Source organism: Pterocles gutturalis, unplaced genomic scaffold (assembly GCF_000699245.1).
Source record: "Pterocles gutturalis isolate BGI_N339 unplaced genomic scaffold, ASM69924v1 scaffold17390, whole genome shotgun sequence".
In the NCBI taxonomy this organism is placed as follows: domain Eukaryota; kingdom Metazoa; phylum Chordata; class Aves; order Pterocliformes; family Pteroclidae; genus Pterocles; species Pterocles gutturalis.
In genome coordinates this window covers 8,442-62,902 of record NW_010138594.1, presented here as the reverse complement: position 1 = coordinate 62,902, position 54,461 = coordinate 8,442, and the positions used below count along the sequence as shown (strand labels likewise).

Sequence of the window (54,461 nt, the reverse complement as noted above, 5' to 3'; positions counted from 1 at the left end):
TGAGCAGTTGGAGCTAAAGCCAGGACCAGAAAACCTTGCGGGGAGAATTTTGCAATACGCACCCTTGGCAGCACGCAGAGGGCTCCAGAGATCCCAGTTCCACCACCCACCCCTTTAACACTCGAAACAGGCTTTTCTGAAGTCATTCTTCAGCCTACCTTTCTTTTGCACTATCCCGCTGAGCAAACACAGGGGCATAACCGCATGAATTTTACAGCTGTAGGACATCATTGTTAACAGGGAAAAAAAAAAACCCTTCAAACCTTCTGCTTAAAAGCCACAAAGCCTTGGTCCCCATCTTTTAAATAGAGCTCGTAATTAACTTAGCAATGCTACGGCTCACATGCTCTCTGCAGCCATTCGTGGCGTACCTGTCAAACTTCATAAAAGGGAGCTGATGGACTCCACAACATTGCAATTTATGTTTTAACTCTAAACAATAATATTTTCTCTAGTTAAGTGGAAATTTTTAGAAAGACAGTAAGACAGCAGCAGTTAACTGCTTAAAGTTAATTGACTAACTGAAACAGAAGCTCATTAACTGATTAACTGAGAACCAAGATGGAGTAATGTCAGCAGAATCACAAGAAACATTTAAGACAAGAACTGCAATAAAGTAGATTTGCAGTTCCTGAATATGTTTGATTAACAGATTCAAACAAATGAGGCTATTATTATGTTAATTACTGCCTGCCATAAAATATTGAACATCATTAAAACCATGTGTTTGAGAGAAAAACATACCTCTTAGGACAATTACAAAAGAGAAAAAGAGTAACTAATTATTTGGTATGCTGTTGTCTGTTAAAAATGCAGTAATAATAATAATAGCAACAGTAACAACAATAATAGGAAGAGCAATAACAATAAAAAGACTTGTCTCAAGAGTTAGAAGCACAAATTTTCCAATCTCAAATGTGGAAGTCTACTGCATGGCAGAAGCAAGACAATGGATATTTTTCCAAAGTTGTGGCAATAGTGAGAGTCTTGAGCAACGTCTAATTAGTCATTTATAAACTTGGCTGCTGTGTAGGTGTATTTAGAGATGGGTCATCTACTGATATCATCTTGATGTCATGTTCTAAATCCGTTGCCGATACCAAACAATTAAAAAAAACCCTACTAGGAAGTCATGGATGCTAATGAGGGCAGGTGTTACTAGGGGTATTAGCCTTCTGCCCCCCACTCCATGTTACTCCCTGGCCTCACCGGGGCTGGAGTCACCTCCAGGTCCCTGCTCCACGACACTCGAAGATACACAACAAGATCAACCTTGGGATAGGGCTTGGTGAGCACAGAAAGTCCTTTTCTCCTTCCCCAAATCCCCTAAGCTTCGCAAATCCTCATCCAAGAGCTTAAATAGTCCTGTAATATTTCTTGCTGATGTGATAGAGGTTTTTCTGGTAGCAGCAGCAGCATGAGAAATTCAGATGGTATTGCCTATTTTTAGTGCTGCTTATACTCAAGAGCAGCTTCAGGAATCTGAGTGCAAGCTTTTTTTCATGCAAAGTCAAAGGATCTCCTCTAAAAACCTTCTACTGAGTAACCTTGATAATTTTTTTCTTTTTTTTTTTTTTTTTTGGCAAGGACTAATCCAGGATGCTGGATAGTCCAGCCATATTAAAATAGCAAAATATACAAGTCGCAATAGTGATGACTGTCACTGCTAATCTCTTCTTCACCAAGACTTAACCAAAATCTCCTGGAAATTCAAAATAATTTCCCTGCTTAATGAACTTGCCTCCATAAAGTTCAACCCCAAGGGTTATTTTTAGAGCATTACTCATGAGTACTGCACAACTAGCAATGCATTAAAGACAAAATATACCACCCAAAACCGAAACAAAACAAACCACAATTAAAAGCCCATAAACGTGTCTGGTTACAAAACAAAGAATTAAAAGAGTGGTATAACATCAGATGCTAAATTTGTTAGTTTGCTGTCTGGACTATTTCAAAATCCTTTCTTCTGCACTTATATAGTGCTTCCTTCTACCATGCACTTTGCAGATAAACAAAAATCACCAAAGTCACCACATGAAAAAAAAGGGTCAAGGGCAAGGTGCATAAACATTTCTCCTAAGGTGTCACAGATCTATCAAGGTCAAGCTCAGGAGTTAGCTGTTCTTCACCCCACAACCATGCAGCTAGATCTCTACTTTTTAAAACATTAATCGTATCCTTTTCACCTAACAATCATGACAGTCTTGCTGTATATGACTTTTGGATGGCCAACAAAAGGAGAAACTAGAGCTGTAAAAAGAATAGGGACTTAAAATGAATTTGAGGTGTCTTCACAGATATTTCCCCAGTAACACAACATCAGACAGATGTTTGCAATGCGTTGTTAGCTGCCTTTTTTTGTATTTGGAGAAAACACACCCTAATTTGTAATGTTCCTACTGAGTTTATTTCTATTTCTGAGAATTCTTATTAACAGCAGGTCACTACCAGAGCGGCACAATGAAAATGAGGCAATGTTAAGAATACAGGCAAGAATGACCAAGAAAGGTTAAGTCTTGAGAATGCAGTATTTCAAATGGAAAAATTCCATACTACGTAATGTTGGAGGGTAAAAACTGAGAAGCTGTTCAATTCAAAGAGGAGGTGAATAGAAAAATGAAAAAACCTGACCCTTCCATTCTGCCTTTTCACTTCTCTTACTGCTAGCAGCTTGTTCATAGTCAGAACAGCAGAACTGGAAAAACTTCAGTTAAACCTAGCATGAAATTAGAAAACATTGACTAAATATGCTTTTCTAAAAGACCTCAGTAAAAAAAACTGTAAATGCTATTTTAAATTTATTTTAATGGTAATTTAAATTTTCTGCAAAAGCACATAATCAGCAATGGGTTCTTTGAAAAAAAATCATGAAAAACGCAAATCTCTTAGGTACTCGTATTTATACTTATACACACACACATTTATATATGCAAAGAGTTAGAAAGGTTCCCAGAACTTTCTTGAATGTGTGTCCCATAATCATTACCTTCTTGTGGGGATTTCCTAGCATGAAAAATGGCCATGCTCACTGAATAAATTGCTTGCTACAACTTCTTCAGTTTCTAACAAGAAGTAGCATTCTACTAAATACCATTATTTAATTTTATTTTATCCTTGATTCCTGTATTGGGAGCTAAGCATTCAAACAGCTGGCAACATCTAAACAGAAGCAAATGAATAACTACTTCTGACAGAACATGATGGTCATTTCAACATAAAGTTTCCTTAGGGAAAAATAGACTTTTCTACAAAAGGACTTAATCAAACTAAATACTTGCTTCATTTAATTGTCTTTCCAGGACAAATAGAAGACATAATTTTAAAGCAACAGAAAAGCACTATGGTAATTCTTGTGTGCAAGCATGTAGAGATTTTTTTTTTTTTTCTGGCTGCTGTAGCCAAAAAATATAAACCATTTTCCGCTGTGGTGTCAGGAAGTGTATTGCACTAAATTAATCACAAGCTACTTTACAAAAGGGACAAAAAAAACCCACTGCAAAATCAAACAAATCTCTCGTGCCTGTTTTCCATTTGCATTGTCATCACTTACCTTTAGAGGACAATGGAAGTGAGATGGGAATGTTGCCGAAATGCATTCAACAGCCCTCTGTGCGTGTGTGTGCCTGAGTTAGCATCTCTACTGCTCTCAGCTGTGCCTCCAGCCATTGGAAACAACAGAGTATTATAATCTGCACACAACATAATCTTCACTTCTTGCCAGGCTCCTAGCACAGGGACACACTCTAGCAAACTAAATGCAGAAGGACATAAGACTACGAGCCAAGCTGTGTGTCTTCTAGCATTTCCCAGTCCCAGACGGATTCTGCTCGGGTAGATAAAAGTCTTTCTGTCTCGTTATAAAAGAAGAGGAAAGGCAATTCCCAAGAGAAACGGAATCATTTTAGAAAGCTTTTCCTAATAAACCCAACAGTTCAGCAGATTTGCGCAAGTGGGGAAAGCTGGGAGCACAGAGATCAGGCAGCTCCAACTGCCATCATACAGCCACGACTCGGTTTGCTTTTATCTTTTATGTCAGGCAGTCAAAAGAAAAGCCAATCTTGTTTACCGAGTAAGCGGCACATAAATGCATGCCAGTTAAAGAACAGAAATGATGTCTGTGTGGTTTAGACTGGAAGTGTTTTAAAGATAAAAAAATCTTAAATAATTCACTCAGACAAGGCTTCCGGATCTTCGTCTGTCTTCCTTTGGGCAGGATGGGCATGCACTGAACTTTTTAACTCTCTCCTTTCAAACTCTCAACCCACAAACTACCCCAGTAATATTTAATATCCCTGCTCTAATAAAGTAATTTTCAAAATGCTTCTGGGAAGGCACATTCTCAGGATCACAAGCAATAGCAATTAAACTTTACAGCTGACTTTGAAATCAGAAAGAGTTTACCAAAATGTTTTGAAGTCTCTCTCCTCAGTCTCCAAAAGTACTTTTTCTCTAGGTGACCACAAGCCTGCCTTTCCCACTGTTGGCTGCTCAGGTCTTTATTAGCTCAGGACCATCTTCTTCTGATTCCTGACTCAGAAAAGCTCATCATCATGTAACTCTAAGCCTGGATATTAATTCTTAGCAAAAGCAGCCCAAACCACGTGCTCAGATGCTACGGAAATGGGGCCACCCTGTGGTTTTTCTCCTCGCACAGTAACTTACTATCTCCCTCCACAGCAAGCCACACTTACCGATAAAATGTGGTGTAATCCACCGTTGAATGACAGCTCTGAAACTCCCACGCTTTGAGTTTCTGGCATTCCCGGTGAGCTCGGAGTTTCACCCTGACCGTCCCATGACAGAGCTCAGGCACAGGTTTTCTCTGCAGGCGGCTGCAGAATTCATTGGATTCCACGCGCCAGGATTCGGCAAAGTCATCCACGTCAAACTTAAAATTCCCGTCCCCTCCAATTAGGTCATCTCGCTTGTGCCCATTGTAATTGCCACACAGACCGCAGAGTTTGCCTTTCAGGTGCGGCGCAGCCATGACTTCCACAAAACTGTCTCCATCCCAGGAGATTTCCAAACCTAATAAAGAGATGAGACAAAAACACGCACACAAAAAAGAAGAAATTGAGGATAACAGAATGCGCCTTACGTTTGTGAAACAGTCTTCAGGGGAACCTAAACAAAGCCTTTGGCTTCTTTCTGGTAATGTCGTTAGATTTCTATATACCTCCTAGAAGTGCCTCTGGCAAGTGTAGTGTTTCTTAAATCACAGTCAATTACAATACATTCATGCCCGTCCCTGTTTATTTTTGTTCCTCCTTACTAATGAATGGGGTTATCCTAAAAAATCTGGAGCCATAGCAGAACTACTCTCAACATCAAAAGAGGGCTCTTGCAAAATTTTGCAAATTGAATTTGCTAGGGCAAATTTCGAGCTGATTTCACAGGAGGCCCAGAATTTCAGCCATTGTCACCCATTGCACAGGTCATGGGCATATAAAGGTGTCCATGCCCCACAAGATTCCACCAGTGACCACCTTACAAAAAACACCCTTTTCTTGCCTGCAGACCTGACTCTGAGCACTCATTTGGGTGAATAAAACTGTTCCAATACAAGTGCCTTATTTTGTGCGGGTAAAGAGATGGCTACAAAGAGATGTCAGATGTGTAAAACTGCTTTAAGAAGGCATTTTGAACTGGATTCAAACTGTTCCTTCAAAAGGTGTTAATTACCAGCCTTCTGAAGTTATCTTCATAAGTCAGCAACACCGAGGAATGACGGCAAACATCTAACCTTCATCGAGTGGCTGGGATGTAAGTGCTCTGCTACGATCTGTTTTGCAGTAAGGTTTTGCACTTCAAAATCAGGGTTTGAATCCATTTTATCTGTCTGTACCCATCTAAAAGCTAGGTGTCTATCTCAAGTCAGTTGTTTGGGCCCTCTCTTTGATGGAGAGAAATAGGCAGCTCTGGGTCACAACATGGGTGTCTAATGCAGGGGGAATAAACTACTTTTCAAATGCCTTTCTGTTTCCAGCGATGGTCTAGAGGGCCCAGAGATCAGGTAGAGATTAAATTCTTAGTTTTCACCTGGGTGATTGCAAATTAAATTAATTCCATCCTTTGAGGAATAAGTATGTATTGCATAAAGGAAAGCAATTTTGGTATCATATGGGATAAAAACAACACCAAGAATCACTGCTGCTTAACTTCTACCCAAAATTGGCCTTTCTTTTAATTATTTCCAATGTCTGATGAATGCTGCTACTTCACATCTCTGCAGTAACCCTGCATCTGAAGACCACAAATCATTCTGATGACATTTATTTATTCCCATAAAGTACCTGTGTGCAGCAGTTAGTTAAGGATAAACCCAGGAGGCTGCTTTTAAACAGGCTAATCTACATTTTACCCTCTTCTCCCTGCCTGGCCAAGAATACCAACAGCATCACTCTGCGGTGTAGGACCAGGGCTTTGCTCCAGCTTTCTACATTTGCTGTGTGGGCTGGCTTAGCACCACCCTTTCCTCTTGTAAATCAGTGCTTGTCACTCTATGATCCAAATCCTGCCCTGTCCTCATGTAAGTAATTAACATACCAGTGACTCAGTTCAAAGCTGGAACCCTTCGTTTAGCAACACATCCCATTGTCTCCTATGACAATTCCTACCCGTGCTGCAGAGGAACAGGGTGAGGCTCAGATTATGGCAATAATTTATAAAGGGTGCTTTGTCATTGGTACATACTGTCCTGGCGCTCATGTGGTTTACGCCGTGTCACCAAGAGTTTGGGGAACAATTTACCCAGCAAGGTTGTGCCAATAATTCTGCATCACCAGTCACTACAGTCTCTTGTGTCGTGTTTTCTTATCACTATAGGTTAGCAATGATAGCACAAACAGGTCCTGAGCTGACGATGCCAGAAAGCAGTTTCATATTTCTAATACAGCCAGCATGGACAGGGCCACTGTGTCCTCCTCCAGCGGCACTTTGCACCCAGCCAACTGGGAAATTGTGCAAGACTACAACTGTTAACGAGGCCAGCACAGTGGCAAGGAGGAAAGCTGCTTTTTAAGCTGCTTCATACATTATCATTGCTGGATAAATTCAAATTCCAGCTGTCTTTGCTTCTGACAATGCTGAACAAAACAAAACAAAACACAGCTTGATTTGCAGACACCAGATTAATACTGCCGTGCTGGCATTTAGAAAAACCTTGCCATTAACTTATAAACTAAGATTTCTTCAGACTTGAGAATCATATAAACTTTCTCAAAGCTTGAAGCATCAAGGTCCAAATTCCCAGACAGTTCTTTTGAGAAAATAACTCCAGTTTTTAAGGCACTGTTCAACTTCTTCCCCAAACAAGCTCCCTCAGAAGCTGCGGACTTCAAGCAAAATCACAAAAGACTGGCTAATTATTCTCTCTTAATTTTCCCTTTACAACTTTTTTTCTCAAGCCAAGACTTACTGACCTTCAGTGGAACCACTCACATTCATTACAAAAGGTGAACTTCAAAATTATCCAGAATATTTGTGTGTCCTTTGTAAGAGTTAGGTTAATCTACTTGTTACATGTTGCTCTATGAATTCCAGGTATGCAGACAATAACATAAAATTATTATAAATTAAATCTAGAGATTCCTGCTTTGATTACTGGATTCGATTCAAGAGACTCACAGTTTAACTACCACAAAAGGCTGTACTTTCTTCTAGCTAGGTATTGTTTAATTACACTATATTCTGCTGTAATTGCTTAGATGGAAGGGTAATTTCTCGCTTTGATGAACAGCCCAAAGGTTTCTGTCCATAACAGAGTTTATCCCTTTTGGGGTAACAAGGAAGGGTATGTACTGCTACACGCATGATCATTTTGTCAGACCCTGATTGCACTGTGCAGTGTGTGCCTTTTTGTTTGTTCACAAGAAGAAAATTCAGTTGGTTTCTGTAAACCAACAAGAGACGTGACAGATGGGATTATGCTATGGAGCGGTGTTTGAAATGGTCTCCTCGGCAGACAGAAATTGTTTGGAAGAGTTTCTTGGTGTGTATAACCCCCTTTCCTCCCCCTCCCCCCAAATGGATGAGTTTCCCATTCATTTGGACAAGGACAAGAATCCAAGAGATGTGAAGCCAAAGGATGCAGCATCTGTCCCATCTGGGGATATGCAGAAAAGGAATATTCTCTGAGTTACTTTTTTAGGGCTTTCCAATTTTGCCCTTTCTTTGAAGGATGCTTAATGAATTTGTTATTTGATTTCTTAACTTGGCACACTATGTGCTCCACTGCATTTAAGAAAAAAAAAACCTTCTGGATTTATGCACATCACACACTGGGCTCCCCATGCTGGGAACACCCATCAACTGTTCTGCGTGATTTTTCACGGTAAAGGCACCCTCCAGAACTGCCAGACCACTCTTCTCTACAGAATTGAGTGACAACGTGGTACAGAAAATCTCAGCAAAGCATCTTTGTGTAAAAGATCATCACAGAAGCAACAAGAACAAAAAAAAAATGCTTCTGCACTAGAGGGACAGATAAGTAACATCAGCTCTGTGACCCTCTGCTCTCTGGTCTTAACATGCAAACTGTAGAGAAGGACTCAACACCATCCCAACCACACTCATGACAAAGTACCTGCAAGTGCAGGGTGCCAGAATTGCTGCTGCATGGGATCCAGGGCTTACAGCTGGTGAGGAATTTAGCAACAAAACAGGTTTTCACTGGAAAATGCCAATTCATCAGAACTGAAATGCTTCAGGGAGACATATCGGATTCAATGAACTTCCAACACAGCACAGGCTCCAAGCTGGTTTCCTGCCAGCTCGCCTGGTGGGCTGCCTGGAAGCCTGGACTCTCAAGGTATGCAACTCTAGGACAGCCCTGCCATGCAGATTGCCCTGTAGCCAGGGACCACAAAGCTTCCTGAAGCTTTGGGCTCCCCTATTTTATACAGGGCTCAGCTCCCAGCTCTGCAAAAGGAAAATCAAAAGCCGTGGGAATGCTGGCTGAGCTGTAAGCACCAGACCCTGCACTTCCCAGCCCAATTTTTCTTTGAATTTTTCTTATAGAGCAGTGGTTTTGCTTATTTTTCATTATTTCCACCCTCCCCTCTTTTTTTCACCCTACACTGGGAAAGCATATATTTTTTTAAAAATCCATGTTTTGTTCTGAAACAGAGAAAATTCTGCAATTTTTGCTCCCTAGCACTCGAAATTTCCTGTGGAACAAGGAGTTTGTCTTTAAACCAGTTCTACTCAGCACATTCCTCTTCTCTACAGCCTCTCTGCTTCTTGTCCTCTCCCAGCAAAATGGAGCCATGCCGTTCTGCTGCTTTCCAGCCCTTACGTGCTGAGGAAAGGAGGACTTGGCCCATGGCACTGCATTCAGCAAGAGAAACCTGATCCTGCTCCGTTAAGGGGAGGAATTATTTAGGCTATAATTTGCAGTGATTACACACTGTTTGGTATGTTGTCATATGCCATGTTTGCACTCCCCCTGCCAACACATGGACAAGGATGTGTGTAGTCATTTATTAGGCTTGCACCAGAGACAAATGGAATAGCAGCAGGATTAGCTGTCATTCATCTTCGATTGAAAACCTTTCCTTGGCCTGTGGTTGGCTAATGAAATCCACACTGCCAGAATTCAGAGCCTTCAGCTGGCTGCAAGAGAAACTCTCAAGATGCTTTTAATTAGAAGTTGTGAATAATGGTCAACTTGTGTGCATTTTACAGACAGCCACAAAAATCTGCATTGCCACTTGGAAGAATGAGCCCCAGAGCTGGGATCCACATTATGCAGACTTACATTTCCAGGGGCTATATGAACAGGTGGAGAAATTCTCAGCTCAACAGTGGGTGCTAGTTTTCCGCCTTGGAAAAAAAATGATGCTAGATAATCTGTATGACCATGCATCCCGCCTGTGACCATAGCGCTTCATAAGAAAGATTGGTTTCACTGCCTTCACATGGCATTTAATTGAATTAACAGTAAATAGTATTCTCACTGAAACAGTACTTCACTGTGTAAGTGAAATCCCTAAGGACTAAAGTAGTACCTAACACATGCTAATGAGAAAGTTTTAAACTTCCCCTCAGGATTTATCTATGCAAGGATACTATAGCTTCAGAACAGTTTATCAAAACCAACGTTAAGTCCTCTGGTTTAGCATTTTGACAATTAATATTATTTTCTAGGACTCAGAAGACCTGAGAGTCTGCTATCTTGCCTTCCTCTTTCTACAAATAAGGTACCAGATTCTCTAAAGTTTCTGATTTCCTTTTGCTTCTAGTGCTGTGGACTCTGTTCCTCGCGGACAAACTCTTACTCGAGCACAGAGCAACCCTGAGAAGATGGCACTGAAGACCAAATTAGGCCTTGGTTTTTAAAAAAGGATTTGCTGGGTAGCCCCAGAGAAATGTTTCCATAATTTGACAGCTTATACTCATTCAAGCCATTAGTAACTATGATTTTATATAATTGCTGACTTATAATGTTGCTGCAACTGGAAAAAAAATAAATGTCATGTTTAAGAACTCATCTCTTTGCTCTTATCTATAAGTATCAATGACCCTGCATAATCCACTCTTAAGTTACTGGAAGTGAAAATCATGGCACATTTGTCTATGCAGGCAGTTAATTGTCAGCTGCATAATGGAACAGCTTAGCAAATGCTCTGCAAAGACTTCAGACTCATAGCTGGGACCTCTGCTTGTGGGCTGCAGGGATTTTGAAAGAACTTTGGGTTCTTTAAGTCTCTAAAGAGTTTTGACTACATTAATTACTGCTGTCATGCTTTTTTACTGACTGCTGTTCATGTTGCACTGGAGAAGTCCTTCAGGGAGAACACAAACACACACAGCCCTACCTGCTTTGGTTGTCACTTTCAGCAAATAACCATCCAAATCGATCTGAAATTGTGGTGTCTCACAAGGTAGTGAGATGCGGGTCCCATTCCACTTCACGTTGAGGTGCTGCTGGAGGCTGATAGTGCTTCTGCCCAACACAAGGTCCACTGACTTTGTCCAGGAGAAAGAACGGGTCCGACGGGCATCGTTTTTTACCAGCACCTGGAAGGGCGAGTCAGAGGAGGAGCAGTCTTTCGTCAAAACGTACTGACATGTTCCCTGAAAGTTAAATGTCCGTCCGTCAAAAGTGTTGTAGTGAGGGTCTCCAAATACAGTGCAAACTCCAGGCTCTGCAGGTGAGTGAGAAACAAAAGCGCCATATCAGGATCAATCCAAGTCTGACAAAAGCAGTTAAGAACCTAGACGATGCTGTTCACACCTAATCTGTCAGATTTGGCTGACACCCACTAAGAACATGTATTTTTGAAAAGCAGAGGCTTCATGGCTTTAGTAGAAGTCTTTCCCAAAGCAGGTGGGAACCAAAAGCCAACTATTTCTTGGGGCAGCATAGGAAGGCTAATCTGTAGCTAGGAACTAAAGACATCTTCCAACCTATCTATTTGTCCCTTAAACACAATGTACCACCTGAACAGTTTAGGTTATTGCAATACCTATGAAATTTTTCAAATTATTTAATTTCCAGAAAACACATAATCTCAGAGTAGGCAGAGCCCTGGACTTGCAGAGCCCACATATCTCTGGAGATGTGTGATGGGAGCCTTCCTACCCAGCTGCAGCTTTCCAAACATGAAATGCCTAATTCTAAGCAATTCATCCTTTCTCCCTCTCACTGACAGTGAGAAACAGACGTGACTAGAAAGTCTTTCACCTCACCAGTCTTAGACATCTCTTTTAATACAAGAGGAATTACTCTCTGGAGGAGTCTGTCTCTCTGCTGCCAGCTCTGGGAGCACAAACAAGTATCTAAGGCCACGGGCATTCCTCTGACAGTTAAATTCCCCTGTGAGGAGCTTCCACCCTTCAGTTGTGTTGTAGGAGCAAATCCTAATTCACTAACTGAAAGAGAATTCAAAACATCATCACATATATATTTTTGAAGCTAATTTTAAAGTCCTGAGTTAGGCGAGGGTGATCCCCTGAAATTAAAAGCCATCAGACCACTTTAGCAGGACCTGGTTTTGGCCGTATTTTACATAGACACATTTATAAATACTGTACAATTATAAACTAAGTATATTTATGGTTTTTTTTCCCAAATTATCTCTAGAACCAGCATCTTTATCCAGTGTTACAAGCTATTATATATGTTGTTTATACACAACTGACTTGTAGTAGTTATTGTTATCAGGCTACCAACTCAACGTCAATAGTCCATGACTAACATGATGCAATGACTACCTAAGGGCATGGTATCTCTACCAATCGTTTGCATCATTACAAATGGAGGGAGATTTCTTATTGATGTTTTCAGCCATACACTGGTCAGAGAAGCCGCTGCTCAAGGCAGAACGTTTCCACGCTCATGTCAATGCTGCTGAGTTACCCCGCAGTTACCCAGCAATTGACTGAATTGCCTTGCAATCAAAGAGAGCAGCAAATTTATTTGCATTGCAGCCTTCTGGTATAACAATAGGTCCTAACCACATCTCCTTGCTGCTGTTCCTGGAAGAAGGAGCCTCAAGGCAGAGAAATGCCCGCTGCTAGTGCTGTGGGCTGAGGCTGCTTTTGAAAGATGATGCCTATTTTGGGGGGGTGGTCTTGGTGCAGTAACAAATTTGGACTTAGCAATCAGAGAGCTGTGAACAGCATCAATCAAAAAAAAAAAAAAAAAACCAACAAAAAAACCCAAAAGAACAAAAAAAACCCCAACCAACCAAAACCCAACACAGGAAGGGAGAGTAACAGGCAATGCAATTTATTCACTTAAAAAAAAAAAATATCCAACTAACAATGGCTCGCCTGAAAAGGCAGCTAACAAAAGGCAGATTCAAACCTACAAAAATGAAGGAAACATGGATGTTATGGAGAAGAGGCAGGGAATTTCTTCAATGGAGTGCAACGCAGCTCTGACTAAGCAATACACCTTTCCCAGAAGAGTTTTTCAGCCTAGGCAGAGTGGTATGCTAAAGCAGCTAGAATGTTTCTGGCATTTTTCTAGCTGTAGTTAATGAGTGTCTAAGTATACGTACATGGAGACACAGAAAATGGGGCTGAAGGGGACCCCAGGAAACATTACCTTTCCTTGTCCAACTCTAATGCAGGATCACCTGTACTTATGTTATTCCTGATAGATGTTTATCTAACCTGCTCTTAAAGAGCAGTAGTAACAGCAACTCCACCGCCACCTCCAGCAATCTGTTGCAGCACTCAGCTGTCCTTACTGCAAGTAAAGTCTTCCTAAATTCTAACCTCGGTCTCCCTGAGCACATGGTGCAGTGCCATCACAGAGCTAGGACCTGGGAGATTTGGACTTCACCCCTAACTTCCTACACGCATGCTTCTTGAGCTAAGCCAGTAACTAGTCTTAGCATCATTATGATGCCTCTTTACTATGTCTGGCAACTAGGGACTGAAATTTTGATTTCTCAAGGACATGACGTCGACAGCTCCATTAGAAGTCAAAATGAACCACATCTGATCAACACCTCTGGAAATCAGGCCCGAAGGAATTTAAAGCAGAGCCTGAAAACCGAGACACTTAGATAAGAGAGTGTTTTTAAAAACTTGCATTTCTGTCAGTCTTATTTTCCTCATTGATACCAATGAGGATATCGATAACCATCCATGAAAAGATTAAGTGTTCTGCATAAATTGGCAGGAACCATATAGTTGTTAACTATAACGCAATTTTTCCAATGGTAAAAAAAATCCATAGAATTTATATGGAGACCAACTGACTTTATCTGCATGATGAATATTAAGATACATTTTATTGCCTGCTCAAATTCTATTTTATGTTTTCAGGCTTTAATTTTTTTTTAAAACATAATGACAACTTTGATGAAAACCAGGAAACGATCAACAAAAAGATCAGACCAAACATTAGTGAAGATTTCAAAGGAGAGAATTGGTCTTTGTCTGCATTTCTAGAGGCCAAGAACATGGACATGTTATACATGTTATTAACTAACGTATCTGGAGGGGGAGGCTGGTTCTTCACCTAAGTAGCTAAGAGGCAAGACATGAAAGGGACAAACATAATTTAGAGATGTGCAAGTAAAATTGACAGTACCAATGGGATCCAAAGGAAATATTTATTTTTAATTTCTAATGTGTTATGCAGAGTAATGTTGTTTTATGTTATGTTACATAGTGTCATGTCATATGTCAACTTGATGCAGTGCAGTTAAAATAAAAAAGAATGTATTTTGGACTGGATAGCTGAATGCCTGATCCAAATTTCTCTGTTTTCTTTAATAACCAAGGAAATGGGGGAGGGAAAAATCTACCTTAAAACAGCCTGGATAATTGATTCTCTGATATCACTGTGTAAAACATTCTTCAAAGATTTGCTAAAATTTTGGGGCTTAAAAAAAAAAAAAAATCCACACCCTGCAAGAGTGTGTGCGATAACTCAGGCACTGCCAGTAAGAATAACTCGTTGGCCTAGAAATAAACACTAAATACTGGGTGTAACAAGACTGCAAAAGATAGGCAACATTAAAAGAGTTCCTGCCATTTTTAGGTTTTGTATTGTTGTTTATTTCCTTTTGGGAGAGTTTCAATCACATCATGCTTTATGGTTTGCTTCTTTTTTTTTTCCCTTCCGAATCAAACCAGTCTTTCTGCTTGGCTGGTTTTGAAATCTATTGGAAGCACCAGTTCTCTAGTTAGGATCCTGTGTGACTTGCTGCTCTGTTGGGACATAACGGATGTAAAGGTGATGCTGCATCACCAAAGCTACGTTCCCCAATCCTGGAGTATGAATTTTGCTAGCTTGTGCTAACAAGGCATAGGGTCACAGGTGAAGATCTTTCCCTTTTTTCCTACAGTAAATTGTTCCCAGCTTGTTACAGATACTCCTTGTCTCTATAAGCTGCCTAGAGTAGAGAGAGAAAATGGCAATTATATACGATAATTCCCTTTAAAACTCTGACAGCCTGCAACTATTTTCAGCTTAGGGACTTTCTGAGCTAGACATCGTTTCTCTTTATTTAGTAACCTTTGATAGACTTCTTTTCCGTGAATTTGTCTAGTCTCCCCTTGAACCCAAAAATGCTTTTAGCATCTACAGCATCCTTGGGCAAAGCGCATGAAAAACCACTGCCTCTTGCTTGTTTTGAACCTGGCATTCATGATCTTTGATTACTTTTTTTGCTCATCTACACATGCATATGAAGGCAAATGTACTCATTCCCTCTCTGCCCCTGAAAACACCGATTTTTCCAAGGAGGGCACCAGGAGGCTGGGATTTTCAAAGCGCCTTAGGCGCTCAAGTCTGACTAAAAATTATTGGGAGCTGGCTGCAAACACCTCTAAACCTCTTTTGGAAATCCTGCATTTAGGCTCCCAAATCAGTATTCAAAACTTCTGGCTTTTGTAAAAGCTTCTTGGAGCTCAGCAGGTTTCACATTTGTTTTTTAAGCAACTAAACGTGGACTTCTACACTTTTACATTTGACAGTCTTAAACTACATGTGTGATTCATGCAGTTTGCTCAGCTCCCACCTCAGGCTCTACAGCTTACTTGCAAACTAATAATAATAGTATTTAGGTGCTAAAGTGAATACTATAGAACTCCTGGCATGCTTTCCTTGCATTTGCAAATCATGCAGTTCAAATGCAATAGTGACTTTCCTTACAAAAGGCAATGGGGAAGGTAACCCTGGGCAAGGAGCACCATTTGGGAAAACACATTTATCTGTACAAAAAACTGAAGCTGAAAAAGCAACAGCAAGGAAAAGAACAGTTTAGCATTCCCTGAGATTTAACATACTCTCATAAGGAAAAAAAAATAAAGGTTATGAAATCATGTCCTGTTTTGGCCAATATGGAGGGATAAAAGTCCTAAAGACAACTCATTTCTAGTAAGTAGTGTGCTGAGTAAAGGTTAAGAACCACTTATTGAAATGAGTGGTTACCAAAAAAGTACCTTTCTGCCTTCCACCCAATGCCCCCACCCTCCCAGACAGCATTTCGCCTTTCTAGAAAGGCGAGATATATATACTGCTTGGTGGAGGCCAGACAGACAGTCAGCGCACATATCCTGACCAGCCAGAGAGCCTGAACATCTTGGCTGGGCAACTAGCACACTTGTAGCTCCAGAAGAGCGACAGGATATATTGTCTCTAGCTGGGTTTATTATTTGTTGGGATAGAAAGGAAATGGGACACAAATCCATAGGAAACCAGGCTCTGTTAGCTCTGGTGCTCATGGAATAGCTTGTTTTATTTTTTCAAGAGATCAGAGCAGTCAATTGAAGTCCAAGATGTCCAGATGTCTGGTCACACTCTTCTGGGCTTGTAGCTAGTTAAGAGTGGCCAAGAAAAATACACTTTAAATTATAACTAAAATCGGTTTGGACACTTTCTAAGTAAGGAGAGGAAGGAAAAAATACAAGTTTACCAGTTAAGGGTGTTCTGGTTGCACATCTATAATTCAAAAAGATCTCAGCTTTTTAAAAATAAAATGAAACTTTGAATGCAATTAGCCCATATGCTGAATGAAGCCCTAAATCAAACAGAACACATTATTAACTTTTGAAAACTAGCTACAGAGCACGCATAATAGAATTTCATTAGCTTTTCTGTAAAAAATGCATAGCAATAGAGTACTTTCCTTGTAACTGCTGCACAGTGCAGTTTGATATAATACACATTACAAGGTGTGGTGTCAAAAAATCCACAGGAGCCTTTATGGTCTATTTCATAAATAAAATAGCTATTCCAATTTGTCCAAATACATATTTATACAGTAGACCAAAACGGCTGAGGAAGTAAACCACGAACAGCATTCCAGTATGAATAAACAATTGCAGGCTTTTTGTTGATACGTTTCTCCATAGCAAGGAAATAACACAAGAATCAGGACCAGGTCCTTTAGTCCCACTCCCTTCTCTCCCAGGTACCTACAATGCATCACCCCACCTTTTTCTTATTTTCTTCCACTCCTTTTTTTTTTTTTTTTTTTTCTTTGAAGAGTCAGCACTTTTTTTCAACATTTCTATAAGAATACATTAAAAGGATGCAGGAGCAGGTGCAAGTACTCCTTTTACTCCTAAGGCTGGGTCCAAATGCCCTTGAGTTTGGTTTAGCTCTGCTGGTCATTTTGTCAATTAAAAAAAGCTACAGAATGATTTGTGATGAATGAAATTTTCTGACCCAAAAGAGATCTTTACTGCAAAGTTAATCATGTCTAATGCTAGGCCTAGATGATTGCAGTCCACTTGGATAAAACTTCATCCATAAAGCCTCACAATGACTTGGTAAGACTGTGTTAGGATTATTGAGCATGATTAAAATACACCTACATGGTTACAATAGGAAGCTTTCACAACTGCATGTTGAAATTTTGGCAAGGGCAATCAATTCTTCTTGGTCGAGAACAAAGACTTAACCTCCCCTGCAAACTCCCATCTTTGTCTGGAGTTGAGAGTAGTCTGTTCATGTTATTTGAACTCAGGTTTAGTGTTTTCTTTTTTTAATATGAAAATGACCTTGGTCTAACATAGGATTACTAATTTATGGAATTGACGTCAGAGGTGATTTTTCTAAATCAAGCCCAAAAGAGTACATTTCATTACATTTTTACAGCAGGGTAAACTCAACTGTTGAATTTTCCACTAGTGTGACCACTGTGTTTAATTAGTGATAACTGTACACCAGCCATGGAGCTTAAACAGCAACATGCCAAAACTAACCGTAGTTAACTCCAGCAACAGTAGACAAAAGAGACGCTCCAGCCCTTTAGGAGACGAGGTACTCTCTCTCTCTCTGCAACAAACTGCTTTGAAAAATAATCCTTTGATTTTTTTTTTCAGTTTAAAGTATTCCTTTAACAACGTGACTGGTTTTGACCCACTTCATAGAAATTGGCTGCATTTAAACTGCACTCAAAGCTCTCCTGTGTACAGTATGTTCTTGTACCTCCTATGTTGTTTTTACTTTGGAAAATTAATATCTGCTGGACCGCCAGAAATGTCTGGTGTGTTAATACATAGAGAGAGAATGAACATGAGTGAGTGGGTGAGGGAAAGGGCTGTGCACATACAGCTTATCTCAACAGAAACTGGCAGAATTAGCAAAGTTTCTAATCGCTGTCTGAGGTAGCGATCATCACTGAAATCCTTATGATTTTGCCTTGCCTGTCTTATGTTGTGATGAGATTTACAGCACTTCTGGTGCAAAGGTGGAATTAGTTCCCTGCAAACAGCAACTGTTAAAACACTAATGACCACCACTGCTGTATGACAATGGGTATTGAAGCTCTTTGATTACATTACCTGATAAAAACTGGGAACAACCTTTCATCATAAAAGCTTAGAATCAGCTCAGCATCATCTCTCCTCCAAATACTATAGTGAGACACCTCTCCAAAAAAAGGGACGCCTCTGTTTCATGTGCAACAGAGGAGCATGCCACTGCGGGACAGTGCAACAAGCCTCACAGCCTCACGTGTCTTTTTAAAAAATTTTTACAGTAGAGAGTCTCTAATTCTTTGAGGGAATGGCTGGCCCCTTTATTTTCCTCCCTCTTCCATGTCACAAAAGAACACATGAGACTGAAATATAAGAACAGAGGCAAGATAGAGATCGATAAATTTATGACACTAATAACCTGTCATTTTCAAGCAGAGGTTTATGCAAATTTCTGCTCCCTTGAAACTGAGCTAACATGAAACCAACTGCTCGTCAGTTGAATCCTCTTTCATTTCTCCCTCTGCTCAGTATTATTTCAAGTGTTTCTGAGGTTACCCCTTGCATTTAATTTGATACCGAAGACTTGCAAACTAGATTTATTTTATCGCAAGTTACACATTTCAAAATAATTGAGCTGCAGAGTGGAAAAACAGGTATTTAGCGTATGGAGTTTGTGCAGTCCAAGAGCACCCAGAATTTAGTTGATCAGCAAAACCGATTTGATTTCAGACAAAAGAATAGGCAACACTCTCCTTAAAAACCTGTTCCTTCTTTCAGAAGCCTTTCTGTAAGTCATAAAACCCCATTTTAGCAGTCTGTCCCTATTTGGTAAAACACTTAAATGTATCCTGAAGGAAACATGTAATTGCATCCTGTTAACTTCAGTGAAGACAGGTCCCCCTGTTGACTTAAATAGGACAAGCTTAAAGATAAGTATTTGTGTAAGTGCTTTGCTGACTAGGAGAGAACACAAGTCACATCATAAGATCATTCCTGAAGTAAAGAGTTAAGGGATAAAAAGGTGATGGTTGAGCTAAAGATCACAGACAGAAGGATAGCTTTCCATTGTACTTTCCACTGCTGCCCCAGACCATGTCTCAGATTTCTGCACACCTTTTTTTTAACTCTCACAAATCATCTGCAAAGGTGTTGGACCATACACACGTATAGCTGGGCTGTTATTTATAGATATAAAACTTACCCAGTCCTAGAAGTTACAACTCTAATAATTTGCATATTTTATAACCTACAAATTTCACAGGCCAACTATATATTTCAAAAAGCAGCACCTCAGATTTGACAAAAGTAGTCTCATTTGGAAAAAAAAAAAAAAATAAAATACCCAGGCATTGTATTTTAAATTTACAGATTTATAGGAAGCAAAATCCATGGCCAGCAATAATCACCAGCCCTTTAGCCACCTCTAAAAAGAAGGCAGAAAAGCAAACATACTTCTACTATCTTTATTTTCTCTGAAAGAATAAAAAATAATTTAAAGAATGTGAAGAAAGAACTTACTTTCAGTGCAAATAGGACAGCATCCTTTTCTGTTCAGGATTTTACCCTAATTGGGAGAAAGACAGGCTGATTTAATGAAAGAGGTTTTGGAGCAATGACTGTGTTATGTTGTAAGAAGCCTTTGAAAATAGTTCAAGTTGTGTTTGAACTCAATGCCCTGGTTACAGCTTCAAGTATCAGGTGCTAAAAACAGACAGAACTATTCAAAGAGCTTCCTGGCAGTCTTATAAGAAATGAAATACTAAAAGGGGGTTCTCTGTTACCATTTTTCTCTTTAGAGGGAGTGTGAGAGAATTTTGGACTCATGTATTCACGGATATCTAAAGCAGACCAGTCATTGGGTTAACAAGATTGCTACCTTTTCCCCAACCTCCCAAAACATATACAATGCATTTCCTATGCACACCCTTTTAGTTGCCACACAGGGGAAATCTGTTCCACGCCCACCCCCACACTCTCCCCAAATGATTCCTTTTTCCTACAAAAATTAAGGAAGGAAGGAAGGAGTCACCATTAGAGATCTAATTCAGCCAGATTTCTTTCATGGCTAAATCTTCTGGTATCTCTCACCAAATTGTATTACCAGTCACGGACCAATCTCCCCAGTGAAGTAAATGGGCATGCATCCAAGGATGTGCAACATCGAAAAGCAAGCAATTTAGTCTAGTCATACTAATATGGACAAAAGGTTCAAGTCTTTATTACCACCCTGCCCAGGGCAATTTCATGTATGGTTGTGTCTTATACAAGGCTGGCTAGAAGCAGAAGGCATGCCTCTGTATGCATCCATTCATGGTCCTTTTCAGTCTTCAGTGAATTAAAAGATGTTCTATCTGATTCTACTTAAATTCCATACAGCTAATCATCAAGCTAGAGGATAAGCCTGGAAAATTACAGACTGAACAATGTGTTTTTCCAAGCAAAAACTGGCATAGGTTATAACAGAACTTACAGAATCATAGAATCATAGAATGGTTAGGGTTGGAAAGGACCTTAAAGATCACCTAGTTCCAATGTATGGTAATTTTGGAGCTCACCCGCATTCCCATACACAGAAGGAAGAAGCACATGGAGCTGCACTGCTCCGCAGCACTGACCCTTTGCTCCAACAGTAGTTGAACACAGAGAAAGTCCCCTTTGTGGGACTACTGCTCCTGTTCCCTACCAAGCAGGTAAGCAATGAGTGAACAGCAAGAGAGAGTAGAGCTGTACTATTCTGCCCACTCAATATCCTCAACAGTGCAAGAAAAGCTCATGAAAACAGACAAGAAACAGGTAGCAGGTCTATGGAGAGAGGAGGGAGGTGGACACAGTAAGCCCTATTGCTGTCTGCCTTGCCTTCTGCTTCCAGTGCTGCCAAGCTTGGACAATGAGAGCTTGGTGACGGCTTGGTCACGAGTGCTCTTGGGCTCATCATCCTCAGGGCATAAAAGTTCAGTGGAAGATTGTCTTTGAATGTGCAACTGCATGTGAACAGACTTGAGGCACATCTGGACTTGAGAAAAGGGCCGGGTCAGAGTTTCACTGGCAGTGTGGGCAATGCTTGGATGTTTGTGTGACCACCAGGCCCCAGAGCAAAGAGAATAGCTGAGGACAAGGCTGCAACAGGGAGACCTAACAAGCACCTGCTAGGACAAAACCCCTTAAAAGAGGAACCGTTAAAACTGTAACACTTATTTGTATGAATGGAAGATGTGCAGCTGAATGCCACATGCGGCCCTGCACAGCCTTACCTCTCCGCTTCCATAAAAGAGTTTGAAATCATCAGCCGAGCTGGAAGTGGCAAGAATTCAAGTGAAATTGGAATCTCCAAGGCAGCCTGCTGAGGCTGGTTACTTGAGCCACCATGTTGGCCTGAGATCCTGTTTTTGTCTTGTAGAATAAGGAAACCCATTATTGCTAACATGTGCTGCAAGAGTTCGTTAGCATTGAGGGTTCCCTTAGGAGTGGGCTAAGTGATGTGATCCCATTTTTCCCTATGAATATTTATAAGCAGACCACATTTGAGTCTATTTATTTTCTGGGATTTTTTTCTTCTTTTTTATGAGGTTTTCAATTTTATGTCTGAGGTTTTTATTTTCTTTTTTTTTTTTTTCCAAGGCAAGACTAATTGCAGGGGGGAAGGGGGTTGTTTGGTTGTGCAATAGCAACAGCTGTTGTTTTTTTGTGCCTCATTTGGCACTGAAGTAAAAACAGCAACTTTTTGTTTGTAATAATAACAGATGTGTATAACATTAAATGCAGTCTGTGCTAGAGATGGGAGAACGTGTTCCGAATAAATTTGCAACTCACTTGAAGTTCACGGGTTCAAAATTTACCCACAGAATAGAACTCTGCAAATGTCTTCACATGCCGTGAATTTAATTCTATTGACTTTTGCACAGCCTTGGAACTCAGAAAAGGCTGTACGCTGTAAAATTCACCAGGTTCTCCTCTAGCAGTACAAAAAGAGGTAAGTCCATAACCACTTACCACATTTACATTGTTAGTGGGGAACGCAAAAGCGTAAGGAGAGGAAGCAAGGAAGGATGGGTAATCGTAAAGGAGATGGCACAAGGCAAGAAAGAAGCTGAAGCATGGGTAGGGCAAGCAAACAGCAAATTATGTAAGAAAAGGTCTAAAGGATCTCTCAAACGCAGTCTTGCCAGCTGTTGAGATTACTCTCTTTCTATAAAGTATTTAAGCACGTGTTTAAGTTGAAGCACACATGAAGGGCCTATTTTTTTTTGACTGGACACATGCTTCATAGTTTGGCTGGATGGGGGCCAGCGCGTACTGCACCTTGCCGGCTGACACTCCAGGTAAATGACAGAGGGAATATCTATGTGGAATCAGCAGTCAGAAAGCAAAAAACAGAAACCACAAGCCACAAGGCTCACTAGAAGGCCAAGGAGGACTGATTTGACTATAAATATGACAGGAGGGATTGGATTTGCGAGATGTATTGCCTCTGCTGCAGAGGAAAAGAAGCTAAGAACGACACTTCCTGTAATTACTGATACAGGATTAAATGCTCCGAAAAGAAAAGAAAAAAAAGAAACTGGAAAATGTGCCTAGTCCTATGAAGAAAATTAAATAAATGGCAGAAGCAGTCTTCGAAAATATGTCAGCCTGTGACCAACACATCGAATAACAGGAATGGTCACACATTATTGTAAATTTCTGCAGAATTACCACTTTGAAACCCATCCTTTCAAGGAATAATTGGCCAAAGTCTACGTTGATAAATTAAATAATATTCTATCACAAAAAAACCCCCACAACATCATGCAAAGAGTATTAAGACTGCATGGTAAAGCATTTAAGTCAAGGAATAACATTGTAAGTTCCTTGTGAATCTTCAGTCCTTTCACACTCAGTCATGTATATCATAACACAGTTTTAATGAGATAACATTTTATGTGGCTTGACACCCTAAGGGACACTAAACAGCATTTTATTCCACAGCAGTCTTCAATAGTCAGTAGAGATTCCTTACCACCAGAAATATTGTGAAGGGAGGAAAACAAATGGAGTTCAGACCCCTACATTTTGTGGAGACAACTGCGTAACTCTATGCATTGTATCCAGACTTTCAGTATCAGAATCACTGATATACATTTATCTGGAATAATGTGGTGTGTTTAATTCGTGTTTATAGAATTGTGACAGAATATCTCACCAAAAAGAGTGGAGCACACATGAAAAGTAAAAGATTTAAATCCATCAGCATACATCATTTGCTTTAAAATTACTCAGTACCCACTTTAATAGGAAAATAAATCTCACTCTAGAGTTTACATTCTTTCTCCTACTTGGCCTTCCAGTTTAGCTTGGAAGAGCAGAAATGTAATGTGTACCTGTGGAGGAGGGTGGGTTTGTGTGCAGCTTGCTGTAGACATCATTTTAAGGCAGGGAGCAGGCTGACTGGTTAGGTACTGGAAGGAATGGTGCTGCAGGGTAACAAAACTGGTCTTTTCAGCCCTAAGGAACTGGACCTTGTCTGAGGACTCAACTCGGAGGTCTAGGGCAGTTTAGGACTTCATGTTAACGTTAGAGCAGATCACGTAACAGCACTGAATGAGTTCATCAGTCAGTTATGCTGCCACAGGACTGCGGATGGTGATTTTTTACCCACCACTATCTTCATTTTAGAAGCCACTTCAGCTGATCATCTCAATGCTCAAATTTATACCTGGGTACTGCTGAAGTGCTGTATTTCACTTAAGATTTCTATTCAGCCATATTATTTATTTGATCTCAAAAGCATCTCAAACATTTGAAATACATCAGCACAGGTAAAATATAAATGAGATGCAGTTTGTGCCAGGTTCTCAGCCAACAAAGACTTTGAAGAGACCTGAAGGGTCCAAGCTCCTTCCTCCTGCTTAGACTGTGATTGGCCTGAACAAACCTGATTGCTGTGAGCCACATCAGGTTCCCAGAAGAGCAGCTCCATTTGTTCATACTTCCTAAGATGTATGCAATATCTCACACTGATGCCTGTTGGCTGGAGAATTGCCCTCTGCAACGAGTGCCAGAGGGACAGGAAAAGGAGGTCCCCTCTTCTGAGGATGCAGGCATCACTCTTGCAGCCCGCTGGCCCGGCAGAACAGGGAGCACCAAGGTACAGGCTCTGTATTCTACCACCACTTCTGGCTGTCAGAAGTTCACACGTATAAAATTTTACAAAGTAGAGTTTGTCATTTAAAATTTTCTACTTAGGTGCCTGTGACTCATATTTTCCCTACTAGCTTCCAGGATGGAGAAGGAAACACTGAGAAGGTGTAATACTAACGACTTGGCTCTCTCTCCTGCAGTTCTGTTCAAAGATCTGCCCCTACATAAGGTGCTATTTAGAGCTCCCTCTTCTGAAAGCTGGAGCCATTAAAACAAAATAATTTGTCAGTGACAGAAACCCAAGAAACAAAGGCTGACTTTAGGTTTCAAGTAATGCTATTTTTTCAAGCAATTAAGGAAAGTTACAATTACACCACTCTTTGGGTTCAGTTCAGACTTTCAAATAAGAAAATACTCAGGCTGCAACCTTAGAGAAAGCAGCATGGCTTGATTGAAATAATTTGCTTTGCTTTGTCTAATTTGCATTTTTCAACCAAGTATTAAGCCTCTTATGCACTGAAAAATGCAAGTACAATCACCTCCTGTGGCTTGCCTTAACAATATGCATGCTCTCAAAATATTAACATAGTAATCTCACTGCTCTATCAAGCTATTAAATATATCTGAAGGATGTTCCAGTGCAGATACCTGGGACAGAGAAACATAAAGGGAGGAGAAGAAAAGGAGCACAGAGTCTCCAGAGCAAGGACAGTGGTGGGAAGCCCATATTCAGGGTAGCAATAGCACACTTGGGGAACGCCAGCCTAAACTAATATGCCAGAGGATCCCTTCTTTCCAATCTGCGTGCCCCACTGCCATGCACAAACTTCCAAGAATCACTGGAAAAGATAACAGTGGAGAAAAAAAAAGAGAAGAAAGCTCTGTTCTTTTAAAAAACTCACATGAGGACAGCTGCTGACTGGAATGCACTGTTTCTTGCGACACTCTGTCTTGCCTTTCACACAAGCACAGATGGTGCAGTTCACAGAGGACCACATCTCTCCATCCTGCAAAAGGGAACATGATATAGTATCAGCTGGGGTGGCAACAAGAAGCTATTTCAGCAATGTATCGTTGCACAAGAAAGGATGACTTTCCCTGTTGGCATTGTGTCATTGTTTAGTCTAAATTATTTTGAGGTGTCTGTCCACGGACAGTCAGATTAAAGACAAAGATCAAATTCAGCAGAGTTTTCTTCCATTTGGCCCTCCAGGTCAGAAATTAATTTTTCCATGACTGACCACATCACATTTGCATTTTCATCAGTGTCCTGACTACGTGCACTGTTTTCTCTCCAGTATCTGAGATGTGATCACACCTACCACCAATTTTCATTTAAGCTAACATAATTAGAAAAACCTGATTCATTGGGTTGAGTGATGTCTTTAAGTTGTTGCACATGAAAGTACTGGATTAAGATGTCAGCATAGAGTGAATTTATTCCCAGATGCAGCATCATTTTTGACTTAGGGCAGGAACAGTTGAATAATGAATTCTAATTTAGATTACTTACAGCACTTTCACAGACACTTGATCTGCTAAACATCTGAAAATGTTTAGAAGATACGGTGCTGAACTTCTCAAATGCAGAGCAGGTAAGACAATCCACGTATGGCTCTTAAAGTATTAGGTGCAGAGCAAAATATGCCTCATGGTCTTGTCCCCACTTACTTGGGAAGGATTGCTTGTGGAACTGCCCTGGCTCCTTTTTACATCGTGATGCATTTGCCAACAGCAGTTCCTAAAACATTGTCTCACCCACTTACCGTCTTGTGCTAGCCCACTTAGAGCCAAAATGTGTCTGTTTTCTGTTTATGGGGCTGCTGTGAAGGAAGGGTGAGGATAGACCTGACAGGAACAGGCAGTCCAACCAGACAGCTGTGAACAATTACGTGCCCACCTCAACATGATGTTCTGACCAGAGAGAAAAACAGACTAAATCTGAAATGCCAAGGAGCATAACTTATTCAGCACAGCATGTGTGATCAAAGGCTGTCTCTTCCCTATCTTTCGTTTCCAGGCCATGCTACAATTGCCTGGTGTTCCCGATGCACCACATGTCCTTGTGGGCTTCTGATGACCGCTATCCAAGCATCTGTTAAGGTACCAGAATATATCACAGCTGACTGCATGCAGCTACCCTGATTTTTTGTCTCACATCTGTTTTGCAAAAACACATTCACTGTGCCCATTCTAACTCTGTTAGACCACTAACTTCAACAGAGCAACGCTGGATTTCCCTTTTGACACACGAGGCCAGAAATGGGTGCGATGTCTCGCTATTTTTTCTGACTCCATATAGTACTTAGTAATATAACAAGATCTTCACAAGAAGCAGAATGTTTTAGTTGGGTGCCTAAGAAGCAGGCATTTGTTCCTGCAGCACAATAGCACCAGTGTGAAAGTGCCAATCAGATGGAGTATAGTCTCAGCGTACAGTAGGTTCACATGTAATTTCCAGAATAAACACTTCAGCTATGTACACAAAAGACAGAATAAATGGGAAGCAATTCTGGCTGAACAAATCAAGTATTCACAAAGGATTTAGCATTTGATCTGATTCAAGTGTCTCTCAATTCACAGATGGCCCACAAGTTGACAGAATCTTTTTCCGACACAGTGTGAAAAAAGCCGCGCCACTTGAAGAAACAAACAGGGTCTCGGCAACAGCTGAAGTGTTCTACAAGGAATCCCTTGTGATTTTAAAACACTGGGTGAGAGCGCAGCAGGTAACGTTTATTACATGGCCATCCCAATATAAGATGTCAGGGGTGCTGTCCTTAGCAGAGATGTGAAATGTGGTAAATCAAGATGAGTAACTTTCAGCTAAGGTGAATTTCACACAGCTCCTGTTGGCTCAGCTATTGAAGAGACTCTTTGGCTCAGCAGATAAAGCCTCCATACGACTCACAGTATCTTCTCCATGAATAACAGTGTTTGGGAAAGCAGAGCATTACTATCTCTTACTAAAAATGCATTACTTGTCATGAAACAGAAGCTTGAATCTGTGTACGGAGTCACATCAAGGGGGAACTAATCTTTAACTGCTGTGCATCAACAGAATTTACACAAACTCAGAAAAAATATTGTAGATGGCACATTTTGCAAAGCTTTGCCTCTGAGTTGTTCCATCATCATCAGGGATGGTGAGGATTCTGCTAAAAAACAAGCCACAATACTTACTTACAGTAAACTCATGCTGTTTCAGCCATTACAGTGGCATCTGTTCTTGAGCCACACCTGAAACTTTACCTGGAAGATCTTATTGCCAAACTTGCACACTTTCACTTCCTCAGGAGAGATATATGAGACACACTCCTTGCAGCAGTGGTCTTTGTTTTTATTGCATTCGCCAGGAAGCAAGCACCTCTTCTTACATATCACTGTTGAATCCTAGGTAAAAGGAAATCATTAAATCATTGCCAAGATGTTTGTGCTCCTGTGTGTCCTTACCATTATGTTTCTGCTTGCTCAGTCATTGCATCCACCCAAGCTACAGCCCAACTGCTTTAAATAGGTCAGCTCAGAGAAAATAAAAATTATTTGCTGTATTAAGGGAATCTTTCATGGTCTGTGAAGCTAAAGCTCAGCTTGTACTTCTGCTGGCCTACAAAATCTTTGATTTGGTGATGCTTTCTTTTTTTTGTGCCCAGGTATAAAAGTGCAAGTGGCCACAGTCATGTGGAAGGAATTAAAAAAAAAAAACCAAACCTATTGCCCTTCAGCAGAGATGTGATAATTCACCATTTAGAATCTCGTCTCCCAGTGTAATGCAAACTTAAAGAGGATCACATAATCTTAGTAACTTCATTTTGCCTCACACAGAGACAGGCATTGTGTCTCAGCTGAGGCAGTCAGGAACTCTTCAAACTTTCCTAGCACAACTGCAAGTGCTGTTCAGATTCTTGGGGACCACACAAGATACCAAAGGAGAGCAGTATCAGGGCTTACAGTTTCACAGCCCTACAAATTACTGCTTAGCCAGAGAACTCACAGCACACAATCCCAAAACACTGTGGACTTACCCGGCATGTACACATTGTGCAGTTGTCGTAAATAAACGAGGACCCATTATCATACACGTTGCTGTGAAAGAGGCAGCTTCCAAATGGGAGGTCAAACACTTTCCTCTGTCCTGAATATAAATAAACAGTAATAGAAACAGAATGTGGTTGAAAAGATGCCATATTGTCACCAAAAATAGTAGGGCTTATTGTCACCAGACCAAATTAATGTGCAATGTGTCATTTGCTATGTGTTTCCATCTTGGTGTGAAAAAAAAAATACATACTTTTAACAGTTCGCTGTTCTTCTAGCACACATTCATCTGTACCAATTCTACCATGGGAGGGAATATAAATATGATTTATGGATTGTTTATATTGGAAAAAATCTTTCTTCTCCTCATCATAAAGTGCACAGTGCAGCTAAAGGAATAAAAAGTAAGCACTGCAAACTCTTAGGGTAGGTACACTTAAACTAGTTTAAACAGTCTTTAACTTAATGCAATAACTTATCAAATAAAGCAGCCTTAACTGGTTTTAGCATTTCTACCTCAGGGATTCACAGCAGCCAAACTAAATCAACTCTGTGACACTGATGCAAAAAAAAAGTAGGTGTTGTTCAGTCTCATTAAGATAGCTTGGTGTACCACGTCCACACAAGGTTGCATGAAATACAGGCATTTGCATTGCTTATGAGCAGAATGAGGGCAACACGAGATGTGTCGTTTCCATAACCCATAAAATATTTGGGTTTCATGAGAGGAAGGCAAGGTTTAGAGCACTACACAGAGAAGGCAGAATCAATATCAAATCCTTCCTCAAGTCCTGCAATCCCGCAAGCACTTCCAGATCCAAGTTGCAACACACTTTGCAGTTCTGCAAACTTCTCTTACTCCTCAGCTTCTTTCCTAGTGGGTTATTTTAAAGAAGTGACCACTACCATACACAAATATGAGCTCTTTACAAAAACACTATACTTACCTTCCTGCCTTCGAATACCTACCCCTGTTTACTTTTGGTGGCAGCCAACTAGTAAGTTCTTTTATGAGTGGCTGCCAGTCTCCCAGTTTATCATTTCTGTAGTCTGACGTTAAATAAGCACCAATTCCAAGGCAGGGAATGGCCACTCTAAGTACATACAAGAAGCCACTAAGTACTAGGCCAATATTTTAGCTCTCAAGACACCAGGTCTTGGGACACTGTAATTCCTTCCCTTTTTCATTAATTCTTAATAAAAGTAGAACACCTTAAAAGAAAAAGGTTCTGTTTTCCTCTAAGATATAAGCAAACAAAAGGATAAGCACACAGCAAAATCCAACAGATTAGCTCTGAGTTTTTACAAATCTAATGTTAAAATAACTATTAAACAGAAGTTAAGAAATATTTCTTAATGTTCAGTTAGACATAATCTGAACATCTCTCTCTTGCAAATTAGCTACCTTGGACTAACCTGAGCCTGCATAACCAGCCTTCCTTTTACTGTATGTGCATCTTTCTGCAAAGGCTTAATTTCCCTTGCAGGACTGACATATGAAATTAGTTGAGGATGCTCAGTAGCCCTAAAAGGAACTGCTCTACATCCATGCACCACTTATGGGCAAAGCCTAGCCATAGTCCCGCCTGGAACAACACTTCTGCTGCTCTATGTGGGGCCAGGACCTCAATCACATAACTTATGTCAACAAGTGAACAAAAGTCCAGTTCTCTCTCACACCCTCTTGTCATGCCTTGAAAACCACCCAGCGCAATTCCGGGTGGCCAACCCAGTTCAAATAGTTGGTAAAAAAACCACTGACAAAGGAGCCACCACTTTAAAAGATGTGGTGGTGAAGATATTGGCTTAATGGTCGGCTTTGCTGGCTCATAACCACTAGTTAAACTAATAATTCATGTCCCAGTAGAGTCCACAACATTTTTCCAAGCTATATACACTGAGTATCAGGAATTCAATTGCAGGGAGGTCCTCCACATGATATTTTAAAAACCATGCCTCAGCATCCCTGAAAACGTTTCTTTCCTGACTGCCATGCAGTGTGCTATACATTCCTTGGCTCTACCTCCACTCCAAAACTTTAAACTTTTTCCCTGTGAATAGACATTATCTATTCACATGTATATGACATGCTTTAGAGGAAAGACCACATAAAATGAAAATCATTATTATTAGTGAACTCATTTACAGACGTTTCTAAGAGGAAAAACAGAATCTGGAGAAAAATCCCCATGAAACAGTCAAAAATTAAAGCTGGGTTTTGAATGCCTAGATTAAGGTGGGGAAGTCTCAGTTGAGAAAAGCATTGGGTGGAGAGGACAAGAAGAGCTTACAGAAGGAAAGAAAAACTGTTCTCAGCTAAAATAGAAGCTCAGCATTTAGACTGTTCTCCTCTCCATTTCATTCCTCTACTGTATTACGATCTGGTGCTAAGGTTAAATGTTCCAGGCAGATATTTATCTGTAGCTCTTCTCAATTAGCAAATAAATGAATAAATTCAGGTTTGTTTCAAGCAGGCAAAAATGTTAAGTATTATGAGAAGCTGGAACTCTATGGCTTGCTGCCTCCAAGGCCAGACCTCTCTGTACCCCTAACCTAGACCTGAAACCAGACTTTGGCTAGTAGCAAAGATATGACCAAATTTTTTTTTTAAAAAAAGTTTCTGTTGAAGAACTAGGAGTTATCAGCTCTGAAAATTTTCCAATCCTAGTTATAACCTCATAGACCAAATTAAAGCTAATATACTTGGTAGGATGTTGTGCTCCTTGTTTGTGAAACAGAGGGACGCATGCTGTCTGGGATCTGCGGACATGGTAAGAGCAAAATAAGGACTCTCAAAAGTCACTGCCTTCCTTAGCATTTCTTTGAAGAACTAGACCTTCTTAGAGGCCTCTGACTTACTCCTTTAAAATACGTTGGACAGATGTAACTGAAAATATTCCTGGCTGAAACCGGGATTCCACCTTAAGAAGGCAACCATGAGGCAGACTCCTGGGTTCCTGACCTCTCTGATGACAGCTTCTAAGAATGCAATTTCAGTCCAGAAGTTTCCTCTGACCTGTATTTCCTCAAAACCAAGAATGCAAATGCACACAAATAAAAATATGAGAGGGTGAGGCCTTTTTCTTGTGGCAAATTCCAACGAAACATTTCCTCCCGCCTTTGTAAAACATGTAATGATATGGGAAACATCTCTAGATTTGTCTCTCTAAGCAAGCCAACTGGTCTATGCTTAAATACTCTTCTGTGGCTGCTTGCTCAGTACCACCCATCACAACCCAATGCACCGACCCTGAATACCTGTTTAAACCTGTAGATTATTAACTCTGCTGAGCAATACTGCCCCTTACACCTCCCAGAATTTACCAGTATTGTGACATACTGGTATAAAAGATGCTACACAGAAACATACCGTATGATTTACAAAATTCCCATGGAAAAAAAAAAAAAAAAAAAAAAAAAAACCACTCACCTAAGCATTTGGGTTTTTTTTTAGGAATGTGACTGAGGTGCTGGGGACATGAGAGAATGGGGCAGACTTCTTGGATACACTGCGTCTTGCCACCCTGAAGGAAAATAGGCTCAGTTAAAAAAAAAAAAAATAAAAAAAGGCAAAATGGCAAGTAGATGTGCACACACCCATACAGACAGGTAACAAGTCTTGAAAAGCCTTAGCCAAAGCCAGATTTGCCAACAGAAATTTCTGCTTGCATCAGGCATACAAGGAACGTGTACACCTGTCCTTCAACACTTTCTATATTGCTTGCAGAGACCTTGGATTACTCATATTTTTTTCATTCTCTCAAGCAATGAATGTAAGAGTTGAAGAAGCAGTGTCTTTCTATCTTATTTATTGGTGTGGATATGAGAAAACCAGGGCGAATAAAATCATTACCTATGAACCTTTCCGGATGTTCTAAAAAGCTAGTGAGCAATTTTTTATATTACTCTTCACCTCCTGTGCTGTGCCCTTCTAGGTTTGTCTGGGACAGGGATTAAGTGCTGAAGCAAGATAAGAGCAGGTGTTCTTCCACTATGTCCATGACCTCAGACACCAAATAAGCCAAAATCACTTAAGAAAGCACATTCTTGTTAGCCTCTGAGTCCAACTATGCAAAGCCAGAAAGTCTGCTTTCTTCAGAGGACTGAAAACCAAGATGCTATACAAAATTTTGAGAATGAACGTGGAACAAAGAAAAAAAAAAAAAGAAAAAAAGAAAAAAATAAGCAAGCTGGACTGGATATATCCTGGTGTATCAATGAATATCAGAAACAGAGAAAGGCAAAAAGCACAGCAAAGACGAAAGCACAGAATATACGTCTAAGATTAAGTCAGTCAAAAGAGATCTTTATTCTCATTCTGCTTTGTTGCCTGGTTACTTCGCTGTTCTTATAGAATACTGCGTTTAGCTCTGGCCCCTCTACCAACATGTGCTCCACATGCTCATGAGAGGTCCAGGTTGTTAAACTTTAAAAAGCAGTCCACCTTTATCTTAGCAAGAGAAGTCAGCCCTTCTCATCTGTCCTGCCTTATTTATCACTCCGAGCTGCAGGCTCATCCCAACAATAAGCTTTGTGTTTCTGGATGCTGTGATGGAAGACTTAGGAACAATTTCCTCCCACCTACATGCTGGATGGATGCCTCTTGGGGCTCCCTGGGGAAAGATGGAAAAAAACTGTTCATTTTGAAGAGCTCTGTGCCTGAAATGATGGGATGCCATTCCACTCCTAATGGCCTCAGTGAATCATGTAAAAGCTTTTACATACAGACAGATCCATATATACACTATTATACAGAAAATAACATACTGACTGTACCCCCATTCTATAATAAGTTTTCAGGCACTGAAGTCTACCTGTCCCATGGGGCTACCAAAGCATCCTGAATGCACATGGCTAAAGGACTGCTCGTAATTCTTTCACCGCATCATGCAGGAACACAGAGTTTATTGTAGACTGAAATGACTTCTCTAAATTAAGGGTCAGACCAGAAACTTGACAAAACAAAATTAATTCTTCACTGATGTTCCTTATGGTGCTCAGGGAATAGCTCTGTGAGAAGAGACACAGGTGCAGAATGAAAGAGAAAATACCAAAGAAGGGCTCTCTGAAGTAGGGATATCATTCAGCCCAGGGAAAAAGGCTAAGAGAAGACAAAGTTCAAACTTCGGTGACAATTCAGCAAATGGGAAAATAGGGCATGGAGACATCAGCCAGCCTGGTGACAGGATTAGGGATACATCCACAGAAGATAAAGCAACGGTGCAACACATGGTGAGCACAGGTTCATTCTTGCAACCTTGCTCCTGTATTTAATACTCACATATACTATGCCTCTGCGGAACTGCTCTGGAGTCTTGTTTCTCTGACAGATTGAATCAAAGCTCAGGCTTAGCATATTATTGAGGCATAGCTCGTTGGGCACTATATGTCAAAATCTACACAATATTTCTATTTTCTTAAAAGCCTCAGTCATCGCAATTCAAAACTCACAAAGCGTTCAAAATACCAACTTACACTACTGGATTAGCTAGTGCAGCCAGTGCTTTAAATTGCATGGAATAGAGTCACACAGAAAAAACCGTGCAACAGAAGTTCAACAAAAAAAACCAATGGAAAAGATAACTCAGGAGAGCAAAAAAGATTGGCTCTGGATGGCCTAAGCCAGGGTGGGAACTGCACAGTAAACACCTTGCCTCCTCCACCTCCCAATGACATCTACAGCTTTTAGCTCACGTTTCCCTGTTAAGCATAACATCTCCCAGGCAGCCAGAATATTCCAGGTCTGAAGCAACACCTTCCAGTAAAGCCCAACTCGAATTGTAAGCCAGCACAGACCAATAAAGCACAAATAACATCTTCTTCCTGGGAGAAATGCTATTCAAGAGCTAGGCAATCCTTGAGTGACAGTGACGTGAAGTCTTAATCAGGGGATGCTGTTGCAGTCCACGGTCCTCTGGCAGTAACAGATTTTGGAAGAAATCTATAGCCTACAATGAAAAGATTCACTTTCCACCTCAGAGACAAACAAAAACACTCTAAGTCCTGCTGCCATCTCATATCTGCAAAACAAAGCAAGAGGCTCCCTGACATTGGCTCAGAGGGTGGTATGGACTGAGGTATTGTCTCATCTCGGCAGCTTTTTCAAGAGACAGAAGAGAGGAGAAGATGAAATACCACTTTCTAACTCTCCCATGAGAGGTCCATCTTTGGGAAAGACAGACAACAAATCTTTCCTCAAACAAAAGCATGGAGCTAGTCTAGCTACCCATCCATCCACTGCTGCTAAGCTCTTACCTTGACTATGATACATCACTGGCCAATAAGGACACAAGAAACTTGGCAGAGCTGAGAGATGTTCCCATCCAGGCTATGCCAGGACAGACAGAGAGAAAAGTGTTTGAATAAAAAACTCTCTGTCCAGAAACTCCCCAAAGATTGGGAGCCTGCTACAATTAATCTCCAAGAGCTTTGGGCTTCATCTACCATGAGGGTGAGAACAGTGACCACTAACAGCAGAGCTGCCCTTGTCATAAGCAGATTTTGAAAGAACTCAAGAGATCTCAGGAGGACAGAGGCTTCCATGCTCCTGATTTGTTTGCTACTGATAACAAGCATGCCTAAACTTAATAATATGTTATATAATGTTATTTAGTGTTAAAGGTTAACTTTGGTATTATCAAAAACCATGTTTATTGCAGGCATCTTATTTTCCACTTCACTTTCAGGCTTTATCTCTGTGCTTTAGTGAAGCTATAAATCATCTAAAAAAGATTCCTCCCTAGTTTTGTCCTGTGTTCACCTTGTGCTTGGAAAGACTCTGCTAATCCTCCGAAAGAAGTAAAATTTCCATTCATTTTGCAGAACTTTTTGTCTATGTGCTAGCATTAGGATTCAGCCCACGGTGGACTGTAGGCATTTATTTTTAATTTTCCTTCTAAAATTATGAAAGGTTGCATTTGCTACCAGTGAGGCCGTCCTTGCAGGGGGAAAAAAAAAGTTATAAAAAAAAATCAACATTACATTTCTCTCAACTCCAGGATATGTATTCCAGATATTTAGGGCAAGGTCAGACACAGACTGTAGCCTCAGCAGGGGTTGCTGTAAGAACTAAGACAGATGTTCAAGGTTGTCTCCAGCTATGAATAAGATTTTACGCCACCAGCATGAAAAACACCTTTGAAAGTTCAACAGGGTAACTACTGAGCAAGTCTGCCCCAACCCAGCACCAAAAGAAGCCAAATAAACACACAACTGTATGACAGTTTGTCTCCAACCGCTCTAGCACAGTGCAGGTGACTGCAGCCACCATGAAAATATTAAGAGACATTATCATTTTTGTGACAGCAATGACATAAAGGCAATGAACAGAAATCTGCTGGAAAAGAGATAAGACATATCATTTGAGAGTCATATAATGAGGAGTATTGCCGTTCTGTAAAAAGCAGATTAAGGCATATCAGGACTCATATTTCACTAGACCTCATTTGATTTCTATGTGAATTGGATAGTATAACGGCTTGCATCCACCACTTGTTGGTCACCAGGAACTTTGTCTGACATATCAACTACTGTGGGATAGTAGACTTCCACTACCACCCAAACGTGTACTAAATACATAATACAAGTCAGCAACATGTACTATGCAGGCATCTTCAAGACACCCCTGCAATCACACGCTTGTCAACCCATACCTTGGCTTTACAATCAGATGTACAGTCCCTGATGTGTCATGTAAGTAGACTTCAGGCACAAACATGAGAGGATACCATATTTAAAGTGTGGTTGCAATTTGGAAATAAAATAGATGTTCTCTCCCAAATCGGATGAAAGACACTCCAGTTCTTTAAAGAATGCTGGTGCAGTATGTGGTAGACAGCCTTTGGCAGTCACTCTGCCCTTACACAGTATTTCAGGTTCCCTGAAACAGCCCTTTTGGGCACAGTGAGAGCTCCCTGGAAGGGTCAGAGGAGGAAGAAGGTTTTTAGGAAATGCACAAAGTAGCAAGACAGTTCTCAGCGTAAAAGCAAACAGCACATCCATCAGTTCAGCAAACAGACAGACGGACAAGTCAGGGCTTCCCACATCCCTGTGGCCTGATCTATTGTCTAGACTAGGATTTTAAAAATGCTTCTTCAGAAAGTATTGGATAAAATTCAGAACAGGGAGATCTTGAGCTTTAGTTCAAAACTAATCTAGGGTAGGATGAAGCCTCTTAAATACTGTCACACTTTCCACCAAAAAAATGTACAAAGTGATTTGTGTTAGTGCCAAACCAATCCAGTCTTGCCATGTATTCCACTTCTTGAAAGCCACGTTTCCTGAGATTGCTTACATGAAGAATTGTTCTCTTTTTCAGAGAGAAATTGTGTGCTTTGTTTGCTGAAATACCACAGCATCCTCCTAGAGAGTGAAGCACACTGTTCTGGGGTATAGCTCTTCGCTTTGAAATGGGACTGCTGGGGAGCTGCTGGTTCTTCCAAGTTTCGAAACACATTTTGCACCGACTCTCCTGTGGGAGGAGGTGGAGGACCAGGGCATTTACTGCCTTGGGTGAAAGGGAACATTTTGGAAAATGAAATCTTGGGTTGCACAGTAGCTTTCTTGAAGTATGCAGAGGCAGAGACACTGCTCCTAAAATTTCACAGTTGCTGGAACTGCAGAAGGGCTCCTTGGGGAAGGTCACACGGCGCTCTGCTCTCAGCTGGGGGACTCAGCACAACCAGCACTTGGTCATATTTCTCCAGTCTAATAGCACTGTGCAGAAGTGTTGCTGGGATTATATTGCATCTGGCTTCACAATCCAGCTGAAATCAAATCGCTCGCTGACCCAAGAGCCTAGCTGCAGAGTCTCGCAGCTGAACAGCCAGCAGCCCTCTCCCCCCCGGGGCTTACACACTGAGCTCTTGGCTCTGTTGAAAGTGATGTTGTAAATAGTCCCTCTTCACTTGGAAGCCTTGAAAGGTTTAATAGCAGTGTGTACTTTTCCCCTTTCAGGCTGATTTCCTAAGGAAAGAAGGCTTATGCAGGCACAAACCAGGCACACCTGAAGCTTGTGAATCCCTGATCAGTCCCAGCCACAAATGATCAAGGGACTCCTCTGAAAAAGGTATATAGAGATAAAACAGCAAAAATCAAAATTACATTAAGATCCCAAGGACATTAAGTTCCTACAAGTTTTGTCAAAGCTGGACCGCTGCAGAGAGTAGAAAGCCCCCAGTTTCTTTCCCAGAAGGGACACCAGCATCTCCCAGACCTCCTGTCTTTTGCTTCATGCTCGTGTCACGGAGGTGCTGGAGGAAAGCTCCGATTATTGCAGTCAGGGTAGATAAAGGAGCAAGGGCCACACATTTATAGAAACAGAGCTTTGTTACTTCTGCTGCTCCTGGCACAATATCTCTGTTCCTAGGTTAGCAGGATCTAATCTGTGTCCCATAACTATTGCACCATTCCCATGAGATAAGGCATTTTTCTTCCTGTCTTTCCTGTTTGGTTTCTTCCTCCCCCCCCCCCCCCCCAGTACCTACACAGACTCATGATCCCTGCATTCCAGTCTGCCCTGCAACTACTCTGAGTGCTCGATGCTTTCAGCTGGAGTCCACATACTTATTCTGCTTTGGAAGCTGTTATTTTATTGATCCTTCTCTTGAACAATTCAACAACTCAGGCTTTTTTCCAGGAGTAGACTTGTTTCTCTCAACAAATCTCTTCTGCAAGAAGAAGTAATGTCCCACAAATTCTAGTGGAAGGTGTTCCTGACCGTGGCAGGGGTGTTGGAACTCAATGATCTTTAAGGTCCTTTCCAAACTAAACCATTCTATGATTCTATAAAATTATTCTCTCTTTCATTAGGTACTCTTTAATGTCTCTAAAGTTACATGTAGAAGGCAGAGCTTTCAACTTTGTAATCTGAAGTACTTATTCCTTCTTCCGCTAGTTGGTAGTAAGTTTAAAAAATCAACAGTATCTCTCTACAGCTCAGAGACATCTGTCACACTGCACCTCAAACACCTTTATGGGCTGTTCATTATCCCAGGTGCTACTGCCAGCAACAGAGATTTTTTTTTTTTTTTCCCAGTGAGCATCTAAAAAGTTGTCTTCATTTTCTCAACTTCACTGACAATGATCAATACTACATAGCAGGTTAGTTCTTGCTTTCAGTATGGCAATGACTGGCCAGCATCTCAGATCCAGCTTTTCCTCTGGTCTGAATCCTTTCACATGACTTCCACCACTTGCTGCCATTTCACACACTTACTAATCAAACTCTCTTCCTAGCTGCAGGTTTCATTAAACTGATTGATGCCACTGCACCTTATACAGTCTGTGGTAGCTAGCAGTATCAAAAGGCTTCAGACTCCTGAAATTAAAACTAGCTCTTTATTAATAGAGAGCTATTTGACAAAAACGTCGCAACCACAAGTACTGCTGCATGTACGATCCACCCGTCTTGGTGTTTCCTATAAATCAGACATACTTCTAGAGGCTATGCTTCCCCTTCTAATCTGCTGGGAAATTAGGGATGGGGATGTAAGCGCTGTACAACACACATTGTAGCACAATGCCTTTCTGTAATGCTGGAGGTTAGAAAACACACATCTGGTGGAAGAGGTAGATTTTAAGGCAGGATGCTGCACCAAAGGTCATACAGATCAGTAGGAGTCTCTCCATTGATTTTCAGTCTGCTTTGGATGACAACATTTGGAGCAGAAGCCCCAGAAGTTGCACAGAGTAATGGTGAAAAATGAGCCAAGATAACGGCGTAAGCAGCAATGGGCCAGGAGGGCAGAAAGGGACAGAGATCTCCATCACCTCGGGGGTAAAGAGTAGCAGCTTCATGGGGACAGCAGAAGGGAGGCAAAGACATTGGCAAGGAAACAATTCTGGCATGCCACTGCAAGAGAGAGTTCAGCTATTTGTGATTAATTTAGCTGTTACACCAGAGTCTCTAGTGACTATGGAAGCTTTGCCATGAGCCACACAATTATTTATGCCTCTTCTGAAAAGAACTGTTTCGATGAAAAATTGCAATAAAACATGTTATGCTGGAAACTGTCTGTGGCCAGAAAAAACTATTAAAAACCACTAATACACTTCTTCAGCTTATTCACATCCCATCCCAGATAATAAGAAAGTTAGGGTTAAATCCAAGGGACTTCCCTAACTTCAGTTATTAGAAGCAGAGCAGTAGTTCTGCAAAGCAGGTCCTGGCTTCTTGCAGCCATGACTTTTCCCCTGAATCAGTTGGGGACTGTTTTGTTTTCATTGGCATCCAGAACACACGAAGCACAGTCCAGCGAGTGTACAGTTGTGGATACACCACCAGTCCATTTGCATAACATTTCAAAGTCTTGACCTAATGCTTGCAAAATGATAGTCGCTGCCACAATGTATTTATATAAATAGCACTCACTTTCATAAGATAAACTTGTGCAAAGGTTTTCCTTTTTTTCTTTTTTCTGCAGCATAAGCTTTGTGATACGACCTTACAAGCTTTTCGTCTATGTCCTACAGTGAACAGTACTCCTACAAACCCCTTGCTTTGTGCAACTATTAGTGACTAGCTCCACTCCCACTTCCAGTTCCCACATTATAGCACAGTCCTGGCCTCCGTTTTGGGAACAGCTTTTCCTTCCGAACAGTCTGTTCGCAGAGATACAACGTTACTAAATCCCTCCAGTGTCCTCAGCGGGTTTCTTGCATACACAGAATACTAGTACCATTGTGGTCCTAAGAAAGGTGACAATTCTGACTCTCACTTCATCATCATTCTTTAAAATACTTGGTCATGACAAGAAACTCTACAGATGCATCCACACAGCTTTGCCTTAGAGCATTAGTTTTAAATAATTCGCCTCAAGTTATACGCAGGACCAAATTGCAAGACTCGAGTGACTTAAGTCTCCAAATGCCCAAATTCTGACATCTAGCATTTAGATACAAAAATAAAGGCTTTATTTTCACCAGAGCAGATATTTTCTTGTAGACAATAAGAACTTCATTTCATTATGTGGTTTGAAGCTCCATTTTTTGGAGGTGCAAATGTATAAATAAGGTCATGAATAAAACCAACTAGGGTTGTTCTTGGAAGAGGAAAAAAGCACACAATTTAGAAGAAGGTGCCTACAACACCTGAATTTGGAAAAGTTGTTACTTGGTCAAAACCTGCCAGAATAGCCCACACCAAGTCACTGTTCCATTCGCAAGCAAAAAGAACAAATCTCCTTCAGTGACTCAGGGCAATGAGGTATGGGAGAGATTAAGACTTAATCCTTCACCAGCTGTTTCTACAATTTATGGATGCCCTTGCCTGAAGGTCTGATGATAAAGCACACTGATACCTGTAGAACATCCATGGTAAAATAAATCATACTGTCATAGTAGTAGCAAGGACACTACTAGCCAAGACCTTTATAGATGCATGCACCCTCCTTAAATGTTATGCTCCAGGTATACTGCTGAAGTAACCTCAGGAAATATAGGATTACATACACACTATTTCCTTAATGCATCCGTCAAAGGTTTTTACTACAGGAGATCCTGTTTGTCCTAAGCACTTAGCAAAGAGAGTTAAAAATACACTTTCAAGCGTTATGTAGACTTCAGCAAGAGAAAGTGCTAGACTGCAGCTCATTTAGAGGATTTATTGGAAACAAAGTTTTAGGAAAACTAGGCTACCTTTATGAAACCAGTAGGTTATGAAACTGTTCCTACAGGGAAACAGTCACGGGGTAGATTCAGCTTACCTGAAGTGGTGTAGGACTAGACTCTGTGCAGGCCAACAGAACTTGTGTGTAGTAACAGCCCTAATACCACCATGCACAGTTCCACCACTTTGTACTACCTAGAGCTGTCTTTCCCCAGAGATATGGCTTGGCTTTACTCCAGGAGAGGGTACACTCCAGCTTGTGATCAAGCGAATGTAACACATTTTAGTCTTAAACCCAAGCCTAAGCAAGGAGTGCAGAGGAATCTGCAGCTCTCCAGGAATAGTCTTGGGAAGCACTTTCATAGAATCATAGAATGTTTTGGGTTGGAAAGGACCTTAAAGATCATCAAGTTCCAACCCCCTGCCATGGGCAGGGACACCCTCCACTAGACCAAGTTGCTCAAAGCCCCATCCAGCCTGACTTTGATTAGGAATCATTTACAAGTAAGAGTTCCTCTACCACTTCCTCCTTCCTCCAGGGGTAATGACTTACAGAAGCATCATCAGCAAATTCTGACATTGCCCAGTCCTGGCTAGCAACACTGATAGGGGAATCACAGGGTTTTTTCCCTCTTTCCTAGCTTGCAAACCATCTGCACATGCATGGGGAGAAGGTGGATGAAACCCTAAGAAGTCTGTCCCTCCTTCACACCCCTGCATGGACCATGGCATACATTAAAGTCTTCCCTGTCTTTTCTTCCAAAGTTTTCCCAATAAAGTTCATATCCAGCTACTGCTGTTCGTTTATGGGTGGGATCCTGTTGCTAATTACTGGCTTCTCATTGGCAGTAATGCACCTGGAAAGGCTGACACCCAGATCTATAAAGATCGTGGGTTCCTCAGGGGCAGCTTAGGCATGATGTAGAACCTAGAGAAATATGGGTTTAATCATTTAGGCATGTATAGCACGCCAGAGCTGGCTATATTTTGGCCAGGCCAGCATTTCAACACCTGCCTAAAGGCTTGCTCCAGTTCTTGTTCTGGATCAGCATCGTTATGGCAATCCAACCAGCTTGGCACCTACCTCTGAGCTAAGCTCACATGACACTCACAAACTGGATAGTCTCACATCTAAATTCTTTGCGGACCCATATACATAGGCCATGTTCAGGCCACAGCACATGGCCAACTTCATTCAAAAACATTGCCAGAGGAGTTGGAATTACTTGTATCTACCTTTTCTGTAACATCCTGCTAACAAAAGCACTTCAGAACTGAGGCGCAACCCAAGATGAAGGTACACCATTGTCCTCTTCATCAAGCAGCACCACCGAGCAGTCAAAAATGAAAAGATCCACAGGAAACTAGTAGGTTGTCTGGAAAGAAGGATTATGTTTCTAGAACCTAATGAAGAGGGCATATACCCTAAAGGAAGACTTTTTTTCAAATTCGGGGACTTCTCACACACAAAGATCTTTCTGCATTTTACATTTTGGAAAATAATCACATCATACTAAGAATGGAGGTCACACCGCATGCAATTGGAAATGCAAATTACAATATATTCTCATATTTGAGTTACTGCCTCATAATCAAAAGCCATTAGTAGCCCCCTAAGAGAGATAATAAGCAAGCAAATAAAATTTGGGTTTGGTTGCAAGTGTAGGTCTCTCCTTGGCCCTGTTAAGTCTCCTTTGTACCTGTCTAATGATGTAAAATGGTCTTAAAATCAGTGTAAAGTGACTCATTTCCCGTAGGAAACAGAATCATACATTTTTATGCATGGGATTTGTTAAACTACTGGAAAGAAGTTAATTAGCAGAGCAAAGACATTTGAAAAAATGTGAATTATTTATAGTGTAACCCTCATCCCACAGGCAGAGAACTTCTATAACTTACTTCTCCAAAAGTTCTTGTCTTGTTTTCCCTACTCTTCATTTTTTTTAACATACTCCTGAGATTACAGTCCAGAATTTTCTGCTCAGCAAGTTTTCGGCATTTGTGGTGTTCTCAACTGCGTGCACTTCCAGTTATTAACCTTCCCTCTCCTCGTGCTGCCCTTGCAGGGAGGTTTTCAGATAATGTGAGAAAGTGCCATCTGAAATTATTCTCAAGCAGAGAACAGCTACACACTCCAACCTATTATTGTAAATTAACACTAAAGGCAACTATACCTTTCAAAATGATACAATTTTTTTTACTACTTAAAAAACAGGCCCATCATATAAAACAGCTGCCATGTTTATTTAGATAAGTGCTCCTCCGCTCTTATAAGCAGAGGCTGATGACAGACGTGTTTTTAAGGCAAAAATATTAACTCTAGAAATGTCAGCATCTGCTTCTTTTCAGCCTAGCCTTACAGATTCACACATCATTTTTCATCCACAAGGAAAGTTTCTTTTTTCTTACAGAGAATCTAAAAACATGGGTGTAAATTACTGATCCTGAGGCCTGACAGTTTTATTAGCATGTCACTGGTGCTACATGTGTTAGGTCTGATTAGACATGGAGAGTGGCTGGTTTCCATGGCCCACTCCTCGTGGGATGAGGAAGGCTTGCACTTTCCTTGCAGGAATTTTCCACCTGCCTGCTCCATTTCTGTGAACCAGTATTTGCTAAAGTCACGAAATGCCATACAAAATCACTGTACGCAGTTCCTGGGGTTACTGGAAAGACAGAAAAAAACAAACCACAAAGCAAAATTTTCTACTGAATTCAAGGAGTCCAGCCTTCTAGCTCACACAGCTAACACGCAATAATTCATTTTCACATATTTAGTATGGTAATTATTGTGCTTTAAATCATGTACATAGTATTGTTAGTAGATAAAGCAGATTAAGGCCTATACTTTAGTAGATACAAGCAAAGAACACCTCCTACATCTTTACCCTACATCACAGAGGAGCTCTGTGGTATTCACATTGCCTCCCAAAGAAATGCATGCCAAAAGAAAATATCGCTCAAGGATAATTATGTACAATCGAACCATGAACAGACATATGAACAAATGGCAATCAGAAGGTGGCTGCTAACCATCAGCACTTCAAGACAAACCATCTTCCCATTAGTGACCAGTTAGAGAAAATCAGAGCTGTAAGAATGGACTGCACTAAATAACCAAAACCTGTCCTACCCTGGAATGGTAGCTGTTCTCCACAGCTGGCTATCTTCGCTTCAGGCTATGGTCAGGTTGTTGCCCTAGACATTTTAGTGACATTAAGACCACTCCAGCATGACTGCACAGAAAGGTGCTGAAAAATTTTCCCAGTTGTCCTTAGAGCAGAGCAATGCAGATGACCTCCTGCAAATAATGTATTTACATAGGTACAAACAATGTGCTGCAGGCTTTAAGCATAAACAAAAAAGCCAAAAGACCAAGCTCTTGCATGAGCAGCTTGATGATCTAAGTAGGTAACGCAAAGCCAGAGAATGCATGGGAAGCACCTTAACAAAACTGCAACTGTAACTGTCCTGTAAGGTCTGGGGTTTCTTTGTTTGCTTACACGCTTTCTGCAATTTATCCTGCCTTTGCTCCTTGGCAAAAACATATTTTTACAGATGGGGCTAAAAACAGCATAGGATGACAGAGGACCAAAGAAAGTAAGTGTTGCAAAGTGAGCCTGCATGAGGTTTCTGCAATTCTGTGTCCAAGTTAAATTGATATTAGAGTAACCGCTGCTAAGGGCTTTCTATTTTTGATCTTTTCTGTGGGTGACAAGCACTTGTTATTTGCTATGCTTAATATTCCAGAACTCTTAATTTTTAGGATCAATCAAGCATTCAACTTTTTTAAAAAGTTATTTTGACTGACATTAAGCTGGTATTTTTTCAGTAACACCAGAGGAGTCTGACTGACAACCCCATTTTGCTTATAGTTCAAAGACTCTACAAGGGCTTTATTTTCAAAATAATTTCATTATTTGTTTAGGACAAAATGTTTTTTCTCCCGTGCATTTTCAGACTGCATATAAATTTGAATTTTTTGCAAGTGCAAGCGTAACTCTTCAAATCCTGTACACTTTTAAGTCCTGGTTAGGATTTGCAAAACATCATATTTTGAGAAAATTAGATAAAAATGTTATTTTCAATTTTGAGACTTACATTTCTACAAATGCCTCTGTAAATATCATGCAACAAGGTTGTCCAGATGGTAATCTGGAAGTGCAAACTGTCTTCCCCAGCAGCAATTAGGACTTATGCAAAGGAAAAAATCAAACCAAATCTACTTAAAAGTCTACTCTGCCTTTCAAGGAAGGAAAGTTTAGCAGAGATTTTCAGTGGTTCAGAATGGCCACCAAATTCCATGTGCTGGGTGTTCTCCAGGGAGCATTCGCAAGAGAAGTGTCCTGGGAGAGGCAGCACATGGCTCTTGGTTTGCCACAGGCAGGACATAGTTTCTTCCTCAGACAGAAATGAAACAGAAGAAGCAAAAAAAAAGATGAAGAGCAATTCTTAGTGAGAGCATCCCTCAAAGCGCTGCCTACTCTTCCCATGATGATTAAAAAAGTGCATGTACCAAAAGCAAGAGAATTGTCTTTTAAATTAAGACATAGAAGCAAATGCGTCCCTCTCTAGATAACAACACTACAATTTGTCCAGTGTGTGAGACCTCTCCCCTCAACTCCCTGATGTTTTAAATGATCTGGAGTAACCAAAATAAATGTAAAGAAAAAGGGATTATTTTGCAATTTCATCCTCTTCCCAAATGTGAAACACTTGCTTAGGAAGGGCTCCTCTTCAAAGCTAAACGAAATCTTCTCTGTATTGTCCCTTCCATCCGTAGCCCTCTCAAACTTTCTTAATTAATTTTACTGCTGGTTTCAAAGAGTTCTCCAAGCTGGCCCAAATCCCTTTAGATCCCATATCAGCATTAGCAACAGAAGATATATTATTACTGTCTCTTTTTCTCCCCCTCTTTCGAAGAGGAAGCAACGAAGGATGATCAGTCACGTTACCACTCTAGAGTATGAGGCAACTACTGTATCTGAGGCAAACTCTGGACTCCTCATGTCTAATTTTTATACATACAACTAACTTGACAAATGTTACATTTAGTTTTTCTTTTTTTTCTACAGCTTTTTTTTTTTTCTGGCAAATCCTAAAGGAATTAGTTTATTCTGTAATAATCTCATTAACTCAAGACAAGTCTGAATTATGTTTCTTTTTATTTCCATCCTTCCAGCTTGACTGCAAAGCTCAAAAAAAAAAATTAACCCAGATTTTCAAAAGCACCAGATCTCTTACATAGATACAATGAACTCTGTGTAAATGAGATCACGGACAAGATACTTCCAAATGCAAGGCTTTCTCACGAAAGGTCCAGGAGCTTTCCACAGTAGTCAGGTAAGGTTTTGTGGCCAAATTCACACACAACATAAGGTAATGCCACTCTAGAAAAAAGGCAATTTGAACACGGTGAGATAGCAGTTCCCTATACCAAAGCTGAATTTGACAGAAGCTATTTTAATGGATTCTTTTTCTGGAGTAATTATTCACTCTTTGATCCTAAAAGAGTGAAAGAGTGGGAGGGAGAAAAAAAAACTGTACGGCTGTCAGACACTCATAAACAGGGATTCTTCTATTTTGGTGTAAATTCTTTGCAGATTGCACCATGCATTTGTCCCATTGGCAAATTCATTACAAGAGGGAGAGCAAAAACTTTTTTTTTCCCCCAGAGTGAAACTTTTTAATTGCAAGCAGGGTTTCAGAATGGTATTAGAATGACACATAATGAAACAGAAATCCAATATTTGCAGCTATTTTTAAATGCAGCAAAACAAGGAAAAAATTTTGCCTGCAGTGTATGTTGAAGAGAATTACTAAAGTCCATCAAAAATCAGAAGAACCAAGAGCACCACAAAATCAACAGTTAACATATTTTTAAAGCAACATTTTGCTTGTGAAATTTCAAAGGAGAAACAGCAGTTCCCCCCTTTTCTTGCTCCCACCAGTAATGCTCAAAATGAAATCTGCAACTTCCACTTCTCCATGTTTCTAATCCACCAAGACTATTTTAAAAAATAATTCTTTTATGTGGAGCATTTCATCAGATGGAAGTGAAATAAATAGAATGGAAAGGATGGAAAACCCGGAGTAAACTCTTTTCTAAATAATGTTTATGTGGACTTGAAATTTAAAAAGGAGAAGAGTTGAACTGAGACACACTGTTGGGAATTTGTTGCTGAACAGCCTGTGTGGCACTTCCTTATTAGGAATCTCCAGCACTAGCAAAAATTTCTCTCCAATTTATCCTTGCTGCTTTTCTCTTAGTTGGAAAGAGAGTTTCTAACAATTCCTCGGAAATCCAAAGGCCATAAAGGCCCTCACCACTCCAAACCTGGAAGGAGACATTTTGCCTCTTGTACGTAGCCCTGAGAGCACAACTCACAGAAACACAGGTGCAATGCAAAGCTCACACAGGTCACATCTGCTGGTAAGGAAAAACCACCCGAGCAGGAACACAGGTTGTGCCAGCACTCAGAGCACACTTAAAAGCTGAGATCCACCAGTACAACACCACTTGTATCACGACTGCAATGCTGTGATGCTCTCCTTTTCCCCTCTCTCACTTTCTGAGCCTTCTCTCTCCCCCTCTCCATCCTCAGCGATTCGTGTTTTTCACTGAAATATTTTCCTTCTGTAAATTTCCATTTTTCTCTCACGTCACAGATCCAACCCCCCTTGCCTGGCTTGTCTTGCCCCAACCCGTGCAGTTGCGCTACAGACCCTATGAACCTGTTCATCCAGCTGTGAGCCCGAGTGACCCGTGGCAGCAGCATCACCACGGGGCTGTCACCAGTGGGTTCCCAGTGAGCTTTCCTTGGCAACAGGATGGCTGGGAACTGAGCTGGGCTCAGCTCCACAAGCCAGCCCCAGCTGAGTCCTCCCACCACGGTGCCACACCAGACCTCTGCTTTCTCTCCCTCACCTGCCTGTTTCCCAGGAGCCAAACTAGGCAAGATGGCTACACAGCTTCATGGAAGTGGATGAAATCTGGAGGTTTACTTAGAAAAACGTTTTGCCTGTTGTCATGCGTAAGAACTGAGCAGCAACCGCACACCACTGAGCACTACATGGTTGCCCCCTTCCACCCTTTCCCTCTCCCAGTAAGATGGGGGAAAGAATTAGAAAAAAAAAAAAAAAAAGAAAAAAAAAAAGAAGTGTAACCTCATGAGTTGAGGTAACGAGAGTTTAATAATACAACACAAGAAAAAGAGAAGATAACAACAACTAACAGTAGTATAAAAGCATCACACAATGGAAAAACATTTTAATCTTACAGAGGGACCTAAGAAACAGGGAATAAGTTAGAGAAGCCCTGAGAGAGACTCGTCACTTGAACAAGGCCTCCAGCAATTCAAAAATATTAGGACCATAAAGATGGTTTAAAACACCATTTATCTCCTCCCTGACCAACACAAGGGAAGGAGTAAGTGTGAATAAGGGCAACAGTTGTGACTCTATCTTGAGTAGGCTATCCCCTACTCAAGAGGCTTGCCAAGGAGAAGGATTGCATAAGCTTCAGGCAAGGGCAGGTCATCTCAAGCCACCTCTATCAACTGCTTGAGTTTATGCAGCTGACTTTGCCTGAAGCTGATTTAGCAAGTGCTTCCTGGCTCCCTTCCACTGGCAGAGCTCAGGAGACAGGAATGTATGCAAGATGGGAATATCAAACATCTAGGGGTGGTAACATCTTAACCAGCACAGCTGCCGGCAAAGTGAACATCTATCTGTTGCCCAGGTCCTCCTTTTGCAAAGGAAAATGCTTTCTCCCACAAGCTCGTCTGCAGACAATACAAAAATCTGCGCTCTCACTAAGAAAGTAACTTGTCTGTGGTTAAGTTTGCGTCCAGTGTAAATCAGCCCATGCACTGGTCTGTGTTGCCACGGCTAGAGTGCTTTGGATATCAGGGCTAACTTGATTATACTGCAGTGTCAAGCACACAACTTTTTTATTGTGAGTTTTAGTGTAAATGAGACACAGTAAAACCGAGAAGAAACAGCACTAAGGAGAACATTCTTTATGACTTTTTAGCATGACCAGTACTACATATATGCTGGATAACAATGATGCGATTCTCTCAGACCACTTTCTTTCCTAAAGAACACGACACATGGTTTGGTTCTTCATGTTTAAACTTTTTTTTCCACACAGTAATTAAATAAGTTGTCGAGCAGCTCTCCCATATGCAGGCAAAGCCATTGTTTATGAACTGTCTGGGGCCCACTCTGGAGCACCGTTGAGGATTTGGCAAGCCTCTTCGACCCAGCTAACAGCATCATGAACACCCCATCTGAATTGACCAATGCATCATGCAGAAAGAAATGATACCACAATCGAAGGACATTTGTTAAGACACAAAGAATTCCAGATTTAGGAAAAATTTGGAGCCCCAGATCTTCAGTCTTATGCCAATCCTGCACAACAATGTAAACAGCATCACAGTGTTGCTACAGAGAGAAGCATCAGGCGGGAGGGAAACACTTACCACCCAGAGCTGATCAGCAATCTTTCTGGTCTGGAAATATCCTGTTCTCACGCCTCCCAGGCACTGCTGGCTTCACCCAGCATGAAATCACCGCTAAACGCTGCCTGTCTCTCACAGAAGTTAATTCCACTCCATGGTGCAGTCAATTCTTATTTTACTCCAACTCGCACATTCCTACTGGTGGTGTCTTTAGGTTCTCCTATTCTCACGACACCAGCGAGGGACTGTCTTGCTCTTACTGGCCAACAAAGTTTTCAAAGAACTGTGTCTGGAGAGGGAATTCCTGCCTGAGAACACAAGAAGCCACTTCTCTCTTTGGCTGCTTCACTGCTACTTCTATCGGATGCTGTTCAGCTGCCCAAGCAAATGCACTTCTGCCTGTTCATCTCCTGCATCCCCTCCAGCTCAGTACATAGCTCAAGGCACCTCTCAATTCCCTTTCCACTATTGCAAATTACACTAGAAATTATGTGCTTTCTACCAGCAGAGAAAGACAAACACATTTGTGCTCTGTTTTTTTCCATGCTTGGCTAAATGCATCTCTGCTATTGCTCCTGACAGTCTGTATCACAGGAGGAGCAGCAGGGGAAAAAGTAACCACTCTTTTCCCAAATTTGTCAGTACAATGATTTGTTTTTCTAATACGTTTCCTGTGTTTTGAGAATTTTCCGTGTTTTAGGGGAAGGTAAATAAATCCTGCAACTCACATGAGTGTTCTATTTTTGACAGTTCTCAAGGATATCAGATTAATGGACAACGTTCAGTATCATTAAAATACCGCGTAAGAAAAAGGAAAAGCCACGCTCCCTGGGAAAACGCGTAGAGATGAAGTGTTCCAGCATTAAATGTATTTTGCTGCTCTCCTGCTGGCGTTTTGCCTGCCTTCACGTGAGGAGAAAGGATAAGGTGTGAAGCCAGCTTGAGCCTCCTCTTCTGTCTCCAACAGGACAAGCCACAACCAAGGAAAGAGCGCTGCGAATAAGCCCTGCATACAGATGCATTTCAAGAAAGCAGGACGGGCAGTCCCAGTGGAAGGTGAGCTCATACTTAAGCTTGGTTGGCCACATGCCCATTTTCTCCAGAGAAGGTGTTACAAGTCCAGGGATATAGCTGTAGTTGAAATCATATGGACGTTTCCCTACTTCCTAAAATTATTCTTCATTAGGGCTATAAGTAAAGTAACATGAAAACATTTATCACATTTTTAACAGCTACAAATAATGTATCCCACCATCCACAGTTAAACTCAAGAAAATTCAAATATAATTTTTAAACCTCTTCCTCTTGCAACTGGCATTATCTGCTAGGACATTTCCTTCAACGTGAGTCAATGCTCTGCTCACAGGATGCAAACTCCCAGAATTTGTCATGTTTGTCGAGTTTGCATTTGTAGCTATTTAATGCTAGCCCAACATCTGTACGTCACATTCTCTCCCTAAAACCATAAGTGCTTTTCAAAGCCTGCCATATGCCAGAGTTTTCTCAGTTATTGCTAGTCACTGGAAGACATTTTTTTCCTCTCCTAGTTTTTGGAACATCATCCTTGTAATGACCCAAGAAGGTGCTGCAGAGGCAAATACTGCCATGCTCTGGCTACTCTGCTCATGGGAGCATCCCATTATCCCAGTTAAAGGACCCCCCACTGTACAGTAAACATGTGCCACATGGCTCAGAACCTGATCAGCAAGAAAAAAACAAAGGTTGTGTTTACTTGAAAGCACAGACCAGGAGTAGTAAAGATAGAAAAAAATTACCCAAACGCATAAAATAGTAGTAAAACTATACATTGTATGAGGAGGAATATTAAATTAACATCTCCTTATAACCACTGCTGGAGAAAAGCCACTTGATCAACCCTTCTTCTGCCTCGGTCTGCAGATCCTTATGTCTGAACAAGCAAACAGAGGATTCGGATACACAAAGCACTTGAACAGGTTAGTGTAGCAACATGCACAATGGAAAGGAGTCTGTAAAGAGTCCTAGTGAACACAAAGACACTGGTTAAGTAGCACAAGATATTTGTTTTAAAATAGCCAATTCTGACTGAATCAGCAATGACTCAAAGAAAACAACCCTCTTGTGTCCCTATGAGAAGTCAAGCACACAGCAGCCAGGGTTGCCCCATCAGAAACTCAGGCGGGTAGGTTTTTCCCAGGATTAGCTAGAGGGAAAAAGAGTGAAAGGAAAGGGCAAAAGGAATAAAATGTTTACATTTTATTCTACATGTCTACTATATGATCCCCAGGCCCTTCCCTTCAGAGATGAGGGAAATAAAATGTGAATGGGAGTTATCAGGTCACAGATTTCTTCTGCTTCTAAATTCTAATAGTACTTTGCACCGGCCCTCCTAAGTATTTACTCTGTGGGGTGGATCCTCCCGCTAGCTAGCCTAAAAGAACAAAGGGAGCAGATGCCTGCTGGCCCTGCTGCCCGTCAGGTCTAAAAGAGGAAAGCCCATCACCCAGGAGCCAATTTTCTGTTTACCAGGGTTGTTACAAATGTCTCCAGTCCTTTCAAGCCTTGCAAAAGGCTGTTAGCAAGTTTAACACCAGTTGCAGTTTCAATTTCTCCCTCACATGCTGACTTCAGTGGCGATATGAACCAGCTAACCCACACAGAACCGTGGCTACCAACCAGCCATCACCTCCTAAGCAAAGCACCCTACTTGGTAACCCACTCATCCCATGCTGCTGGGAGTTGCTTCACTGTGGGGACACAACTTACACGTCAAGAGAAGGTAAGGATAGTGTGCATAACCTTGCAGCAAAGCCACCGCAAGCTGCTAAGAGCTGCAAGGAGCCAGAGAGGCTGCACCGAGCAGTGCCGGCTGCAGCAGCCGCTTGGGAGCCTGCTGCGTGCGCAAAGACAGACATTGCGGAGCTCTTTACAGATCGTGAGCTAATGACTGGTGATTTCATTTATCTTCATTCTGATAATAAATAACAACTTGAATTTAGCACTTGCAGCTGACTGGACTCCAACTCAGTACTGCCTTTTTCAACTCATCAGCAGAGCACAACCATTTAGATTTCCTTCCTTTGTACCCTATCATTTTCCTTTGTACCCTATCATTTTAATTAGGCTGAAACCCAAAAGCCATATAGTAATGCCTGTCATTCCAGCATTGCAATTTTTTTATCAATCTATATATGCAAAAGTTTATTTCAAAAACTGCCCTGTCACCAGAAATCAAATCCAACAGTTTTACCCTGCTGGCCCAAGTTTCCTTAAGAGAAACGAGTATGGGGAGAGGTGAAAGCAGAGAACAGGAGCACTACCAAAAGGCATCCCTCAAGCACCTACGAGGTAACATCACCAGCTAGGAAGTCAGCTCAAACACACACAAAAAAGAAAATCAAGTCCTTTCAGGTTCTAGGAAATTAAATTTGTTTTTTACTGTATGCAGAAATGAAGCTGATGGCATCTCCGAATATAGTTCTCATTAAACATCTGTTACTAAGATTAATTGTCCATTTAGTCATAGTTGGCCATTTCCTTGGAGTTTCTGAATACGGGGACAGCCTGTCAGGCCTCTTGTGGCACTTTGCAATGCCTTTCTACCAGTCCGGTTAGCTCTACATGTGGTCACTTCTCACTTTGTATTAAATACACATTAAATTTCCCTTTCTGTAGCCCCATGTGCCACCGGACACAGGGAGCAAGCACCCTTGGGCCAGGCTCAGTGGCAGTCGGGGCTCAACCTCCCCACTCCCCACGCAGCCCAGCACAGGGGCGCTCCCCCGCCGCCGCCGCCAGGTGGCGCTGAGGAACAATGCTGAGCTCCAGACAGCGCCACCCCACGGCGGGGCAGGGGCATGAAGGGGGCCACCAGCGTGGGGTGCGTGGGGCCACACGGGACCCCACAGACAAGGACATCGAGAGACGCACAGGCCTAAGTGCACAAACACACACACTTACTTATGCATATAGAGGTACACACATACACCCACACACACACAACTGGGGATGTTCCAGTTAAAAAAAAAAAAAAAACAAAAAACAAACCCACCACCCACACATTCCCCCCATCATCGTCTCCCCCTCATTTTATTACTTTTTTTGCAATATAGCAAAACAATCCATTTAGACTACATTTTCCATTCATCTTCCAAGCCATTATGCAAGATGTTAGTGAAAAGTTTGCCAGTATTTGCTCTTGAGTATCAAAACTGTAAGTTACAAATGCAGGACTCAATCTATCTCTGAGTTAACACTGCTGAAATGAACTTAATTAAACCAGGAAATCATGGGTCATGCGGGATTACATGAAAAACAACTTTGTTTTTCAAAATTTAGAGATAACACACAGCCATCTCCAAAGACAGCAGCCGGCTGTTTTGACAGCATCCTAGCACTAGGTGATAAAATTATGCAGTGAACAGAATTCATTTCTCATTTTTATACCACCCAACCCAGCTCCCAGATTCCATTTTTAAAAAGGTATCTCAACTTTATCACAGAAAACCACATTCATTTTAAATATTTGTAACCTTTTAAGTTCAGCATTGTTTAATTCAGATAAAAGGAGAAGACATCGAGTCTCAGTGAAATCAGGTTTAAAAGGGCTAGAACAAAATTCTTCCCTAGGGCCAGGGTTTCAAAGCCTGTGCTGTTAAGGCTTTCTCATTCGAGTATGAGGTGGTGGTATTCAGCACTGTCTTACTTGAGGCTGTTTAGATTTTTGGAATGGAAAGCCAAAACTAAGAGCACAATCATCAGCTACCATGTCTGAAAATTTCCATCCTGTTTCTTTTTCATTGCTTTCCTTTCTGCACTGAAATGTTGAAACTCTAAGTTCTCAAAAAAAATTTAAAAAAACCCAACCCAGCTGAATTTCTGTCAACAGACTGCAGAGAAACATCTTGGTAATATTTCATAGGGCTGATATGTCCTCATTCTGGTGTTCTGGCTGTTGAAGTCAAATTGTCACACTCCTACACATTTTCAACATATTGATTCTGATTTATTAAACCTTTAATTTTGCAAGCCATTATGAAAGACTCTATTTTATCCAAATTACTGTTCAGCATTAG

At 41.1% G+C, this 54,461-nt stretch overlaps 1 protein-coding gene across 1 annotated transcript; it reads right to left on the bottom strand.

The window, feature by feature from the left end:
* Positions 1-4,690: 4,690 nt before the first annotated feature.
* Positions 4,691-31,856, bottom strand: BMPER (BMP binding endothelial regulator; the record flags this gene model as incomplete). Its single annotated transcript, XM_010083057.1, has 7 exons — positions 4,691-5,031; positions 10,821-11,150; positions 19,696-19,741; positions 25,197-25,301; positions 27,547-27,687; positions 28,320-28,429; positions 31,763-31,856. Coding segments are annotated over 7 exons (1,167 nt in total), but the record flags the coding sequence as incomplete, so codon positions are not given.
* Positions 31,857-54,461: the final 22,605 nt, after the last annotated feature.